General features: G+C 44.6%; 1 protein-coding gene across 1 annotated transcript; it reads right to left on the bottom strand.

Annotated features, from left to right (window-relative positions):
- Window positions 1-14,839: 14,839 nt before the first annotated feature.
- Nedd9 (neural precursor cell expressed, developmentally down-regulated 9) lies at window positions 14,840-64,644 on the bottom strand. The gene is made up of 7 exons (XM_059262299.1): window positions 64,521-64,644; window positions 44,143-44,586; window positions 23,633-23,734; window positions 23,087-23,188; window positions 20,735-21,976; window positions 19,345-19,434; window positions 14,840-17,172 (listed from the first exon to the last, which is right to left on the bottom strand). The coding sequence occupies exons 1-7, from the start codon at window positions 64,530-64,532 to the stop codon at window positions 16,663-16,665; spliced, it is 2,502 nt and encodes an 833-aa protein (XP_059118282.1). The 5' UTR covers window positions 64,533-64,644; the 3' UTR covers window positions 14,840-16,662.
- Between the last annotated feature and the right edge of the window lie 7,445 nt (window positions 64,645-72,089).

Raw genomic sequence — 72,089 nt, 5'->3', positions numbered from 1 at the left:
ACAGGAGTGTCATGTACGGATCTAGATGAACTGACCTCCCACCCCAAAGCTTTCTCGACTCATTTTACTCCTCTACTGCATCCGTACCACAACCTGGGCTGCCCATCCTCAAATGCTTCCTATAAAATGCTCTAGCCGTCAGCCATTTCCTCCACGGTCTCATACGCTTGCTGTAGAAAGTTGTGGGAACTTGTGCCAAAGCCTGGACCTTTTCTGGTTAGCACTGTAAGGGCTCAGTGCACTTGGTCTTGAGAGGTTTGATTGACAAGCGGTCACACCCTCCCTCAACCTTCAGCCAAGGAGTCTCCTGCAGTGGCAGAGGCTTCCCCATGCCACAACATTTGCTTAGATCTTAGACACAGTCAGAGCATCTTGGGGCTTGGATGTTTGCAGGCTCTGGTGACTCAAGCTTGCATTTGTGAAATTATAAAGTGGCCAAGGCATGCCCTGAAAGAAAAAAAGGAGTGGAACCCACCCTTGTGGCCATCTTTGAGGGCAAAATGTATTTAAAAATGTCTGTGGTCAGACTGAGGAAAGGGCAGTACCTCCCTGAAGGCTGACAGATGGTACCCAGGAGGGACGTCTGGCTAGTTTTACACTACGGTCTGGAGGAAGCTACAGGGAAAGATTGAGGAGGTGTGTAAAAATGACAAGATGTACTATTTCAGGGGATTGTACCTCATGGAAGAGTGCTTGAGCAGCATGCACGAGGTCATAGGTTCAATCCCAGCTATCAGCCAAAGTGTGCGGTAGGGGAAGAAAGAGAGAGAGTGTGAGCTCGTTTACCCAGTAGTGCCCTTGCGTTGGGTAGATAGTGAAGAGAATTGACGATGATCTGCAAACCCAGCCCAGCCTAGGACTGAACATTCTGACTCTGTATAGGGAGAAGCCAAATCCGTGTGCATAACCACATGTGACCCAAGGGAAGCATCTGAAAAGAAGAGACGAAGAATAATTCAGGTTGAAATAAAGAGAAAAGTTAGAACTGAGATGTGTGAGCTGTGCCGTATAGTCACTGCACTGAGCATCCAGTTTGCCTTTGACCTAGATAGTAAATTTTAAAAAATGGAAAACATGATCAGTTAGCCACAAAAATCTAATTTCCATAAGAAAAATTTACTAAAAACAACAAACAAACCAGAAAAAGCTTATCAGTTTCTTAAGAGAATCAAAACATATTCCCTGGTACTTAAATATGAATACATATCCTTTTATTTGCTCATGGCTGATAAACCTGTTCCTCAAGTTGACCTCTGGTCAGTTTTCTTTCTAACCATTTTACCTGTTTATACCACGGTTCAAAGTCTGTAATGGTGTGACACATGGGGGTCCTGAGATCAAGATGGGTAACACTGGCCATGTTGAGATGGTGCTGGAGTGATCAGACTCACAGAGAAACAAGGATACTAAATCCAAAGCCAAGTTCTGTCTGCTTATGCTCTCTTTGCAAAGCAACACATAGCATCGGTCACAGCTGTGAGCTGTGGACACACGGAACGAAGATTCTAGTTACCCAGTACAGGAAAGGCACTCTGCTGTGAGCTGTCAACCAGAAAACCCTCTGCAGACTCATCTTTGGGAAGCTCTGTAGCAGCATGGGTGCTGTTTGGAAGGCTGTGGAACCTGGGTGGGGCCTGGCCGGCAGAGTGAGCCTTTGATGTTGTCCCTTGGTTCTATTCTGCTTCATCCACCTCCTGGTCTTGTGCCGTGGACTTCTCCATGCCTTCCTCCCCACGACGGACTGCAACCCTCTGAAAGCATGGTCTTCAACAACGCGCTCTTCCCTTAAGTTGCTCCTGTCAGGTATTCCTCACAGCGACGCAAAAATAACTAACACATGATGGAAATATGCTTCCACGGAGGGAAATGATACAGCAATAGCTGATGGGCATCCTGCCCTTTGAAGGGATTTTTGTTTCTATTTATTATATTTAAGGATCTTCTTCCGAGCACTTATACCAGGTGACTCACACAACCACCTGTAATTCTGATTCCAGGGGATCAGACTCCCTATTCTGGCCACTGTGAGACAGATATATACACAAAAATAAAACAAAAATAAATATATTTAAAGATTCTCCAAAGTCCCATTTGCATTAAAAAGTCTCTCCCATCATTTATTTGATTGGTCGGTCAACAGACATGGAATGAGCTCCTTGTTGGAAGCGCATCAGAAGGCCGAGATGAATTCATGGTCCAAGATGTTTATGCCAGAAAATAATAGTGTCTTATGTGTTCGAGGAGCATTTTAAATTACCCTAAAACCTTGTTTTCACAGCATTGAGCGAAGCCTTCATTAACATCCCTATTTCACAGATTGGTTGGTGGAAGAATTAGTTATAACGCACCACACCTCAGCATGTCTGCATTCCTACTGGACCACAAGGGGGCACTGTGAACAGCATCCCTGAGCGGGCACCCAGAGAACATGGCTTCTTCAGATGAGCAAAATGCACCCAAAAGCTCCTTACTGAAGTGAAGGGGTTCTCATTCTCTGCACCTGGAGGATGATAACGAACTCTTGGGAGCCCCTTCCCAACAGGGACCGCCATCTGAGATGGGCCGACTCCCCACGTTTCCCTTGGTCGCAAGCTGCAGAGTGCACGCTAATTTGTTTCCAACATGTTTTTCTCCACACAGGTCCCTACAAGTCCTGCACTGGGTGTTCCTCACAGATCTTTTGTTCCTTTGCTTGTTGATTTCCTTTTGCAAACAGGACCATCACTGTTTTAAACCCAAACTCTCTTTTGTTCAATCTTAGGCCCCTGCCTGTGTGGACTGGGTGTCTACATAGGTGGAAGTCGTTGCTTGAGGGTAAGGCTATCTTTGGGTTGTTCACTTATGTTTTTATACTCTCCTGAAAACTCTCTCACACCAGTCCTTTGCTTTGACACTTCAACCTTGTGCGAGACTCTGAACTAAGTTCCATCTCTGTCCAATTCTAACATGTTCAGTTGGCAACCATTGTTCCCAGAAGTTTTGACCTCCTGCATAGGAACTGAAGTCCCAAAGAGCTCAGATGTTCTCAGACACCTCCTTCAGGCTGCCGGATCCTAAAGAAATCTCATAAACAACCTTTGGAGGGATGACTCCTGGGAGGTGGGGCATGCCTGGTGTCTGCCCGTACCCTGGCTGCCAGGCAGGCGAGGGAAAATTAAGGGCATGTTTTCATTTACATCATTCTTTGCTGACTCTCGTCTCCCTGGAAAACTGTCTGTGAGAAGACAGTGTAAGATACTCTTTCTGTTAACTCAGTTTTTCTTAATTATAGTACTTGGGAGAGAGTTAGATCATGTTGTGAGGCTCTGAAGTAATTTTTTTTTTCTATCCGCAAGGCTGCAAAGGAATTTCTTACAGACACAGGTAATAGTAAATTCTATTTGCCGAATTTTCAGTTGACCCCTTTATCCCCTGTGTTCTTGTCTCTATTTGTTAAATTCTTTCAAGTTTGTGATTTATATATTTTCTAAAAACCAACCTTCCTTCCTTTCTACCTTCCTTCCTTTGTCCATTCCTTCCCTCCTTCTCTTCTTCCTCTTCTTCTTTCCTTTTCCTTTTTGAAGTACAGCCTTTTGTGTATCCCAGGAGAGTATCCTTGAACTCATGATGCCCCCGCTTCAGCTCCTTGAGAACTGGGATGATAGGACTATATTTCCAGACCCAGCTGCAGCTTGGCGGTTCTTTCTTAGAGCGCCCCTTTCCTGTGCCTGGCCTCCTGCTCAGTGCTAGGCAGGGAGAATGTATCAGTAGGGACTGCACCAGAGAACGGACATGCAGAGAGTTTTGGTGTACCCCAAAGGGACACTAGCCCGCTCAAGCATGTGGCTCTGGCAGGCCTTGCCCTTCTCCCCCATCCCTCTGCCTTGCTAAAAACGTTTATTCCTAAAGCTAGCCACCAAGTCTAGTCCCTTATTTGGCCACTTCTTCCTCCTGAGGCTGACTACCAAAGTCCAGCAACCAGAAGCCCGCTTTGGCTCACCTATTTAACATGCCCAATTAAACACCTCATCCTAACACAGGGTTTCCTCCGTTATCTTTTTAAACCTCCATTTGCCTATGTGCCGTGACTGTCTCCTCTCTATCTAGAGGCAGTCCTTCCCAGTCCCCTATCTCCTGTACCACCACATCTTAGCTAGCTCATTAGTGCAGGCATGGGCGAGCCAGCCCTGAAGTCGTAAACATGGGGGAGCCGTCCCCATTTCTCACCTGGTGTCCAACTCTATAACTGCGCAGGCTCAGACCCGGGGTTATGACTTGGCCCGCCCCAACATCCACCCCATCTAGGATCTGCTGGAGCAAGTGAAGGAAGCTGACCTGAAGACCAGAAGCTGCAGGATCTCCACAACACAGGGCAACAACAGGATACCCAGGAAGAGTCCTAGTGAGGACCCAGCATTGATATTGTAGTGGAAACCAGAGGCTTCGAACCAGACCAATGACTCTTGGCAATGAACACTTGCAAGTAAAGATGAATGGACAAAGGGGTTTACGCATGACTCACTGGGTCGCACTGCAGCTTCGGTAACGAGATTTTTAATTTTTTCCCTTTTTAATTTTTTTCCTTTTTTCTCTTAAATTTTGTTTTATTGGGGGGAGTGCAGGGGCAGAGAGCCCATGTGAAGGAACCTGGAAATGAATGGGATCAAGATACATGATGTAAAAGACATAGAATAAAAACAAAACAACAAAAAACCCTATTCTCCCCCTCCCCCCGAAAAATCTCAAAACCAAAAACAAAACTATACCTGCAAGGTCGTTTGCTGCTGTTTTCTGCCTGAGTCAGGAAGCAGCCACTTTAACTTTTCTTCCCCTTGTAATAAAGGATCTCTCTGTGAAAACAGGTGTTTGGGTGTGTTTTGTGCCTAATCTGGGGTCTGTGGGGGAGCCCTCACTATGGGGGAGTCTCCTTCACACCCTGTCTCTTCAATTGGTCAGTATCTACACAGACATACATAACAATACCCTTCCTTATCTCCATCTTGAACCCACATGTATCAGCTCTCCTGTGGGTTTCCTCTCCCACATCCCCAGAGCCTGTCCCTTTCCATCTATTTCTACCTTTTTAATTTGGCCCCCCAGATACCTTAACTGCTTCAGGTAGAACCCACTAAATGGCCTCCTGACTGGTTTCTTAAGCTCTACCAGGCCCCTGCTGATCATTCTCCAGAATGCTCCACAACAGAAGCCTGGCCAGAAGCCTGGCCTCATCCCGCTCCTATTAAAAACTTTTCAGTTGCTCTGGGATTAAATCTCAAATCCTTTCAGTAGTTTCTCAAGTCTGATAGGTTGTTGCATGACTTTTCCTGAGGAGACGGAACAAACTCTATTCACCACCAACAGCGACACGGACAGATCAAAGAAACAATCCCTCCTAAGTCTAGCGTGAGTTTATCTGGGTCATGAGCAGGACCATGGGTGAGGAACGACTTTCAGGAGCATTCCAAATTCAGCTTCATCACTAACAAGTTCACCCTGCACAGGTGCCAGCTCATCAAAGCCGCATCCCTCCAGTTCTCTGTACGGCTTGCACACAGTTCCACTGAACAGTCTCCTGTCCCCCAGAGACTGTGTACAGCCTATGGAATCTTCGTGTTGGACCTCAGGAGTCATGCAACTCTCTTGTGAGTTTCACGAGCCTCACTTCTCCCCTCTGAGAGGGAATGTTTCAGTCTGCAGGAAATAGCTACACAACACTCCACCCCCTTCTCCAGCATTCCCCACCCCATCCTGCTTCTGTGACGTTTCCTGAACCTTGGTCATACAGATGTCTACCATTTCTTCCACACACATCTGATTGTTGGGCTATATGTTTAACCACATTTGCCAGTTCTGAATCTCTTCAATAGCCATGTCCCACCGAGAAAAGAAATTTCCTCTCTGTGAGCTAGGTTGAGAGCAGCAGTAATATTTGGGTATAAACACAAATGTTTAGAAGGGAATGTAACAGGCAGAGTATACCATTTAACAAAATAATAGCAGTAGCCTCACCTCTGGAGCCTATGACCTTCCCACCACAGACTGACCCCCTCCCCCAGCATATAGTACTAAACACGCATTTCCTTTGGAGGCAGCTTAAATCCAATTGGAGAGTGGTTGGTTGCACTTGTAACACTTAAACTACTGTTTTATCAATGGGTTTGTCTTACTTTGCTTGATATACTTAGCATACAGGATCCATAGATGAGCAGAACTCAGTGACAATTGTCCTGTAGACTGTTTAATACCTTCCAGCACTACAAAAGCTGCTAGAAAAGGAAGAAGCTCCCAGCTCAGCCACAGCTTAACTTCCTAATGTCCTAAAATCCAAGTGTGTTGTCTTCAAAATTAGGGTCTCATTGTTGGGTCCTGGCATATGAACAGTAGCAGTCTTTGTAGTTTGTGAAGCCTTGGGATGCCTTCCTGGCCAATAGCTCATTGAAGGGTAGCATACCCCCGGCACTGGGATTTTCATTCAGCAACCTTTTGTGAGTGCCCCCCTTCCACCCATTTGGAATGCTTTCTGCATTTAAACACTTTCATTGTTGTTTTTACTGCTTGTTATAGATGTTTCCAAAACTTCATGACTCACAAGGATTAACATAATGAAATTTCTTTACAAAGAAAGGGCCAGAGCTTTGTAGACCCACTGCCATTGCTTCCAAACAAGTGCCAATTGGTCTTAGGAATCATCAGCTAAGGGGATATTTAAAAAAAGAAGTTAGCACACTCTAATACAGCATGAAACAATCCCATCACTCATGCTGATTGTTCTATCCAAAGAATAATTGTAGAAGTAACCAACCATCTTATTAAATAAGAAACACAGAACCAATGCAAAGAAGAAAGCCAAGAGATCAGAGCTAAGAGCCTTACCAGCCTGCTGCAGATAGCCTCTTCAGCCAGGAGACCTCTCCGAAAAAGAGAACTACTTCCTGTGTGTTTGTCTTTATATAGTCTTTCTTTTCTGCCTTCTCATTGGTTGTAAACCCAAACACATGACCGCCTCATCACTGCCTGTCTGTAGAGACTTCCAGGTCTTCTGTGGTTGGTATTGAGATTAAAGGTGTGTGTCTCCAATGCTGGCTGTATCCTTGAACACACAAAGATCTACCTAGCTCTGCCTACCAAGTGCTGGGATTAAAGGCGTGCACCACCACCGCCCAGCTTTTGCTATGGCTCTACTAGCTCTGACCCCAGGGCAACTTTGTTTATTAACATACAATTAAAATCACATTTCAGTACAAATAAAATACCACCATAAATAAAATGTTGGGAACAAAGCCTACCCCATCTATCTTTCCATAATTCACAGGTATTCTCCAAGAACCATGAGGTCTCTTCATTGTGGCTTACTGTCCTGGGCATACCATGTATCTTCCCACTCTCAGTGAGCTTTAAGGTGGCAGCTTGGATCACTCGGTAATACCTGTCCTTTCTCTGTTGCAGTGGGTCTTCTAGTTCCTGACAGTCATAGGTTCCTCAGACAGCACTTACCAAGGGTCCTTCATGACTCCATTAGAGACTGGCTCCAGGGTCCTCAGTCTTCGCCTCAAGAATAGATGCATAGTTATATCATCAAGTATCTCCATTTCCACCACATTCAAAGTCATCCCATTTGCTCCAACATTCACAGCCTTTAATTTTTTTGTTAAAAGTCTTTCCCAGTCTGAGCATTTCAGAGGCAGAGCATTTCTTCATTACCATTGTGTCTCATGTTGGGCCGTTATTCTGTTCCCCTCTCTACATGATGAATCACAGGTTTCCTCTGAATATTAAAGTTCTCACCCAAGGGATATCTCCCATGACTTCTACCTTGCTGCCTCTCTTCTCACTGTCTGATTCTTCCCATGGGTTTCAAATGTTTGGATTTCCTGGAAAGGCTCTGCATTGATCTGATTTGTGCTTTCTTTCTTACTTCCTGTTGACTGTAAGAAATGGAAAGCTAAAGCTAACATCTCCATCTTACCCTCCCCTTTTTCCACCTTTCCTGCTGGATGAGAGATTAAGGCAGAAGGTGGCATCATGGCTATTTTTCCATTGTGATGATTCTTCCCCAACACAGATAAGTTCTTTCTGAATAGACAGCACAGCCTACCTTGCATGTCTTACTGTAGAGGTCAGACAGTCACCATCATAGCCTGTGTATGATTGAATTCCATATGTACTCTAAAGGACTGAAGCATACTCGCTTGTCCATTAGTTCTTTTGTGGACATCCTTGTACTTGCACGGCAGGCTATTCCATATCACACACCAAGTAAGATGGCCACTTTGGGAGTCTGCCCAGAGACACTGCGTCCTCAGTTGGCACAACATTATTGCATGTCTTATTACCCACAGCAGGGGGCCTCACAACTGCCACTTCAACAGGAAGAGACACCATCCCATACCATGTGAAGAAAGGTCATCATATTGGGATTGCCCCTGTGGATGCACCATCCTCAGATGTGTCAGCATCAATTGCATGGCCTGTTGCCCATAGCAACAGAGGTCATGCAGGTACTCCTGCCAGATTCATCTTTGGTTTTGTTGGTCTCTCTTTGGGCATCAGTTGTGTTGCCTGAGTTTTTCTAGGGATATGTGAACAGATATCTAATTGCCCCAGAAAGGGCAGCAACAACAGACCAAAGGATTACTTCTACCCAAGTCTAGACTGGTGAATGTATGAATTTATTGGGAATCACTTATGAAGCATGGCTGAGGGGGTACTTAGAATAGCATGGGGGACTCAGGAAGATGGATCATCAACCCCACCCCAGTAGGGTGATGATGTGGGAAAGCTGTGTCCCTGGAGCTCTCTGAATAGCTTGCAGGGAGCTCTACCAAAGAATCTCTTCCAGAAGTTGTATACTGCCTTTATATCCTCTGAAGTCAGGGCCCTTCTGGATCTGTAAGGTTTGTTTTGTGAGCTTCAACATGACCCTCCAGAGGAAATAGACAGGCAGCACATATCATGGCACCTGACACATCTCCCTCCTGTCATTCATCGTGTCCCTTCCTTCCCTGTAGAGCTCCTGGTATGCTGGCCACTTCCAGGTTCTGGAACCTGGGATCCTAGCATCCTCGGGATCTTTTGTACCTGTAGGGTACAATCCCCAGATGCTTATTACTAAACAAAAAAGGGGGCAATGTAGGGAAAAGGGGCTAGCTAAACAAACCCAGGCTGTATTTCTTTCCCTGGTTCTGGGCCCCAGGGCCAGGGCTTTACTGTCCTGCACTGTGATTGGTTGGTTTCACAAGTCAATTGGCCAGGGGCAGAGATGGCTCTGATTTTCACCAAACTGTGTTTCTTTCACTGGCCTTGTCTGAGCCATCTTTCCCTAGTTCTGGGTTCCAGGGTCAGGATGGGTTTCTTTAGCCAGCCCCTTTTCCCTACATTACCCATTCCCTGCTTTCTTGCAGCATCCTTTTCTCTTTTGGCCTAAGTAAAATGTTCACTCATCAGGCCTTAGATTGAATATTATTTCATGAAGGAAGCCATATATGCCCCACCCCCCAGCCACTAGGTTAGGTTGGTCTTGTATCTCCTTGGACATTGCCATACATCCTTACTGCATAGCATGTCATAGAGTTTCAAGTCTCTCTCTCTCTCTCTCTCTCTCTCTCTCTCTCTCTCTCTCTCTCTCTCTCACACACACACACACACACACACACACACACAGGGGAGGGAGGGAAGAGAGTTTTAAAGCCACCTCCTTTTTGTCAGATGATAGGTTCCATAAAAGCAAAGGTTGTGTTGTACCCTCAGTGCCTGGCACCAGTCTATATTCAATGAATATTTACAGAACAAATGAATGATTTGTTCATTCATTATATTAATATTAAGCAAGCCTGGAGGGAAGACTAATGAAGTTTGTCCAAAAGATGAGCAGGTGTGTAAATCTTATTCTGTCTTTACTGCCCTGTGTTTTCGGCATCAGAAGTTAAGGTGAGTGACAGTGTAAGGCAATAGTCAAGTGGTCCAGACAGGCTGGTCTGCAGAATTCATGGGAGGATATGCTATTGTAGGGAATGAAGGGGAAGTGAGCCTTGAAGTGTACATTCCAGACTTTTTAGTGCTTAACTGTAGAAAACTGGCACACGAGCAACAGCACGTGTATGAAGGGAGCATGTCTACAGCCACTCTGTATTCCCAGGAAAGCCGGGAAGCTTCATTCATTCTTACAGTAATGTGTTATGCAGGCTCTGAGGAGGTTCTTCAGATTCAGTGTGGAGAACAGTGGGCTTACTTCACTGAAGAGCAATTGAGCAATCGTGCAGCCCACCCCATCTCCTTTACTTCAGATCTCCCAGGAAGCTTCAGGTCATGGCTTACAGGCAACTGTCATTTCTTCTTAATTTTTTTTGCTTGTTTTTGAGATTATAATTTAATTAAAATATTTCTCCATTCCCTTTCCTTCCTCCAACTTCTCCCATACACACCCTCTCACTCTTCTTCAAATTTATGACCTCTTTTGTCATTAATTGTTATTGCATGGTTTGGGTTAGCATTTTTGTTCAGGTTGATCCACTAACACTGTTATATACATAATTAATTCATTGCTTTTTGTTTCTGAATTGTACTTCACTACAGCTTGTTTGCCCAGTCACCTGGTAAAGATATCTGGGTGGTTTATACTTCAATATGATTATGAATGAAAAAGAAGTTAATTAAAACTTTTCACATTTACTCTGTGTGTGTGTGTGTGTGTGTTTATGTACACACATTCACACATGCTAAACAGCTTATGGAAGTTGGTTCTTTCGTTTCACCGTGTGGGACCCAGGATCAAACTCAGGTTGTCAGGTTCAGCAATAATCTTTCTTACCTGCTGAACTATCTCACTGGCCCAAAAGCAACTGCTTTAAAATCTTTTATAATTAAAAAATTAAAAGGGCTGGAGAGATGACTCAGCAGTTAAGAGCACTGGCTGCTCTTCCAGAGGATCTGGATTTAATTCCCGGAAATCCCATGGAGGCTTCCAACCATCTGTAACTCCAATTACAGGAAATCTGATGTCCTCTCCTGGCCTCCTTGGACAATAGGCAACAACAGGTACACATACATGCATTCAGGCAAAACACCCCTACACATAGCATTAAAAAAATAACAAAATAATTAGATGTATGTTTGATTTTTTTTAGTTGAGTAATTATTTATAATTGGGATGTCTAGGTTACATGTCAAATGTTGTCTGTAGTGGTTATGTCATTTTATATTCCCTCTGTCGGTATGCTGGAGTTCAGAGATTACCAGTTATTACTGCTTTTGTTTATTTGTTCTATTTATTGCTGAGAGAGAAATACCCACATCCCTACCTCCCATTGCGGAGTTTCCTTTTCTCCCATTTAGTTCTGCTAGTTTTTGCTTCATGTGTTATGGGGCTTCATGATTGGGTACATGCCTATTTAGGAATGCTTTGCTTCTTGTACATTGATTCTTGCATCATGACACGCCCTCCTTGCTTGTGCTGATCTACAATGTTCTAATATGATTGCTCCAGCATTTCTCAACTAGAGCTAGAATGTGCATTGCATCTTTCTTCCCATTCCTTTGCTCTTGTCTGTCCATTTTCACTTAAATGGGTTGTCTTTTTATAAAGCCTTGCTTCTAAAAATCTAGTCTAAGACTCTCTCATTCTTAATGGGAGTATCTGGATTACTTACTTAAAAAGAGGTTGTTATTGAAGGCTGAACACAGTAGTGTGTTGTTTGATGAGTCTGAATGCACATATGTGAAATCATCCATAACATCTAGAAAATGAACATTTTCCATAATTTGCATTTCCCTGGGCTCCTTTGAAATTAATGCCTCTTATCCCTTCTCTCCCCAAGTGGTTACTGATACTCTGTCATTATACATCAGTTTGTATTGTTTTCAAGTCCGACTGTGTAGCCAGGTTGGCCTCAAACTTCTGCATCCTGTGTGCACCTTCTTTGTGTTGGTATTACAGGCATACAGTACAACATTGCCTGGTGTTTATAGTTCTAAAGTCTTATTTAAGCGAGACCATAGCATTTACTATGGGGTTTTGGGTATTTTTTCATTATAGTGATTTTGAAATTTGTTCATGTTATGTTTTTGTTTTTACTTTTTTTTCATGTGTAGGGATTTGCCTTAGGTAGGATTTTTATTGCTGTGATGAAACACAATGACCAAAACCAACTTGGTGAGAAAAGAGCTTATTGTAGCCCATCATGAAGGGAAGTCAGGGTAGGAATCCAAGGCAGGAACCTGGAGGCAGGAACTAAAGCAGAAGCCATGGAGGAGTACTGCTTACTGACTTGCTCCTCATGGCTTGCTCAGCCTACTTTCTTATAGACTCCAGAACCACCTGCCCAGGGGTGGCACCACCTACAATGGTCTAAGCCATCCTACATCAGTCACTAAGTAAGAAAATGCCCTATAGACTTGCCTGCAGTCAATCTTATGGAGGTATTTTCTCGATTGTGATTTTTCTCTACTCCAATAACTCTAGCTTGGGTCATGTTTGGAAAACGCAGTGAAGACAGTACTATGTGGGTAGGTAGGAACAGCTCAGTGCCTTCACCAGGACGAATCTTCAGGTTGTTGCTAGCCTTTGTTGTTACATACAGAAATGCAACACATTACTACCTAAGTCTTTGTATGTTTGCATTTCATGTCTCTTGGGTAAATACTTAGGAGAGGAATTACTAGATCATCCAGCAGGCAAAGCTGTGTTTTTGATTGCCAGTCTGTTTTCCAATGCATTTGTGCCATTTCTCATCCTCACCAGTGGTTATGAGAGTGACTTCTCTTCCTTTCCTTATCAATATTTGCAATTGTTTTTCTTTTCAACCAGTGCATTTGGTGTGGTTTTTATTTCATTGATTTATTACCCATTCATGTATCTTCTTTGGTGAAGTTTCTGCTTGGAATTTTTGCCTCACTAAAACGATTGGTCCTCTCACCCCATGCCAACTCCTGGCTGATGTTTGGGGCACAAGCACATCGGCTGCAATGAGGCTAGAATTTTGTTTGCTTTTTAAAACTTCACTTACTATCCTTGTGGGTATGTATGTGTGAGGGTGTATGTGTGAGTGTGAGTGAGTGTAGATTAATGTGTAGAGGTCAGGGGACAGCTTTCAGGAGTGAGTTCTTTCCTTTTACTGTGGATTCTGGGTATCAAATTCAGATCAGCAGGCTTTTGTGGCAAGCACTTTTACCTACTGAGCCATGTTGCTGGCCCCAGCCAACCAACCAACCAACTAACCAACCAACCAACCAAACAACCTTTCTTTGAAGTAGAATGTCTTTTATTTATTATTTGACAACCTTATACATGGAAACAATGTATTTTGATCATATCCCCCAACTCCCCTGTCCCAGGTATCCTTAACATGTCTCACTGCCCACTTCATACTCTCTTCTGTTTTGTTTGTTTGTTTGTTTTTAACCCACCAGGTCCAATTCCTGCTGCCTGTTGTGATTTCAACTGAGCTTGTTGGCTTGGTCTTGTGTAGATCACTGTAGCTGCAGTGAGCTCTTGAGAGCAATGGCTACATCATGTCCAGAATTAATTTTGACTTTTTAATAGTCTCTTTAGAAGCGTAAACATTAAATAAAGATGTGCTTACTTTTATTTTATGTGTTAGGTATTTTTCCTGCATATGTATCTGTGCACCATGACAATCCACAGTACACATGGAGGCCAAAAGTGGGTGTTGGATCCTTTAGAACTGGAGTTACCGGCAGTTGTGAGCAGCCAAGTGGATGCTGGGAACCAAACCTGGGTTCTCTGGAAAATCAGTTAGTACTCTTAACTGCTGAGCCACTGCTCCGGCCTCAAAAGTAAATATTTTTTTTAAGTTTGAACATGTGCAATTATATTTATGAGTTTTTTCTATTTATGAAATGGTTATCTGCTTAAGATTATAAAAGATTTTCTCCTATATTTTCCCTAGAAGTCTAAGAGTTTTATATTTAGGTCTCTGTTCCATGCAAGCTAATTTTTGTGCAGAGTACAAGGTTAATATTTTTCTCCATAGAGAGAGTTGGTTGATTTAGCACTATTTTCTTCCCAAAGGCATTCCATCTCCCCCACTGGAATATCTTATTTTTGTCAAAAATCATTTAGTGCGTTTATGTAGAGACAAAAAGATACAGGTGTTATGGTTGGACTTTGAAATTTCACCCCCAGGTGCGCTGGTTTAAACACTGGCTCCTCAGCTGTCAGCACTATTTTGTGGGTTGTGGACACCTTGAGACACAGAGCCTAGAGTGGATGTGGGCCGCAGTGGTACTAAACTAGCCCCACCTGCAGCTTGGGTGAGCCCTCTTTTTGTCTCTTGCTCCGACTGGATGTGAGTAAGCCATGCTGTACGATTCCACTGCCAGGAACCAAGCCACCATCCAGATCTTCCAGGATGGACAGACTGACTTCACCCTCTAAATGGTGAATCAAAAGAAACCTCTCCTCATGGTTTCTCTAAGATATTTTGTGGCAATCACATGAGAAGTCAATAATACCCAGGTGTACTCAAATACTTTCTAGGTCTCAGTGGTTAGGAATTCATGCGGTTAGGATCTCTATTTTTCTTCTAATACAATTTGTTTTGAATCCTTTCTTTGTGCCTATTCCAGAATGAATAAATCACTACCCACTGTTTCTAAAACTACTTAAGTGGTCCTTCCCACAGCGTGGAAACAGAAACCACCCTTCCCTCATTAAATGTACGGGGGCTGTAGTCAGATGTGGTGGTTCACACCTTTAACCCCAGCACTCTAGAGGCAGAGACAGGCAGATCTCTGTGACTTCAAAGCCAGTAGACCAGTTTGACGTTCTATACTCAAAGAGACCAGATGAGTCAATATTTAATTCTTACAATAAAGACAACATGTGGAAAAGAAATCCAGTGACTATGAAGAGAATGACCTAAAAATTTAATAGCTTGTGTATATACAAGATGACAAGAGGCAATACAAATTGGGTAGTTTGGCTTTGACAATGTGGAATGTCATCACAAGGCAGCCCTCTCCCATCAGATGCACATCGTATGGTAAGAACTACAAGCATCCCCTTCCTGACTTCATCCAGTGGTACTGATGCTCCACGACCCGCTTCCTCCACACACACAGTGAATTGTGGTCCAGCAGCTAAGCTGTTCATCCTCTGGCAGCGCAGAACTTTGAGAATTGCAGTTCTGCTTTGTTTTAAAAAGCACCATCTCTTTGATAACTTTCATTGATTTAAAACACACACACACACACACACACACACACACACACACACTGAGATCACACGTTCTTCCCAAGTCCCTCCTTCCATTTATAATTTGGTTGTTTAAAACAAATAACATTAATTCAGTCAAGACATATTAAACAAACAAAAACATATCTCCAAATAGGCTGGAATGAAATAATTTCCATGGACAGAGACTACAAGAATCATACTTCTTGACTTGGTCATAAAGAAACAGGGGAATAGTTCGTCTGCCCTCAGTGACTCTGGTGGCTGGTGCCTGTGCTGTATCCACACAGCCCCTGTGAAGAGACAGCCTGCAGGATCGACGCTGTGACTAGCTGTCACATGGTCATGTGACTGATCCACAAGGTCCATGGTCACAGGTGGATGGGAAGAGCAGATCTCTGCAGCTGCTTTGAGTGTTGGGTCTGCATGTGCAAGCTTTTAGAAGGGTGTAGGTACACCAAGCCACGAGAGCAGGAAAGGGCCTGGTGGCTCCCCAGTTCAGTGACTAAGGAGCCGGCCATGTTCCTCCGGACAATGAGGGTAGAAAATCCTCGGAGAGACTTCTAGTTAATGACTAGCAGTTGGAAACATCCCTTCTTTTTGTCGACAATCACAGTCTGATGTATCTTCATGAATTCCTACTGCAATTTTTTTTTTTAATTCAGCTCTAAATGCACCCTTTAGAAAACCTAGTGGCTTGATCACTCACAAATGAAGCCCCGTGGAAACAAGTCTTCTCTCCTTGTTGTAGCTTCCTTTCTGAGTTGAAGAGCACAATGCTGGCTGTAGACACAGTCTCTTAGTACAGCACACGTGCCTTGCCTCTCTCTAGCACTGGAAACAATGGGCCCTGGGTAACTTAGGATAACATATACTTTTGGAAACTCTCTCTCTCTCCTCCCCTGCCCTGGCCTTTTCAGCCAGATTGGGGTCTTTTACTACTGGGTTAAAGACAGTCAAGTTTGAAAAATGTTTCGGATAACAGTAAGCCATACCATGACTTGTTACGTGGGCGGTGAACACTTGGCAAATATCCCACAAGTTCCAGATTTGGGTGTGCTGGATTCAGATCACTACTGGTACATGCGAAGTAATATGAAACCAACTGGCATAATTTTCTACAAAACCCAAACAATGCAGCATTAGGATATGCTTACTAAGGTGCTTCTTAATTCATGTTTTTAATGGAATGTATCAGACACACATCTACAAACAAATATGGATACATAGGCATAGACCAACATGGACACGTTTCTGTACAGCTTATGTTTTAGAGACTTATATGTATATATAAGAACCACACAGGGGGAAAAAAAAAGATTTCCCACTTCATCTCCCTGAATTGATGAAAATCAACTAGCTCACACAAAACGTTAAAATATTTCATTTTCATATAAAACATCTACAAAAATAGATAACATTTACAAAAACCAGATCATATTTCCAGTTTTCCTTAGTAATCATTCCCTCAGTCCTTCCACCTCCTTTTTTCCTCAGAAGGTGGCCATCTCCAGCAAAGAACGCTTGAACAGCTGAGCGTTTCTGGACAGGTCTGTCACCTGATGCACCATCTCCTGCAGGGCGGTAGTGCTGGGGTAGTGGAGGGCGGCCATCTTCGTAGCCATCACTATCGTCTTGAGCTGTTCACAGAGCTGGTTGCTGGAGTTCCTGACTTTGTTCCGAATGTCCTGGGCAGCCACCTGCCTTGTCAGAGTGTCTCCGATGAAGACCAGTTTGTGTGCACTGAGAATGACGAACTTACTGTGGGCCACGAAGATCCGCGGGGGCTGGGCTGAGCTGACGCAGCTGAAGAGGGCATCGATGGCATTGAGAAGCGATATAAAATGGGTCTCGCACTGATCGTAGTAGAAACAAAGTAACTGCCTGTCCTGAGCACCCACACTGCTGTTTGTGGTTGGGAGGGCCTGGGAGGGCTTCCACTTGGAGATGTCATTCTCCACGGGCTTGGTGATTTCTTGTTCCAACAGCTGGAACTGACTCAGCTGGAAGGAAGATGAGAGGTTTCGTTAAGGGCAAGACACGCAGTGCAAAGAGAAGGAAATGTGGGGGTGGAGTCGAGAGATACCAGCTTCATCCTTATTAGATGCCAGGTACTTAGGAGCTCTGAGACAATGGCCAGGCCTTCCTTCCTAAACTGTACAACACAGACCCCGGGAAGAGGATCCCTAAGGGACCCTCCAGTTCTGACCTGTGATGACACCATTTGTCTCTTCTGTATTCTGTCTGGCAGGCAATGTTGGGTTTGAACCCCAGCCTCACCTTCTATGCCATTGTGGGGGTTCCATGAATTACTATTAGTCACAAAGTGCTTGAAATAGTGTTTGGTGAATTGCAGGCTTTGTGTAATTGTTTATTAAGTGTTGAGAGACAGTAAGGGAAAACCAGATGCAAGGACCTTTCTGTCAAATACATCACCAATAGTTTGCTATTTCCTAAGGAAGGCCCTGCCTTTCTCTTCAAGATGGAAAATTCATGAAGATTCTCTATTTCTTCTGTCCTCTCTGTCAAGATGTACATATCATGATACTTTACTATAGGAATGTATTACAAGTGCACACCTTCTTAGGGAAAAGGACACAGGGAAATCTGAGCATTAACTGTTTATTGTAATTTATAGCATATGTGTGTAGGTCAGAGGACAATTCACGGCAGGCGGTTCTGAGGATCAAACTCAGGTCATCAGGCTTGACAGGAAGTCGCTAACACCGAGCCATCTCGACGGCTAGGGTATCAGTTTTTCTGATGCTCTCCTTTGCATCCCTAACTGGACTGTGATTTCAAATGAAATGATAATTTCTTGCTATTTTACTAAGAATCCCGAGTTCAGGATTCAGTTAATCTCTCACCCTGATTCAGAGCTGAGTCAGGACAGGGACACCTCCATCCTGTTTCCCCGAAGTGTGTACTCAGTTTTATATTGCACAGAATCTACTTGCTTCTTAGGGATGACTTTAGTGTGTCCTAGTCCCCACAAACTGCTGTCTTACTGGGCCAGCTGCCAATGTAAGCACAGTAGACAGAGGGTGATGTTCCAACATTATTTGAAAATAATGAATTTGATTCCAAATCATGTGTTCGTAGAGGGCAGTACTTTCCCATTTGATAGAGAAGGAACTGAATTTTTGGCCCATTACATGATGCTCGAGTTGACACACCTGTTGGCTAGGAAGCAAGGGTCCCCTAAAGACACCTTGTCACTTCATGTTGTGATGTGCTATTTCATTTCATCTTAAAGAGTGTGGGAAATCTTCAGTCCACGTCTCTGTTTTCCTGTCCTTGACTTGGCAATGTCTATCCTTACCTGCTGTACTCATTAAACCTTTGAGTGAATGTGCCCTGCTCCACCCTTAGTAAATGGACTTGAACATGTCTCACAAACATTGGATCCTTCCCTTTGACCCTTAGACTGGGCCATGCAAAAGATGAGGGATGGGGTTGAGGAGAGAGTTAGAATCAAACTCTCTTAGGAATTTGATAACCACAGAAGGGTGTTGACCATTAGCTGAGGAATCCCAAGTGAAATGCCATCTACAGAGAAAGCTTTGGAGCTGGGCATAATGGCACATGCCTGCAATCCCCACACTCAAGAGGTTGAGTAAGGAGAACATCAAGTTTGAGGCCAGCCTGGGCTACATAGTGAGACTCTATCTCAAAACATAACATAACAAACCAAAGCCCCGTAGAAAGGGCTTGAGCATCCATTTGTGAGTTTGGTAACTAGATATAACTAGAGACAATGTTAGAGAGTACAGGAGAATGAAGCCGATCGTGGAAGAGAACCAAGAGAAAAACAAAGAGGAAAGACAGCCCTTGTTCCTGTCAGTCTTGGCTGCACCTTCATTCGGAATCCCCTTCCTGTGCCCCCAATAGAAAACCAATTAGCTTGGGCCACCCTGACTTGTGTCTTGAGACCAAAGGCTTTAACCCAAATAATCCTAACACGTTATATATTAACAGGCATAGCCTGAACAAACCCTGTCGTTTGGATGCAATCCAGGTATCCTCAGCTGCAGTCACAGACCACAAATCTTCACTTTGTTCTTATGTCCTATTATATGCCTGGACTTCTTCATGCCAGCGTGCTGGCGGGACCCCAGCCTTTTGAAGTTGCCCATTCCCTGCTAAGTGGAGCCCGGTGTTTTGTTTGAACTTACCTGATGATGCTCTAGCTGGGTCTTGCTCTGCTTGATGATGTTCTCTTTTTCCAAGAGCTCCTTCTGCTGCCTTTCAAACTCCTCCTTGCCCTGTTGTTTCCAACACAAAGACCGCATTACCTCACCACTCTGAGTCACTTGTGTGACCAGCTTCATTGACAAACGCACTCAGACTGTCATTGTCCCCTGGCCACGTCCTTCATGTCCAGCTAGTCATTGTACACCCCTGACAGGGACTTCCAGAGTTGCTGTGGAGACAGGCTTGAGAAATAAAGCCCGTTTCCGAGTGGGCTGCCGTGGTTGCTGCTCGTTCTAGCTGGAGAACTTCCCATAATCCTCTTTACACTCTTAAGAAGCACTACTTTTTCATGGTTCTTTTTTAATGGGTTATATGTGAACCCATGCACTTTCAAACCAAGGTAAAAATGGGTGCAGATTTCACTTCCAATTTCTTTGAATCTCCTCTACCTGTACTTGGTATTCTCCAGTGTACACCATCAGAAGCCCGGTGAGATGAATGTTAAATTCTGTCATCTAGCCTAGGCCATTCCTCAGCATGAGATGAGGCTCACTTGACCGTTTCTACTCTCTTACACCTCTGGCCTTTCAGTATTGAACAGGGTTCAGCACAATTCATGGCTCTCCATCAAATGGAAAAGAATTGCAAAATAAGACATTAAGCTAAGTAGTAAGTACTAGATTATGGTAGAATGAATTCTTCAAAGTCGACGGGGAAGTTTTCAGGATCCCAGGTCAATTGGGAACTAGCACCATTTACAATTCTAGGAAGTAGTTTGCAGAGCTTAACGTATGCAGGCCAAGCTGTTGGCCAATTGGCAAATGATCACAGGTCCTCTAAATCTGATGGGGCTATGTGTCTTTGCAAGCAGTGAAACACACACACACACACACACACACACACACACACACACACACACACACACAGTGTAGGCCTCAAGAGTTCCTTAGAAACTCTCTATGTACAGATATTTTCAATAGTTTTTTTTCTTAACAGTGATATATTTTAAAACTTATTTCTATTACAATGGGCTGTTCTATGGAACTATGCCATAAAACACAAGTAGAGGAAGAATTGATACCATGACTAGTGAACCCACTCTTCCCCATTGACGAGTCTCCTCCAGCTTGCCTGAGGTGTATCAGTGAGATTTAATACAACCCTTTGAGTTAGTGCCTTCTCAAAATAAAACGAAGGCCCAGGGAGGTTAAATGAAATGGCTGTACAATTTCTGTACAACCTCACCCTTAATTTTCACAGCACTTGGATTAGGACTCAGCATGTTCTGTCCGTTGGCTATCCAGCCTATGGACATCAGTTCTGGGCTCCCTGAATATGAGTGTGGGCAGTTTATAGGTCTGGTTTCCTTACCTGTAGGTGGACATAATCATAGTCATCCATCCAACTCCTTTCAGAGCCATCACTGCTACTACAGTCTGGTGGCTGGTCCTTGCCTAGAGTGGGAGGCAACGGCTTATTGTGGACCTGGGCCTTGTAGTCACCAGGGCGCAATGGCTGTATCTGGGCCCCCGTATGTGTGTACTCGCTAGAGTTCATGATGCTGTCGGGCCCGTTCTTCAGGTGGGAACCGCCAGGACCTGCTCTAAAGAGGGTCTCTGCATAGGTGCTGATGGTGGTGGTCAGTTGCTTGGCATCATCTGGCACTGTCTTGGCTACCATCACAAACCGGTCCAGATCATCACATTTATTTTGGGGCTTCTTGATAGCTAGGACATTCAGGGACCAGTTGCATTCATTCAAATCGTGGCTGGTTTGACTTAGAATCTGGTGGGAATCCTCTACTCTCTGAAGTTCCCGCTTCATTTTGTTGTGGAGGACCAGTTCTGGGAGGCAGGAGGCATTGGCTAAAGCTCCCTTGGCAAAATGGAGGTATTCTCGTAAAAACAGCTCCACCTTGTCCACGGCGGCGCGGATCTCATTGATGTGTCTTTCCATGTATCCATAACACCTCCAGTCTGTGGTGACGAGCGACATGAGGGTGCAGACACCCATCTCCAGGGTCTGCTGGAGCCGATAGAGCTTCTCAATGGCCGTGTCTGGGTCCAGTAGGAGCCTTTTGTCCTGGGGTGGGGAGGCCGACAATGAGGACTCCTTTGAGGAGGTGGAAGATGTGGACATGTTACTCCTGGTGCTGCCAGTGCTGGAGAAAGACAGTCGGTTGATCCCGTCCACCACATCCCGAGAGCCTTTGGCATCTGCTGGGTTGTGCAGAGGGACATCGTAAACACCGTCTCTTTCCTCCAGATTTGCTTTTTCACTGGTTTCTGCTGGTGCCTCCAGAAACTGAACTCCTCGGGGGACATCATATGCATCACTCTGGATGCCCCCGGACTGTCCCAGCTGAGAGGGGGGATGGTGCAGAGAAAGGCTCTGGTGTCTTCGTGCTGTTGGCTCTGCAGCTCCTGGGGCATCACAGGTGAATTTGATATGAAGGTCCTTCCCCGCTGCCTTGGTGCTGGTTGGAGGGATGTCATAAACCCCCTCAGGTCTAGTGTCAGGCCTTCCATCTTGTTTCATTGGAGACGGGAAGTCATATTCCTTTTCCCTAAGCCCTGCTTCATCCCGACAAGCTGATGGTGGAATGGAATAGACCTAAAAAGTAAGTAAAAAGCCAATTTATCTATCCAGTTGGATTGTGGACGGAGGCAGAAGATGAAGAGTCCGTGAAGGTGTGGTCCAGAGTTCACAGACCCATTTGCGAGATCTTCTTCCTCCCTCCTCCCACCATTTACTGATTTCAGATGTTTCCCAGGGTGCAGCACAATCCTTAGAGGATGTGCGCCCCCCTCCTTACACACGAGCATCCACTACCATTCTCAGTGCTGCCTGGCTCGGCTGTAGACCCCTCACAGCTAAGCTGCTCACCACCGGGTTGTAGTCTCATGTTTCCAACCCTTTACTGACTGACTATCCTACCCAGGTTGACCCATGCTGAGAGACAGAGGACATGGTACACTGGACTGAGGGATCCGAGTTCTCTTCTTGGTCAATAGACCATTTGTGAAGCTACCTGGGTCTCCGTAGTCTTCAGAGGCACAGCTCCCTATCTGTTCAGCAAAGCCAATTGTGTTCAAAGTGTGAATACTCTCGGAGATCAACAGAAAACCAAATGGGCTACCTCTGATGAACAAACTGAGGAAGCGGTAGACCAGTGGTTTTCAACCTGTGGGTTGTGACCCCTTGGTGGGGTCAAACAACCCTTTCATGGGGGTCACATATTAGATACCCTGCATATCAGATATTTATGTTATGATTCATAACAGTAGCAAAATTGCAGTGATGAAGTAGCAATGGAAACAGTTTTATAGTTGGAGGTCACCACAACATGAGGAACTGTGTTAAAGGGTCACAGCATTAGGCAGTTGAGAATCACTGCTGTAGACCCTTCTAGAAATATGAGATGTATTAGATATTGAAAACCGAACTTGCCATCTTCCCTTCCAAATGACTCTTATCACTGCTGTCTCTATATCTTAGGGGACCCCCTACATGTGTAATTATAATTATAAATTTGTAATTAATTGCTGACTTCTCTCCTTTACTTCCTTCCCTCTTTCTTTTCTCTCTCCCCTTCCCTCATGAAGATGGTTTTTCCCTTTTGGAGAATGCCATTGTTTTATCCCAACAAGTTGACACACATCACCCCCGCCCCATCCACACAAAGATACTCATCCACACCCAGGGCTTTACCAGCTCACTTACCCCTTGAGTAGGGGGAATGTCATACACCCCTTGGGGTTTTATCTCCCCCACTGGAACTGAAAACACGGGGCCTTTCACTGATGAAGGAGGGATGTCATATACCTGAAGAGAAACACTTGAGTTACCCAGGATGGAGATGCCATCTGTTACTTCTCTTGCTACTGTTTCCTTATGGATTTAACAACATCCCACGCCATCGGAGCTTTATGGAAGTTTCCTTTATAAATTTTGCATTCTTTGATTTCAATTGAATATGAAAATGATCTCACGTGACCTATCTGTTCTATAATTTAGATCATTTAAATTGCACATTTCCAGAAATAAAATGACAAACTGATAAAGCACCAAGATATTTCTCAGATGATAGACTAGACTTTCTGATAAGGCAAACTCAGAAACAGTTTAAATCACACTGGCTGAGTCCCTGGACAGGCAGCTCAGAGCTCCATTTGATGAGGTTGTCACTGGAGACTCTTTGCTCCTATGTGGTCCTGAAGACATGCTACCCCCAAAGCCAGTACCCCTGGTGCTGTTCCCATTGCCTACCCCTTGAGTAGTGTGGGAAGGAGGGACATCGTAGACATCCTTTTGGTATCTGGATGGGTACTCGTACACATAGCCATGGCCTGTCCTCACGGGGGTGATCACCTGTGGGTGAAAATACACAGAGATGTCAAATGACAGTCCCGAGTCCTCAGCATACCTCTTAGCCTGTCACCAGGCACACATCCCTACTCAATCCCCCATAGCAGGGAAAGAAAGGAGAGAGAAGGCAGGAAGGATGAAATGAAAGGAAGAAAAGAGGGACAGAGAGAGAGAGAGAGAGAGAGAGAGAGAGAGAGAGAGAGAGAGAGAGAGAGAGGACACGTGAAGACACGAGGTAAATTATGTAGGAAGTGTCTGAAATACCATTATTTCCTTTCCTAAGCATTTTCCAAAAATCCTATAGAAGTTCATCAATAGTCTCAATTCCCTACATTCAAGGAGATAGGAAAATGTCTTATATCATATAAATTATAAAAGTCAGGCTGAAGAAAGGGCTCAACAGTTCAGGACACTTGTTGCTCTCACAGAGGCCCTGGGATTGGTTTCCAGCACCCACCATGGCCGCTCACCGCCATCCATATCTCCAGTCCCAGGGCACCGATGCCCCCTTCTGGCCTCCAACAGCACCAGGAATATGTGTGGTACATACATATATACCTACATGCAGGCAAAACATTCATACACATACATAAAAATCAATAAGTCCCAGTAAAATAAAATAATGAAAGTCTTAGCTGATCCTTTCGGCGTGGCCAAAGCACAAGACTACAGTTTTTAAAAGGCTCCAAAGCTTTTGTCAAGTACATAATACAAGTAGTTTGGCCACTTAAAATTCCTCTCATACCTTCCCCAGTATGCCTCTTCATCTGACATTATTGCTGTGATTATAACTGAAATTCCATGGGTCACCCTAGTCCTTGCATGGAGCCCCTGCAGAACAGCCCTGTTCTTAAGACTGCCTGGGAGCATTCACCCTAATTTATGAAACAAGGGAAACACAGTTCCCTCAGTGTCTATGAGAGACTGGGTCCGAGATCCTTGGATGCTCGAGTCCATGGGGTGTGGTGTTTTGCATGTAACCTCCATATATCATCTGGCACACTTAAAAGCCTCTCCAAATTACTTTATGGTCTACAGTGCTTTACAAATACGAAGTCAATAGATGGTATACGGTATTGTTTAGGGAACAATAAGTCTACACACGTTCACTGCAGATACAGTTATTTTCTAAGTAGTTTTGACTTGCAGCTGTGTGTGTGTGTGTGTGTGTGTGTGTGTGAATGCACTCTCTGTTTTGTGCATATGTGGAGAGCAGTGGTTGACCAACTTTATGTATCTTTCTCTATTTCTCTCCACTTTGTTTGTTTGCTTGTTTGTTTATTTATTTAGAGACCCCCATCTCTTCATTGACCAGGAGCTCACCACTTGGTTAGACTGGCTGGCTTGTGAAGCCCTGAGATTTGCCTTTCCCAGTGCCCACACCATCACTGGGGTTATAGGCACATGCCACCACACCTGGCTTTTCCACGTGTGTCGGGGATCTGAACTCAGGTCCCCCACATTTGTCCAGCAAGCACTTTACCCGCTGTGGGCTCCTGCGTGCTGCTGTGTGCTGCCATTGGTCATTCTAAGCAGGCTAGAAACACTGTTTCAACTTAATTGATTTAATCTTCTCAGGGTTTGCAAATTGCCACAGTCTATTTTGCATAGACTACCAAACCATTAACAGTGTCCATGTCAAAAACTGTCCCCGCCCCCATGTCTTTGAGAAGTGACACTGAAACTTAGGAAGATCTGTCTGTTCCCAGGAAGCCCTCATCCTTCACTCTTTAACATGAAAACTCTGGCGTCAGGCTGCCTACAAAACTATGTGAAAAATGTTCCACGTCCATCTTAAGCTGAAGTGAGTGGAACACAGCCAAGTGTGCCAGTGTCTGGACCCCAGGGGCTCCAAAACCTCCCTGTTCAATTTTGTTTAAAATGCCTGATGCTTACAAGCTGATTATTTCTTGCACTGAAGGTAAAAGAGATTAGTATGCAGCAAACATTTCCATCCAGTCTCTCCATTGTCTTGGCTTTAGAAAAGGAACACGGCACTTTAAGTTTGTTGGCATGGAGTGACGGAACCATTTTATGAAGCAGCCATTGTATTGTGCACAGCAAATATTCCTTCCTAAAGCGGGGGCTGTTTGCTGAAGTCTTTTAATGCCCTTGTATGGTTTTTTTTTTTCACTTACCATTGTGCAAGAGAGATATGAAGATCTTGTAAACGTTCTGTTTATAGCTCTCTATTTAGCTTTATAATAGAACCTGCTCACAACCCAGCTTTTGGTGAGTGTGGAAACTTCAAGAGTGCATTCCGTGTCAAGCTGCCAACTTAGGGATGCTGGTGAACTAATGCCAATTAAGTTGAAGTCCTGCATCCCTTTTCATCTCATATTTTGAAAACAGGGGGATAGGGAGGTAGAGGGGGCAGTGCTGGTGTCTGAGTGTGGTTTTGGGGAAAGCAGGTAGGGGATGACCCTTAGAAAGGGCTAGGGACCAAGCCATCCCCTGCCTTTGTGGCCTTTCCCTGGCAGGGCACACTCAGGCTTCTTGGTATTTACCATTCCACTTCCTGACAAATGTCACAGAACCCCAACTTGCTCTCTCTTTCTCATTTAGAGGATGCCTGTGGTCATCTGGTGTTTAAAACTTTGCATTCCAAACTAGTCATTTTTCCTTGTTTATGCAGTTAAAGAAACAGATGGTGAAAACCACGGGAGGAAAAAGCCAATAAAATACAGCCTTCCCCATCCCAGCATTCCCGATGGTACACTCTAACTCACATGGGTCTGCCGATGACATTGAAGCAGGACCAAAGCTTTGCTTCTGGTGGGATGTGTCCAGAGCAGTTAGTGATCCACGTGGTGATTTAGGAAAGACTGCTGAGGCTTTCCTCAGTGCTAACTGTCTCCACCCTTCCTAGGACCCTTTCCATGCCAATGGGGTGTTCCTTCCTCAGGGGGAAGCGCTTGGCCAGCCTGACCTTCGGGTTCTTTCTTCCTGCTTGACAGGAGCACACAAAAAAGCACTCTACATTAGCTCCTCATTCAGCCTCCTAGGACTTGCAGCCTAAGAGGCACACCAGGAGCTGCCTAAGACCATGAGTTTGGAAGAATTCTCCCGGGCATTAATGAAATCACTACATAAGGGCATTTTCAAATTAATTTCTTAATGAAATCAAGTCAGGTTTTTTCATTTCCCTGTTCTCTCTGCGTGTTTTTCTTTTGTGCATTCCTTTTATTCTACGTATTTATTTATAGTTACAAAGGCTTAGCCCTAAGAATTACCAAGCTGACCTCTTAATTCATTACTGCTTCCCAGGGAGCGAAGCTGTGAGGTGGGCTGCGGCCCCGAAGGTCCAGAGCTACAACAGCTGCTTCCTTGATTGTGATTACCCTGCAGAGGATCTGCGCAGTCACATGTGGATCCGTCTCTGTCCTGATGAGGGATCCTGTTCCTGTCAACTAACCAGAAAGCCCCAAGAAGAGCTAGGAAGCAGGGGACAGACTGCAATCATTTGGCTTTTTTCTTCCTTTCCTTTAAATTTTTTAAAATCAATTCTCATTAGTTGTTTGTGTGTGTGTGTGTATGTGTGTGTGTGTGAGCACACTTGTGAGTGTGTAGATGTGTGTGTGGTGTGTGTGCACACTTGTGAGTGTGTGGATATGTGTGTACACTTATGAGTGTGTGGATGTGTGTGTACATGTGTGAATATGTAGGTGTGAATGTGCATACTTGTGAGTGTGTTGTGTGTGTGTGTGTGTGGTATGTGTGTGTGCATACTTGTGAGTGTGTGGATGTGTGTGGGGGCCAAAAGCTGATGTCAGGTGACTCCTCAACCTCTTTCAACTTCATTTTTAAAGAAGATTAGAGAATAGATGGCCATGTCTGATTAGATGGCAAGATACTACTATTGCTGTGTGTGATGCAATAGTTACACACCTGTAACTCTAGTACTCAAGAAGCTGAGGCAGGAGGATTGTGAGTTTGAAGGCAACCTAGGGCATATAGCAAGACTCTCTCAAAAACAAAAACAAACAAACACACATGCACAAAAAAAGGAACATCCCCAAATAAAACCTTTTTTTCCCCTCTTGAGTATGCCTCAGTTGTGTGTAAGAGGCTTGAAGACTTAGGTTAAACTCTTAGCTATGAAGGCTGTGAAGCTGTTAAATAATGCTTCACATTAAAATTCTCTATCAAAAAAGGATTTAAAAATATTTAGTATTTTTTATGTATGCATACCATGGGCATTCGGTACCCTCAGAGGCCAGAAGAGGGTGTCAGATCCCCAGGATTGGCGTGGTGGACAGTGGTGAGCCAGCATGTACATGCCGAGAACTGAACCTGGTTCCTCTGCAAGAGCAGCAGTGATCTTAACTCATGATCATCCTTCCAGCCCTCATCTTATTCTTTGAGGTAGGGTCTCTCACTGAACCTGATGTTCATCCCTGTTTCCATCTTCCCAGTGCTGGGATTACAGACACGCACACTCACGTTTGGCTTACCTGGGTGCCAGGGCCCCCAGTTCGAGTCCCCATGCTTGCATGGCAGGCACTTTACCGACTCAGCCATCTCAGTAGTTATTCATTGCATGTATTAAAGGGGTGCCGTGTGGTAGTCTCACACACACACGTGGTATGCACTGACTGAAAGCATTTACAAGCGAAGCGTCTGTCAAATCAATCTCTAGGGCTGGGCCCTGACAGGTAGAGTGAAAAGACCAAAAGACCTAGGGTATGCTCGCCCTCTAATTAATGTGTTTACGTAAGTACAAGGAGACAACCTCAGCGGTTCTGCCTTGCACTCCAGTGGTGTTTGATTTCCCCCACGTTGAGCCTTAGATCCTGACTTTTGAAGATGTTCCTGACACAGCCTGTCGTTTGTAGGTGCAGATTCTGAAGCCACAGATTCAATCAAACTGGGGCGGGGGCATGCATGGGAACAATTCGCACCTGCACTGAGCATACGCCGTCTTCCACTTCTGTGACATTCTTTCCTAAATAATACAGTCTAACGAGTACGTGCACAGCATTTAATTGCATGGGTTTTGTCAGTTACCTAGAGATGATTCAACGCCTGTGTGCGGATGTGTGTAGGTTAGACAAGCATTATGCCATTTTCAGTGAGGATCTGAAAGGGTCTTTGGAGGTTCTGGAATGAATTCATGAAGATGACAGACGAGTCTTTCTACTTTCATGATTCATACTTTGGAGAGCCATGCACACTGGAGTTAAAAGAAAGGTCCTTTTGGATAGCAGAGGGCTAGAGTCTGTGGATTAGAGGAGAGATCTTGGGGCTCTTTGTTGATGTTTTCACATTCAGTTCGCCTGGGCTTGTACCATAGCAGAGCAGGGATCCTGCATCCAGACGCTTGAAGGCCTGGCAAATAGGTGCAGAGGAGAAACAGGCAGGCAGGCTTCTGTGCCTGGGAGTCAGTGCACATCCTATTGAAAGGTAGACAGCCATGCCTGGGCTGTGCTGTCAGATCTTGCATGCATTTGGAAGCCAGAAGTATAAATCTGGTTTTCAAAATTGGTTCAAAATTTTAAAGCAGTGTGTTGGCTGAATAAACCACATCTCTGGTCCCTAGGCTGCCTGGCTTTCTTTCACCTATATGTTTTTTCTCTATTCTTTCCCCTTCCTCCTTTGGGACCTTGAAAACCCCTAGGTCTGACCAATACCTTTTCTATCAAGACTGCAAGTCTCTAGTTTCCTTAAATGCCCTGAACACCCACACATCTGCACCTGCTTTGTCTATGTGACTCTTTTTCCTTCCTTATCTTCAGAGTTCATTGTTTTCAGAGCCAAGCAGAATGCCTCTCTCCCAGAAAGCTTTCCCTAGACAGTCAAATTACCTCTGTCCTTGTAACACTCCAAGTACTTTCTCCACACTTCTGATGATGCGTGTGACTTATGGTTTGACTCTCTCGGTGACCTCATGGCTTTTCTTAGTATGTTGGAGCTATTTCTTATCCATTTCTATATAAGCAGCAGGGCTTACCCCTGTATCTTGGATACAACATATTTTAAGAAAGATGGTGCTAGAAGGATGATAAACTATGTCTGCTTACATAGAATCAGCTGATTTTCCGGGGCAGCCAGCTCTGGAGTGAGTGGCACCCCCAGGCTCACAGGCAGGATTCCTATCAGTCATGGTGAGCAAGTGAGAGAGCCAAGAAAAGGGGAACATTCAGTGTGGATGGGTGTGTGTGTGTGTGTGTGTGTGTGTGTGTATGTGTGTGTGTGTGTGTGTGTGTGTGTGTGTGCAACCACTAACGAATGTGTCAGCAGCTGTGCTGGGAGAAAGAAGACATCATACTCCGCTATCTCCTTTGGCCCCAGAAAGGAAACATAATTTACAGGAATAAGCATTGTGCTTCAGTTCCCAGGGCATGTGACACTCCTCCTGTCCTAAGAACTGTGTGCCCAAAGGTTGAAAAGCTCAATGACTCTGCAGAGGGAAACGGTGGGTGGCATAAGATGGGGGTGGGTAGAGCTGGACCTATCTGTGGTTCTACCACTCAAAAGTCATGAGCACATGAACAAGGCTGCAGCCAGGCTGTATGCTGTCATGTGTGGGACGTAAAAAAGCATGAGTTTACATTTATCTGTGCCTATGAGGCTGGCAGATGAAAACAAAATCTGCTCTGGAGGTAGACAGCATGTCATAGACCCCAAATTATTTTTATAAAAATGATCTAAATGACAGTGTCAAAGACACCCAGAGAACCCCAGTACCACAGGAGGGGAGCCGGTTCTTGCTCACTGGTAGAGATGTGGTGCATATTTAGTACAAAGATTGCAAGGCTGTTTGCCTTCAAAGTGTTTCATGATGAAACATGAAGATAAAACAAAAATCACTAACTTCTATGTTTACATTAGATGAAAAGAAAGTCAACTTTACACATGTGTAAAGTGTTGAAAGTCAGGCCCAAGAGGCACTGGGAACTTCAAAGCCACCAATGAGAGGGGACTTTGTTTCTTAGCAGCAGATCTACTCAGGTTCTTATTTTATCAGTGTTGCCAATATCATGACTATCATCAACATAGGTCAAGGTACTCCAATGGAAAGCCCTGGGGCAAAGGGTGCTTTCATGGGTTTTAGAAATGAAGGCCTTTTCTGAAGAGAAGGGTGATGAGGTCCTATGCTCAGGACATGTGACTAAAATTCTCATCAGTGGGAGACCACAAGCTAATGCTTGTCAAGAGTATCTCGCCAAGAAGTAGGGCATGGAGCCTGCTCTCTGCGATGTGGATAAGCAGAGCTTTGCCCTAGAGATAACTCCCCACATGATATCACTGTGGCCAAGGCCTTAGCAAGTCTGCTTGGGCTGTATCTTCCCTTGGGCATCTGCGGCACCTCCCTAATGCAGAGCTGGGGTTAGGACAACTTCAATCTCTCAGCTGCCTGCTGCTAGCTCACTGGAGCATGAGGAGAAGCAGGAAGGAAGCAGCCATATGCCATTCATGAAGGCAAGCTCTCCTTATCCCCACCAAACCCTCATGTTCTCCTGCGTCTCCACTCTTCCTTCAATGCAACATCTCACCCCTTACCTATTTCTCATGCTACCAGCAGCCACCAGGAACAAAACAGTGGAAGCTGATACGTTGATCATGCAGAAGCTGAGAGTAGAGTGAATAGAATGGTAGTTAAATAAAGACTGGGAAGTGGGTGAGGGTAGGGGCGTGCAGAGCATGGTGGACGTACAGAGGCATCCCGTTGGACAGGAGAAAAAAAAGTTCTAAAGTTCTGTATCACAGAAATGTAACTGTAATTGACAAGCATTAATTGTGTATTTTAAAATAGCTAGTAGAGAGGATTTTCAATGTCTCCAACATCAGAAAATGATAAATGTTAGAGCTGATAAACAATGCAACCCACCTTAACTAATTAAGTACTGAAATATCCTATAAATATGTACAGTCACTATGTGCTATTTAAAAATTATACACACACATATGTAAAACTATCTGAGTAAGAAAGAATGAAGTAGAGGAGAGGAGAGACATGGAGATGGGCTGGGAAGAGCATAGGAAACTTCAAAAGTGTCACTTATATTCTAGTTGTTACTATTCATAATTCTACTCTACCATTTATATATTTACCACTCTACCTACTGACCTTTGTATATAACATAACTAGGGGTGGGATGTAGCTCAGTAGCAGTGCTTGTCTATCGTGTACAAGGGCCCTGTGTCCTGTGGGGATGTAGCTCAGTGGCGGGTGCTAGTCTAGAATGTACAAGGGCCGCTAGGGGTGGGATGTAGCTCGGAGGTGGGTGTGTGTCTGGCGTGTAGAAGAGCCTTGAGTCCTATTCTTAGCACTGTCAAAAATATCTTTATAAAATCACACAATATAATTTTAAGAAAAATTCAAACAATAAGAAAGAATTCCACCTGGAAGCATTTTCTTTTAAGAGTATCCCGGTGTATAGGAAATCACAATAGTTACAACTTGTAACATCTGATTTTGCAGCTAATTTTGTATCCCGTCATTTTTTGCAAACCAGCTTTAGAAATGGCACACTCTGTGTAATCCTTTGCCCTGCTACTAAGATATGGGCAGGTGAGATGGTTCAGTAAGTAAAGGGGCTTGCTGCTAAACCTGACAACCTGAGTTCAATCCCTGGGACTCAAATGCTAGAAGGAGAGAACCAACTCCTGGAAGTTGTACTCTGATGTCCACATATATACTACAAGTGCACACGTGTACATGCTCACACACACACACACACACACACTCCACATGCATGTGTACACACACTACATACACGTGTACGCACACACATACATGCGCACACACACACACACACACACACACACACACACACACATATTCGATATTGCCTAAACGACTGACCAGGATGGAGCAGAGCAGGAAGGTGAATAACCAGGCTCTGGCGTTCTGCCCTAAGGCCTTCACCGGAACCAGGCAACTGAGGAAATTTGCCACTCAGGAAGCACAGCGGGTGCTGATGAGGCTAGAGCATACACACCCCTGCAACGACAGACCCACATACAACCTGGCCACCAACAATCCCTGAGATGCTCTAGTGAACAAGTGTGTCACATGACTAGCATCCGTTGCTTTGTCTTGGCAAGAGAGGGAACTATAATTACGCTGCTCTCTGCCTCCCCACCCCCCCCTTGATTTATTTATACTACCTCTCTTTGGGTTTCATGCATTAACAAGACTATGTTAATTTCTAAAACTGCTTATTAGATAGGAACTATTTCACTCAAACGAAATAAAAAAAGCAGTAACAGAGACACCACAGCCTTGATTAGGTTTTATAATAACCCTGTGTCTTAAATGAGCAATTTACCCTCTTCCTTTTTCAAGGAAACCCTAGGAAAAGAAATGTCACCCCCACCATTGCCTGCCCACTAGGACTGGGGCTCAGTTTTCAGCAGCCGAGAGCTACAGTGGGCCTGCCTGTTTGAAGTCCAAGATTACGTCTTACACTTCTATGAGGAGAGGAAAAGCCACACATGGTCCACCCTGGATTTATTAATTCTCTGTAAATTCTCTCTGCCCAGCTTGGGTGCAGCAATGAGTTCATTTGTTTACTTGCATAGCAACAACACAATGAAAACTCAGTCCGACCTTAAAAACATGCCCTCCCGAGCCACATGCAGGCTTAGCCCACCCTACAGCTCGCTTCTCTTGCTTTCTTGGAGACCTTTTCTCTCTCTGTTTTGGGGATGCGACTTACTTTCCTTTAAGGACATTTGAGATTTGACTTTATGCTGGAACTAAACTCCTGGCAAGCCATCTCAATCACAGCCAGCCTCTCTCTCCACTTGAGTGAAAGGCGAAGGGAAGGCTCAGAAGTGGAGCAGTGCTCTTGGGTCACCGGCATTTGACAGAGCTTTGTGTGGCAAAGCACTTGATGGAACAGAGCCTGATTGTTAAAGCCATAGCATGTCTCCCCCGCTGCTGTCAGGAAGCTCTTTGTATACAGTGAGCACTAAAGCAATATTTAGTTATGGACTGACCAAGTACCCAAGAGCAGCGAGAAGCCCTGAACATCAAACCATGGTGGGAAATGACGTCTGGGTTCCTCAAGTGACCAAGGTCTTATATGGGACAAAGCTGAATACAGTCTGCCACAATTAGGTATTGAAAGCCAATTTTTATATCCTTTTCAATTGACTGAAATTCTTTTGCGTGAAATCATAAAGGAATAGGCATTTGGGCTCTTTTTATATCTGAATAAATTCAACAGAACCATATGCATTACATCTAGATTTAGATGCTCTAGACTGCCTTGTTGGACCATGGGCAGGAGGTGATGGAGAAGTTTGGAACCCAAATGCCTGTGGGTATTGTTTCTCTTGAGCAGGAGACCTCCCGTGGCTTAGCGGGATGAAAGATGTGATGGCTGGTGGGACAAGTAGCACATATGGCAGAATTTGGTGCTAGTTCTGAAGATGGCTGCCATGCTGAGAGGCACCAGGTCTATTTCTTTGCCTAGACCCTGAGGCTTATTTTGGGAAAGATGGTAGGAAATAGCAAGTACGAGGAGGAAGCACTTCCCTGCCTTATAATAAAGCACGGAGGGCAGTTCTCCAAGTGACGAACGTCCTGGACGTTTCCTTGTATGTAAGACCTGTGTCTGGTAGAAGCTGATTTTCACTGGTGAGGACAGCACAGCTCTTGTACCCCTGAGTCTCCACCTGCCCTTAGCAACTTCTAGAAGTTCATCTAATGTGCTCAGAGGCTGTGGATGGGAAGGTGGGATGGGCCCTAAAGAAGGGGAGGAACAAACTGTCAGTGTTTACAGGTCAAGTTGATTTTTTAAAAATGATTTTTGAGGACAGGTCATTTAATAAAATCTTTCAAGTGATTCTGGGGAAAAATCCAATAAGGATATCTAGATCAGAAAATTTTGTCAAAGACCACTATGTCAGTGGCCATTTCACAATCAAGGGAATTAGAGTTCAGGAGGTCACTCAGCTAGGGAAGCAAGGAGTAAGTGGGAACTTCATTGGTGCCTACAATCCTTTTCTCAGTGTCCTATCGCCTCTATTAGTGACACACAGCACACAGTTTCTAGAAACATAGAAGGAAATGCTCTCAAAGAAAGTGGCTTCCATATTCAAGAGACACAACTTGAAAATTAGGTATCTTATGCTTTGGGGGTTCCCCTTCTACAGCTAACCCAGTCTGGGAGACAGCTGCATTTGATTACATGACCTTATCCATTTGGAGCAATGCTGTCATTTGAGAAGATGTCCACATGGCCATATTCTCAGTGGTACTGCAGATCTGGCATCTCCCAGCTGGGTGCTTTGGACATACAGCTGAGTGGCTGGGACATCTGCGGTTCTCCTCTCTGGGCTCTTTGGCTACCATGTGGATGTGCGGGGCAAGCCTTCTGCAGCAACATTAATTCTTATTGACTAACACAATGTCTCAGCACCCAGGGTTCTGCTGAGCTGGAATTGCTAATGAAGTAAGTGCACCCTCTTGTTTTAGGCCTGGCAATACCACCTATTCACCTGGATGTAGAAACCATTAATATTGGAGTCAGCTAGACATGAGCTCAAATCAGGACTGCCTCTTGGAAAAGGCAGTGAGTTAACTCCAGCAGACTGACTTCTCAGACCTCAGCCTTCTCTCTGTTGAGGGGAAGGAAAGCTGTAGTAAGCATGTCATAAGCCGCCAGGAGGATTAGATGATACAGAAGATAAAATGCCCTCAAAATGGAGCAGAGGTTCGGAGATAACTAAGGTCATTTCTATACTTCAGATTCGAAGCCACAATGCAGAATAAGATGGAGAAACTTAACAGCACCATGTTTCAGACCCTGATGTTCCCTGAGGTTCTTTTGGAGAGTGGACCCCTTAGGTCTCTCCAGAAATTAACAGACTGCTGAGGAAGTCACTGCCCTATGCGTGAACCACCTGTACCTCATTCAGGTGGGCAAAGCTCTAATATTAGCCATGCGCAAACTGCAATCGGTTAGCTGCATATATCCCAGGACAGCTATGAGTGTCGCCCAAGACATTTGTAGATGGCACTGACATTTTGCAGTGTCAAAAAGTTGGGCAATTCTGCGGGCTGTTACCCTGACACAATGGTTCAGGTATGACTACTTAGAACAGAGTGCTTTGACCTCTGACATTTTCTAGCCTGGCATTTTGTGCAATGAACTCCGATGAGTCATTTTTTTCTTTTCTTTTGTTTCTTAAAGATGTATTCAAATAAGGTCATCCAGGTTTTATCATTCAATAATAAAAGAAGCAGTTTTCCTGCCCACCCTCCCTCCCTCAGAGAGCATTATCCACTCAGTGAGGCCTCCTGTGGCAGGCAACATCTTAGTCACTCAGATAAGCAGTCGCTTAGCATGCGATCTGTGGAAAGGGAGGGTTAGCCTCTGTTGTCTTGGTGCGGGTGTGTAAGAAGTTACGAATACACCCTCAGAAATACATATTATCTACGAGCTTTAGGACAGAGTGTTGATGCTGAATCTGAAGACTTTGGCACTGAGCAAACAAAAAGGACCTTTGTTCAGTGAAGGAGGTGTCAGGGTTTGCTCATTCCCTTGGCGTGGGTGACCGTCTGGGAACACAGCCTTTCAGTTCAGGGTGAGCTCAACAAATCCCACCCTTCCCTGCTTGCTGACCTTCAAGGCTGGGTGTGAAATGCACCTTGAGTTTTCAGGGGAGAAACATTTCAGTTCTCTGGACAGTTTCACAAACTAAATAAACACTTAGGAATATTTATTAGATTTGTCTTTATATAGACATGTACACTTCTGGAACAAAATTGTACTTTACTGACTTTATATGAGAAACTCTTGGGGGTATCCTCTGCCCTGGAATGAACTTTTTAGCTGTGTGTGAGAGTTTAGAAAGAGAGAGAAGGGAGGGAGCAGAGAAGCAGAGACAGACAGACAGACAGACAGAACAACAGGGAACAAAGGAAAGGAAGGTGAAAAGTCAGGGTTTGTCAACACCGGAAACTTTAATTTCCTCTAAATCTATTTTTCACTTGTTAGTAGACAGATACTATTGCTTAATATATATAGCATTTAGTTGGCTGGTATCTGAGGTTGCTATGGCAACTCATTTCAAAATGCCTAAATGACAACAAGGGAAGTCTTTGGTTCCTAAGCCAATAGTCATGAGTGTCTCTCTCTCTCTCTGTGTGTGTGTGTGTGTGTGTGTGTGTGTGTGTGTGTGTGTGTGTGTGTGTTGTGATGATTCAGTGTCTAAGAAGGCATAGACTCCATAGCTAATGCGTTTCAGGATCTTATATTACTTTTCAGGAACCAGTCTAGAAGACCTGCCTAAAGCCTTTGAGTCATTTCCTGGCAGCATTTGTCTGTACCCTAGTTTGGGATTGCCCATCTTAGAGATGATGCCATGGGACATGGTTAATCTCCACAATACTTGAGTTTTTTAAGTGGTCACCACAAAATAGTGCTTGCCCCAGCCTAGACTGTGAGGGCAGCTCATCCCATTTCCAATGGGCCCATGAGCTCCACGGTATCAGTGAGGTGTGCACGCCTTATGGGAAGAGAATGCTGGGTTTCCAAGAGAAAGCTTTAACCTGGAGATGAGCTTTAAGGTGTGAGCAGTTTGAAAACACAGTACAGGAGGGAAGCTATCCTAGACATCATGGCACCCACAGAGGCTGCTCTGAGAGACTACAAAGTCTATGTCTTCCCTCCAGGAGACTATGAAAGAGTTTATTAGTCTGTTGTTGGGTTTTTTTGGGGGGTTGTTGGCTCTTTTTGGGGGGGCACCACCCAGCTCCCAAATAAATCACACATGGAGGTTTATTCTTAATTATGACTGCCCAGCCTTAGCTTGGCTTAGTTTCTTGCCAGCTTTCCTTAACTTAACTTATTTCATCTACCTTTTGCCTCTGGGCTTTTCCTGTTCTCTTGCTTCTGTAAATCTTACTCTTACTCCATGGCTTGATGTGTAGCTGGGCTGGCCCCTGGAGTCCTCCTCCTTCTCTGACTCCTCAATCTTCTCTTCCCAGATTTCTCCTCCTATATATTCTCTCTGCTGCCAGCTCTGCCTATCCTTTCTCCTGCCTTGCTATTGGCCAGTTCTTTATTAGACCATCAGGTGTTTTAGACAGGCACAGTAACACAGCTTCACAGAGTTAAATAAATACAACATAAACAAAAGTAACACACCTTAAAATAATATTCTACAACACTAGTCTTGCTGTCTATAGTAGGCAAAAAAGTTAGGCCTCAGATAAGAAGCCCAATGTAATGTTTTTCTATTTTATTTTATTTTTTGAGACAGGGTCTCATGGAGTTCAGACTGATTTTAACTCAAAATGTGGCCAAGGACAGCCTTGAACTCCTGACATGATTGCCTCTGCCTCCTGAGAACTGAGATTATAAGCATGTACCACCACACCTGGCTTAAATGAAATCTAGGGCTTCATGCATGCTAGACAATTGCTCTTTTACAGAGCTGTATCCCCATCTCTAAAGCTCAAATTTCTGTCAATCATTATTTGCTTTCGTATCACATTTATTATTTAAGGACAGTTACAATTATGGAAAATGAGTGGTGTACCCTCTAAGGGTCTTCTGATGGAAAACTGCGCTTTCTGCCACACCACGTGGTCATGAGCTGTTGGGGGAAGGTGTGAACAGTAGGAGACTGAGTGAGTAAGAAGCTCGGAATCACCTTTTGGTGGTTAGTTTTGTGGTTAACTGAACTTTCAGAGTTTGTTCTTTGCTCCCACTTTGCTCAGTCATTTGTCATGCTGGTCTGGGTGCTGAGACTTAGTTGCATATCTTGGCTTCCTAGAGTTAGAAGGTAGCTCCAAGCTAGTCTTCAGAAGGAGGCAGAACATATATAATCCTGCTGGTTACAGTTAAAGCAGTGAGTGGAAAGAGCAGTCATCGAGGGCTGGTGGGAGGGCTCTGTGGTAAAGGCACTTGCAGTTAAAGCCCCGTGACCTGAATTCAATCCCAGGGACCCACGTGGTGGAAGGAGAGAACCGACTCCCGTGAGCTGTTCACTGACTTCCACATGTGCACTGCACCCACACACACACGGAAAATAAATACAAAAATGTTTACGAAAGCCTTAGCTAAGTAAATAGTTGTTTTAAGAAAAGAATAACTGCTGGTGGTGGCGCACGCCTTTAATCCCAGCACTCGGGAGGCAGAGGCAGGTGGATCTCTGTGAGTTTGAGGCTAGCCTGGGCTAGAGAGTGAGTTCCAGGAAAGGCGCAAAGCTAAACAGAGAAACCCTGTCTCCAAAACAAAACAAAACAAAACAAAACAAAAACAAAATAAAAAAAAGATAAAGAAAAGAATAACCAGAATTGTTCCCCATGGAGCTTGAGTGTGAAATGGGTGTGGCCCGTGGCAGTTTGATGAGCACTGAAGTGAAAGGTGAGATTCTTTTCAGACCTTTGAAGACCTTTGACTTCAGGACATTTGAGCTTTCCAACCCGAATCCAACTCTCATATTTTAAGTAGAATTTACCCTTTTTAAAGACTGAAAATTTTTCTTCCTAAATTCAGCTTTTCAAATTATTTGACTATGAGTAACTCATTTAATTTAGAACTGTCTGTGAGTTCTTGGCAATCTCAACACATAGTTAGAAGTCTTTGCAGAGTGAGAAAGCGCTAGCTTACCAATTGTTTTCCAAATGTAATGGAATTGTCGCGAGTCCCGCATATAATTAATGAGGCTTGTGTGATGAGCTCTCCTAAGCGTCTGTCTATGTGTTGATTAATTTCTGTTTTGCACTTATAAAGCTTCATATTCTACAGCCCAAAGTTTTCTCTTTTTAATTCAGCTTTCAAACTTTTGCACGGACCCCAGGCACTCTGCCCATAACTCCTGATGAATAAAGCAGTCCTGCACACAAAACCCAGAGTGAAGACCAATGAAACCAACCAAGTGTCCCAGCGTGAGGCTTCCAGATGACTTTGATTCTTCACCACCCTTTTCAGAATTCTTACAGAGCCAGGGAAAGACCCGCATGCTCAAAGCGCTCAGCATATTTGCTGGGAATAGAGTACATACAGACTCGGCACATACTAAGAAACACACAAGGTCCGTACATTCAACATGATCATTGAAAATTGGGTGTGGGCTCAGACACCTGTTATCCCAGCATCAGGGAGGATCAGAAGTTCAAAGTTATTCTCAGCTACTTAGCGAGTTTGAAGCCAGCCTGGGGTCACTTGAGACTGTCTAAAACAAACAAAAACCAAACCCAAACAAAACTCTTGAGAAAGGAGAAAGGAAGGCAAGAGACAGAACTCATCTTGAAGCTCCCACAATGGCAAGCATCACGCAGCTTTCCACCTACTGTTGCAGTTAATTTTCCCAGCAGCCTTTGTGGTGAACAGACTTGTTCCCACTTCACAAATGAAGGAGCAGTGTCTGAGAGAACACCTGTAATTTGCTGAGCACACAAAGCTACAGAGCCGTGATGGGAGCCAGACTAAGGTCCACAGAGCTCCTGGTCTCCCTGGTTCATGGGGGTGGGGGTGGAGGGTGGGGGTTGGTGGGGGGGGGGGTAATTTGATTCTCATCCGCACTCCCTAGGTAGCAATTCTGGCTGTCAGTTAACATGGATGGGGTGCAGGAGGGCAGGTGGAGGCTGGAGTTTCCAGGGGAGCAGAAAGGCAAGGCAGAAGGCAGAATTCAGGGTGTCCTTTTTTGGAGTGATCATTAGGGCACAGTGGCGGATGAACCTTCTGAAGCCCACACTGTAACGACTCAGGAGGGTTCTGAACTGTGGAAATCCCCACCATAGTCAGACTGGAACACATCCAAGCCCGCCATTGTCTCTCCTTAGTGTTTCTCTGAGTGCAGTCCTGGGCCAACTCCCGCTGGAGTTGCAAAGAGTTTGAGAAAATGTAGGTTTCTGGGCCTCCCCTCCTAGATTCCCTGAAGGAGGGGCTGTGAGGTGGGCCTAGAAACCTGCAACTGACTCGACGTCCCTCTCTCTGTGGGTGTCAGTCTTGCTCACTAAAGCCTAAAACCTCAGAACAAGTTCCCACTGCTTCCTCATTTTCCTTGAACAGCTTTTAAATACCACAACCAGAACTCCTGGGAACACCTAGGCCTTGGTTTGTCACCATTTACAGACAGAAAACTAGAAGAGAAAATGAGTGAGTTATTTAGCCAGCCAGTCAAATTTCTAAAATGAGAAATAATAATTAACAACCAAGCCCACCTCTGCTCTCCTGTGCACTGAGATCAGGGTCTAACTTACGTCACTAAGATTCCCATCCACTGGGAGTTACCACAGCCAGGGAGATGGAGCCCCAATTCTTAACGCAGTTACTATTGCCTGGAAGGTCGCAATGACCTCTTAACAGCTAAGCCATCTCCATTAGGAAAGAAAATTTAAGACTCAAGAAAGGAGGGATAAGGAAGGTAGGAAGTGGTTAAGAAAAGGAGGGAGAGAAGGAAGGAGGGAAATCAGGAAGGAAAGTGGGGAAGGAAGGGAGGAAGGAGTGTGGACTAGAGGGAGAAGGGAGTGTGGGAAAGGGAGAAAGGAGGGGAGACTGGGAGAGGGAACAAGAGGACGGGAGGGAAGGAGAGGACAAAGGAGAAGGAAGAGACCAGCGAATGAGGCATGGAAAGAAAAGGAAGAGTCAAAATGATTCCCTGTGGGTGTGAGCCAGCAATTCAGGGAGCAGGGAACCTGCAGTCTCAAAGGTACAAACACACTCACACAGGGTAGTTACGGAGGACCCTGGTGCACGGCAGGGAAGGGCTAGCCTCGCCTCTCCTGTCCTTCCCATCCTAGTCCACTGAGATCCCCACTGTGGAAGCTCCCACTTCAGGTGCCCGGAGCACCTGGCTTGGTCTGCACTGCATAAGGGCTTGTGGGCTTCTTAGAAACTGGTTCACTGCTGCAGGGTTTGCCGGCCCATTGCTGAACACTGAAGGCTCTGGGGTGTGGAAGTCACAAAACAAAACAACATGTGGAGTGACCCAGAGCCACCTGAGGGCCTCAGCCCCTGACATCAGTGGAGACCAGGAGACGAGCCAAGGAGAAGGCTACCGTCATCCACAGCACAGGCAATCGGGAGCAGTCTGGAGCTTCAGCCTTCCCAGACATGGGACTGAAAAGGTTGAGACTGAAAAGGAAAACATGTCACCTTCCTGCCAAAATAAACTGTGATGAAAGTTTGGTCCCTCTGCCTTTCAGCCAAGCATTTCCTGTTCTGGCCTCCTCTGTCTGCCTCGAACCAGCTCAGATGAGGGGGAGCTATTTTTAAGGTGCAAGCACCCGAGACTAAGAATGAGAGAGTTACTTATTTATAGTTACACCTTTCAACTATTCTTTCCCCCTCTGGGGACAGAGGCCAGGCTTAGTGTTCCCTTTGGAGCTGAAATCGCTGGAGTGAGAAGGGCTTTGGAAGGTCACATGGCTCTGTCTATGGCCCCTAGCCAGGATCTCTGTCCTGGGGACTCTAAGTAGGAAAGAATTCCTCCTATTAGGCAGAACTCAAATCATGTGCCCTTGAGATGTGCTTTGTTAGAACAGACATTTTGTATAGTAGGTGATTGGGAAATGCATTCATTGTTAAGGAATCCAAAAGTAAGTCTTTCTTCCCCTGGCTCCTTTAAAAAAATAGGAGTTCCAGGGGCTAGAGAGATGGTTCATTGGTTAAGAGCATTCATTCTTGCAGAAGATTGGAGGTTTGGTTCTAAGTACCTACGTGGCGGCTTACAACTGTTGCTAACTCCGGTTCCAGGGGATCCAACTCCCTCTTCTGGTTTCGCTGGGTACCAGGCATGCATGTGGTGCAGAAATATGCTATCAAACCACTTATATACATAAAATAAAAATACTCAATCCTTAAAAAACAGATGTACTTGGAGAAAAGATGCTAGTATCATGTAAGCAAGTATTACCTTGCTTACATAGATTGGTACATTCACTACACTTTGTGTTTGTAGAGTTACAAGCTCTTTCTGGTATCTAAGTTCACCCTTCTTCTTGTAATCTGGAGATACTTTCTTATTGTATGAAATCAGTCTATTCTTAATAGCAAACCTTGAAGGAACCACTAGAACTTTCTGACAAATGAAAGAGGAAATCCCTCCCTTTTAATGGGCACAAAAACATCATTGTGGGTTTGGCTGTTGGCCTGTTAAGTCCAGTGTCATTATTTTCTTCCCAGCACACACCCATCTGACATTGTATTTTATTGTTTCCCTCATTGTAAGCATTGTGAAGGCTCTGTTTAGTCTTTAATTCACCACTTTATCACAAGTATCAAAAACACAAAACATGTTCAATATTCATTATTTAATGAATGCATTTCTATTCACCTTACTGGTTCTGGGTTGAGACTCTAACAGGTGGCGTTCCCTAGCCATGTGACTTGGGTGTGGTCTGAGTATCCCATCCCCCCAGGAATCTATTGCTATTAGAGCCTTGGTTTCCAGGGTGGGAGACAGTTGAACCTCTGAGAGATGGGTGCTGATGGGAGGTCTGAGGTTACTGGGGGAGCGGCCCCCAGAAGAGATGGGATGACAGATGGAAGGGTCTTTGCCACAACAGAGCTAATGTCAAAGGCAGGCTCTAGAACTACCAAAACTCTGAGATTAATACATAAATGTTCTCTCTTTACGAAGTTAGCTGTCTCAAGTATTTAGTTATAGTGATGAAAATCTGAGGAATACATCACATTTTTCTTTTTTTTTTAAATGACATTTTCCTAAATATCCAAGCACTCACCTTCTACCTTGGACATTATTACAAGAACTAATTCAAGGAAACAAGGATGGATTCATTCTAAGTCCACTAATATCTATGTTTTTTGAATAAATCAATCTTTAAACCCAAAACTCTAAAGAATGTGTTGGTAGACAGGATGTACTTTCAGTCTTTTTACTTCCTCTACTTTTGATTAATTTATTTATTTTTTGTCCAGCCAGACTAATTCATGATTTAGCTCTTGCCCCAGGAAAAGGGATCCACACTGCATCGGTATGCTTAAGTAACAACTGGGGCCACATTACTCAGGGAAGAGGTAGAGAAGACTGCAAACCATTTCCACACAGAATCCCAGTCTAGCAGACCCATCACACAACTGAAGAGATACAGTTGTATACTTAAGTCTGATCCAGAATGAAATACCATTTACACTGGCTGCCTGTCAATAGTACTTGGCACATGGTAGTTCAAGAAAGTTTTTTTGCTGGATGTGTTATCACGTGCTTGTAATCCCAGCACTCAGGCGTCCAAGGCAAGAGGATCTCAAGTTCAAGGACAGCCTGGGATGAACATAGTAAGAATCTGTCTTGGAAAAAAATTTTTTTTTGGTCATTGACTCATTAATGGAAATTTGATGCAATAATGATATCTGGGGTAAATCATTTAGTATGTTTGCTTTTGGGCAATTTCTAAGTATTATTTGGGGATTGTCTCTATTATTCTAAATACAATGAATGGCATAAAAGAAGGAACAAAATTCTAGTTAATCACTTACCTTTTTGTTTAGATGGGGCCCATTAGTGCCCCCAATGTTTCTCTGAACTGATGGTGGCACTTGATATACGTCTTGTTCTGGGGTACCATGGCCAGTAGGTACTTGGTAAATTCCCTGATTCTGGTAGGAGGGAGGTACTTGGTAGACGGTATCACGAGATGCTGCCTGTGAATTTGGCACTTGATAGAGTTTCTGTTGGCCAAAGGTCTGATGAATAGGTCCGGGAGTAGGCTGCTCATGACTGGAGGTCTCTTGAACTGGACCAATCAGAAGTTTCACCCGGTTGCCTGGGACGATGCCTTGGCGACCATGTAGGGAACACAGCCACCATCCCTCTAGTCCTCCTGTGTTCTGCTCTATGACAGTTAAGATGTCTCCCTTTCGGAAGGCCAGCTCCTCAGCACACTCGGGGACATTGTCATATAAGGCTCTTGCCATAAGATTCTAGGAAGAGAAAACGAGAGAAGTGTGTTAGAATGTTCGGTCCATCTCTTTAGCAGTTATACAGCCCACATGTTTAGGAACAGGCACAGTTCCTGGAAAAAGAGAAGAAATATGAACAATAGCCTGTGAGAAGGAAAGCAGATGCTTCAGACAAAAGACAGACACAGCTACTCTGTGTCTGCCACCAGTGACATCAGACGGACTCCTCAGCTCAAGACCCCAGAAGAGATCTTCCCTCCAATGGCGGGTGCTTTGCCAAGGAGTTGGGCTAGCACTGCCAAAGAGTTATGAAGGGGTCACCAGGCAAAGCATTTTTCTAACTTTCTAAAAGTGAGCTGAAGGGGAATAATGTTCCAAGCTGTTCATGCACCACAGTGGACTGTTCTCAATGTTTTCATATATTCCAGGCAAAAAAATAAGTCAAAGAAAATCCTAAATGACACATACTACAAACAGAAATTTTATTCGGCATTGAAATGTAAATAGAAGTACACATAATTGTACCTTGGCAGGGCTTCCCATATCTTTTATGATTAAGGAGGCCCTTGGATGCAAGAGAACCCACAAGCAAAAGCATAGAGATGCGCTATGGTAATCAAGCAGGGACACAGTGTGAGAGTAGTCTGTCTTTCCAGATCTGACAGTGGAGAGGGACCAGGAATGCATCCAGACATTGGTCTGATCTATCTTATACCTCTTTGAGGGTTCTTCCTTACTCTGAGACATAGCCACCTCCTTCTTAAATCTTGCCATTCCCATCTGAAAGGCTGTGCCTTCCTTTCATGGGCCCAGAACACTCTCTGTCTTTGTATGAAGGCCTGTCTGGCACATCCAGTCCTCCGCAGACAGCTCAAGGAGGCATTGAGCAGAGAGTGGGCAGGCAGTCTGTGCTGACATTCCTGGAAGGCTTTCAAAGGCTCCGAAGATTCCCAGCACACTGGCAGCCAGTCCCACACGCCTGCCCCTTCCCAGAGTGCTGAGAAGTAGGGGAAGATAGGGAACCCATTGCAGGCACTGGAAAAGGTAAATGTGACCCCTGTCATATGTCAGTTAAGCATTTGGATGCACTTAATGTCACTGTGGTGGGGAGTCATTTATGGAGCAAAGACTGCTGCTTGGCTGGGGCCTGCTTATGACTTTATTTCACACCATAACATATTTGTGGACTTTGGGGCTGCTTTTCTTTGGACTCTTGCCCCCGTGTTCCTCTCCAGAAATGTGGACTTGATCTCTCAGCCCCATGCTTTTCATTTCTTTAAAACGGACATGCATTAATCATCTTCTCCTGGACTCTGCCTGAAACCACAGGACTCAGATTGTATGTAGTTCTCTTCTGTAGAGTGGCTGTGTATGGGAGGGGTCTGCCTCTGCTCAGGAGCGTGGAAGAGGCCCAGTTCTACTGCTTTCCATTTTTCAAGTGATATAAAGTTTGTTTTATTTTCATTACATATTTAATTATTTTTATTTTTTTTTATACAAGATATTTTGGTCATGATTTTGCCTTCCCTCAAGGCCCCCCAGATCCTTCCCATCTCCCTACCTAATTAACTTCATATTCTTTCTCTCTTCCTCCTCCCAAAAACAAACTAAACAAAAACAAAAGGACAAAACCCACAAACCATACCACCAAACAAAAAGCACAGACCAAAAAAAAAAAAAAAAAAAACAACTGGACTATGTTTTCATTTTGTGTTGGTCATATCTACTTTTGAATCTTCTTTTTCTTTAAACCTGGCACCTGGCTATACTACTCAGGCAGGCTGGACTTAAGAAATCCTCCTGCCTCAGGCTCCTAAGTGCTGGGATTACAGGTACATATCAGTGCGGATGGCTAACCAAGCTTCTTTTAGTGTGGATGGAGATGGAACCGCACACATCATCACTGGGAGAGAGGAGTTCTCTGAGCTCCACAGGAAGCAGTGCGGACAGCTAGAGGGAAACTCAAAGCTTCTGTTTCAGATGAGGGTCTTCCTTATGAGCAGCTGTATTCCAGGAAGCACTGGGTTCCTCCTGACAATGAAATCTCATATAGAAGATGATAAAATCTGGCCACATCCTTGCCTTGTTTTTAGAGCCATTAAAGAATGTGCCAGGATGCTAAGATCTCTGTTTCTCTTTTCCCATATTTTGGGTGTTCTGTCACCATAAAGAAGAGTCAGAGGTTTACAGAGGACAAGATTCTAATTCTTTGTTGCAGATCTCAGGGAAAGGATTACACCAGGATTATGATTTTAGAGCTTGGAGGGAGCTGGTGGCTCTGATCTGTCCTGTTCTCCTGGGCCCATTCAATAACTGGGAATCGTTAGCCCCTGGATGAAATCAGAAGTCATAGATTTGGGGCGGCCCCGTGGGAGCCGAAGATTGATAGCTGTGCAGTCATATTGGCTTCAAAGAAAGGAAAGAAGAGAAAGAGAAAACAGTAGACAGGCTAAGGGCTGCAGCTCGGTCAGCCGCAATCAGCTGGAGGTATTCACAGCTGGGCCTCTTCCAAGTCCTGGAACACCACGAGGTGCTGAGTGGCGCGCCGGGCGACACTTGATTAGAGGCAGATAGAAATCCCGAGTGAGTCTGCTCCATATGCTTTGTATTCTGCCTGCCCCCCTCCACCCGTGACCTTCCCACTACCTGGCAGGCAGCATGCTCATGCCTGCACATGAGCCTAAGGGATGTTCCGAGGATAACCCCAGAGCCTCCTCAGCCATGCAAAAGTGGGCACTATTGGTGGATTCTCCTGCCCCATTGTCCACAACATCTCTCCAGTGTTCTCACTGAATAATGGGATTCAGAAAGAACTTGACCCAGTTGTTGGTGGGCAAGGACCTCCCTGCCCTGTGTCAGGCCGATACCCATTTATATACCCTGGTAGATATCAGCTTCGCCTAAATAAGACTGAGCTCTTTAATCTCTATGCAATCTAGAGATAGTTGATATATATAGCTAGTCACTCTCCTAAATAGCTCTCCTAAATAACTCTTTATCATTACATTTATAGTTACATACCCCTGTAGAGAGCTTGTGAGCCTGTAGCTCTGTTTTGAAGATGAGGACACAAATTTGGTGTTTCCTCAAGACTCACACTTGGGTGTCAGAACTGGACAGAGAACTGGGGTGGCTCACACTCGGTGTCAGAGCTGGACAGAGAACTGGGGTGGCTCACACTTGGGTGTCAGAGCTGGACAGAGAACTGGGGTGGCTCACACTTGGGTGTCAGAGCTGGACAGAGAACTGGGGTCTTCTAGGTTGAGCCTCTTCTCTGGGAAGCTACTTTAACTTTCCTATCAGTGCCCTGGCTGAGCTCCGTTCAATTATACAAGAAAGTTCTGAAGGTAGCCCTCTTTCCCCCCCCATTTTTATGGAATAAACCAATTCTTTGGGGTTTGCAGTCGCAAATGTGTTCCTCGGGCTTTCTCCTTGCCTGCCATATTGTCCTCCTAGAACAAGGTGGAGGTTGGGTGCGCTTGTGAGTTTGCCATGAGAATGAAGTAAGTGAATTCAAGTAAAGGTTGCGGCGCTGCTGGAGACGCAGCAAGCCATCGTGGAATTTTACATCATTTGCGGGTAGCACTTGACTTCAGGCTTCCTAGTCACTTCCCTCTTCTCAGTTTTCAATCAAGAAACAATCCTACGGTTAGAGGAATGCCTCAGTGGTTAAGAGCACTGGCTGCTCTCCCAGCAGACCTGGGTTCGAGTCCCAGCTCCCACATGACAGCTCACAACCCTCTGTAACTCCAGCTCCAGAGCATCCACTGCCCTCTTTTGCTTTCCGGAGGCACCAAATATATTCCAGAAAATAAAAGTAATTTCGAAAGTGTGGGGTAAGAGGCGTGACGTCTGTGTGTTTACTTGGTGAGAGGGTAACAGTCCAGAAAAAAAAGATAAAAGCCAGAACATAGGGTCCTCACTCCAAAGGATACTAACTCATGAGAAGGCCAATAAAGAGTTAATTCCTACTTTAGAAGTGGGGGGTGCTCTCCTTTATAGGAAAGGTGTGATTCCCTGAGGCCCCAAAGTCTGAAGCTCTTATCTGAACATCTTAAGAACACGCCAGGGAGGGCAGAAGTTCTCTAGTCAAGATCTACTCTTTCTCAACCCCCAGCCCCTTGGATGTTTAACCCTGGGGGTGGGGAGAAGGTCAACACAGAAACAAATCAAGGAGAGATAAGAGTGCTGGGTAACTCTACACCCCGCTGGATGCCCAGTTTCCAGAGATTGGCAGTTACAAAGGCAGAGAGTGCTGTTGGGGTGGGGTGCAGAACTTGGAAGCCAGAGGGTTCTTCAAGGAGTTAAGAGTTCAGCTTTTCCACTTGACAACTAAGAAAAAAAGGAGGTCCAGGAAATTAATGATTTGCGAAGCCACCTGGCTGGAAGACCTTAGGACTTGGGTATGAAGCCAGGCCTCCCATTTCCAGGCTTCGGGAAGGAGGGGAGATATTCTAAGGTGACACTTGTGCTGCTCCTTTTGGCTAGCAGACTTTTGAGATAGTGGACCCTAACTAAGCAATTGGAATTTCCCCAGGAATCTCCTGCTGGGGCAAAGGAAAGGCTGAAGCCTGGTGCCAGTCAAGAGGAACTTGACTCTCAGGTAGAGATTTCACACAGTTCCACCAAGCTGCCAGACCATCTTTCAGAAGAGACTGTAGGCAGACAGTGATGGAGCTGTGACGGACAGGACCACACTTGGACCAAGACTGTTTAGTTATGTATACCTCTTGCCCTCTGTTCAAATTTAAATCCCATACCAGTGTCTTAGAAGATGGGCTGGGGGCTCACTGGAGCCTTTTACTTGTTCTTTTCTCCAGTGTGGTCATGTTGAATAAATCTCCTCTCTCCACTTCTCACTATTCTGCCTGACTCCTTTTCCATTTCTAGAATGTGAGCCCAGTGTCTGAAATAAAGTCCACACCCATTCTCCATTAAATTGAAGTGGGTTCTGGCCTCTGCATTCCTGGTTCTCTGCAGTGAGAGTGGAATTGGTTTTCTTGAGACTTTAGCAATTACTTAGCTCTTTAATTGATGGAGGGAATACAGGTGGCCAAGCCTGGCTTGTCAAGGCTGCCAGGGCTCAGGCTTATACCCTATACTCCAGTAATAGTGACTCCAATGGAGGTTGAATACCAATGTTTATAAATCCCAACTGAAGAGACCTCGTTTGTCAATCCCACCTCATGCTCACTAGAAATCCACTTAATTTGGCTTCTATTCTTCCAAGACCTTGCTTTCTGGTTCTTCTCTTCTCTGGACCACATACTGTCTTTCTCCATCAATAGACCATTTCCCTTCATCTCTTAAGTGGTCATGCTCCCAGAGGACCTCTCTTCTGCACTTGTCCTCTCTTCTATCTCATTGCTAAGTGAAATGTCGCCCCGGTGATGACAGGAATCAGGTACTACCCAGATCGACAGTACAGAATAGATGCTTTGGCACTCTAGTCCATACCCACTTCTCTGACTGATGGGCCATCTTGATCTCCAGCCTGACAAATGAGAACACCCTTTCCTGTTGTTTTCGCTCTCTTGATCAACACAGTACGGAGTGACTTGCCCAAGTTGGGAGCCTGAAGTTGGCACATTCTTCGCTACCTGGCCCCAGTTGCCAGACTCCATATCCTGCCTCACTGCCCCACCCCCCCAGGTGTGGATGTTAGCAATAACCATTTTTGTTGTTGTTGTTGTTGTTGTTTTTGTTTTGAGCTGTTTATTTCATTCTCCTGAAGTGGCGTTTCCCAACTGGTTCTACTTCATCAAACCTCTTCCCAGCTTAGCACCCATCTTCCATATAACTGTCGTTCCATAATCCATCTGACCACTTCCCATCTGGTTTTCTATCACCGTTTCTTTGTGACTGTGGTGTGCAGGACATGTGTACACATGGGTGTGGAAGCCAGAGGATAGTTTTCTTTCCCTTCCCTGTGGGTCTGGGGGAGCAAACAAAGGTCACTAGGCTTGGGGACGAGCACCTTTACCTGCTGAGTCCTTTCTCCAGTTCACTGTTTCTTTATAGCAGGGTTTGCATCGCCCTACTCCAGGCTGTGAACTTAAGTTCAGAGACGCCGCCTGACTCCCTTTCCCTTTCCAGAATGTGAGCCCAGGGTGTGAAACAAAATGCACACCCGTTCCGGGTTCTGACCTCTGCATCCCTGGTTCTCTGCATGGAGAGTGGAATTGTTTTTCTTGAGAATTTAGCAAGATGCTTAGTTAGAAAAAAAATTCAGATGGAGGTAAAGAAGGAAGATCTAAGGAGAAGCATAAACACTGTGTCCAGGTCACTCGAGCCTAGAGCCTGAGAATAAGGGAGATAGCCAGCAGGAAAGTGCCAGCCCCTCCCTGTTTAAACAGGACAATGACGCAGATGGGGGAGCCTGCTCCCCCTTCCCAGGCTGGTGTGTTCGCAACTACTGAGCAAACAGGAAGGCCAAGAGGAACTGACCATCCCAGCAACATAGAATACAATGGTCCCTTTAGAGGGCCTCCCCTCCCTTCTGGTAGGTGACAGAGTGCCATTCACACACTTTACTAGCAAGTTTGCTTCTGCTGTTCTGGGTTCGCAAGTTACGGCTGAGGAGTGGGAAATTAAGAAAACAAAACAAACCTGGCCGTGTGGAGAGCCACAGTCACAGGACAACTCCTGCTCTCTTCCCTCCCTCGCCCTGTTCTCCCCACCGCTATCAAAATGTCAAGAAAGCTTATTACTTCTCCTGCCAGGGAAATTATTTGCTTCTCCCAATATAGAGAGGTGTGATGTGGAATTTCCATGACCATTCATGCCGTCCTTTGAAGAGAAATGAGACACAATGGCTGGTGTGTCACTCACTGTAACCGATAGCATCATCAATGGCTCGGCTTCCTTTTATTATTTTTACTCCATTCTATATTTATGCAGGAGAAGCTGCCAAAGACTCGGGTCTTTGATGACAAGACTTTCCTGTGCCCACCCCTCCCCCTAAACGTTAGCCCAGATCTCTAGTGGACTCCAGCACACACATGCACGCATGCACGCACAGGCACTCAGAGACCAGATCCTGAGAAACAGACCCCCTAGAGGAAATGGCCATCATCAGGGAAATAGTTTTTAAAGGAAGCTGCTGAGAGATGAACATGGCCAAGGTCAGCCTCGGGGCACGCTGGTGAAGGGAAAGGCTCTTGGGCTTTTGTTTCTGCTGACAAAAATCAGCTCTGGTCAGAGAATAGTCCTGCCATTTTGGTTACATTTCCCCTCCTGCCTCTCATCGGCACCTTTGATGTGGTGTATGTGTGTTGGGAGGGTACTCAGCCTTTCCCTAAAGAAAGTAGCCATGCTGCTTTCAAGTATCGAGAGTTTGATTCTTGGAAGCTTGGTTCACACTTCTGATCTTGTACGTGAAGATCTGGAATATTAATATTTTTTAAATTTGAATCCTCTAGCTGTTACTAAGTAGCAGACAGGATACCTTTGGGTACAGGAGCTAGAAGATACAGTATATTGTGATATAGATGTTTTCTGAGTAATCATTCATTGCATTCTGCTCAGCTCCACAGGTGTCTGGAAACAGTCCACAGAAAGGCAGTAGCAGGCTCCTACTAGGTCCTTGGAATGCTGGTCAAGTTTCTGACCACCAGGGAAGCCTGTTCGACATTCCCCACGGAAGACTACTCTTAGCCAGTGGACCACATTTCCACCAGTGATTTTTATTTTCCAGAAACTGCTTTTTATTAAACTCTAAAGCTTCTGCAAATAACTTAGACCCTCTGTGAATATTCATACCATTCACTTTGCCCCCAGCGTTGTGATCTAGAGTGATAATCAGATTCTGTTTTATGCATTTCTTACTGAAAGAAGCATTACTATAGATGATATTAAATACTAGGTTCCAACAGGTGTTCTTTGGCAAGGCAGGGACAACATTAATATCCCCGTGTGTAGCACTATTATGTGTGTGTCTGCCCACAAGGCTCCCAGGCATATGAATCTATACACTGGCCTGCTCCTATTTGATGAGTGGTCTGTAACCACTCATCATGTTCTTTTGATGATTTATAAGCCAAAGTGATGGTTCTCCTTGAAGGAGGTGAGGACATTTAACACTTCAAAGTTCAATAAATGGATCCCAGAAAGAAATTTCAGTCTCACCAGATTTGTGCTACATGGTCTGGACAGCACACTTCAGATATTGGAGTGTTTCTCATAATGCTGGCTCCACTTCTTCCCTGTATCTGAATGGCTATCATAAATTCTCTTATGATGTGAGATTGATGGAGGATGGCAAGATAGCTTAAGGGGGAAACACACTTGCCAAGCAAGACTGGCAACTTGAGTTCCATCCCTAGAAGCCATAGTGAAAGCAGGGCACCAGCTCCTACAAGTTGTCCTTTGACCTCCACATACATGCTCTACACACATACACACACTAAAGAAAGCTAGAATTTTAAAGAACTGAAAAAAAAGGAGGACATAGGCTGAGACCTGTTCCCATGAAAGCCTTGAGCAGAGCAGAAACCTTTGCTCTGTATAAGGAACATGGCAGATGGGCAGGTAGATAGATAAGCTAGTATGTGAGTGACTTCAGAATGTCTTAATTCATGATGGAAGATGAATTTGACTGCAAGAAGAAGGGATTAGTTTTTTTCATAAGGATGATAATTACCTCTGTGTCTGTCATATCATATCATAGCTATTTACCAATCAGTCATCCTTAAGAGTTCAATTTTCCACTTGTCCAGAGTCTATGAGCTATCTGAAGTGGTACCAAGGAGTTTAAAGAAGATGAGCACATGTAGGTTCCTCTACATTTTCAACCTGGTCATCCACAGCTTGACCAGAACTGACTACAGTGGGTGTCTTTGTTTTACAGCCCAGAAGGTCATAGATTAGATTAACGGCAGAGCCAGAGATCACAGCTGGTTATCTGCCTGTCTAAAGTTCTCCCCCCACCACCACCACCAGAATGTCCCTCCGGAGACTCTGCTCCACCTAGGAATTTGGTGATGTTGCTGTTAAGCCATGGGATTCTTAAGCATTTGTCCCAAGTTGCCTGGTTTTGATGGTTTTCAATATAGTGTATTGGCAAAGGATCAAAAACATGGGGCAAGCATGAACTCTTTTTAGGGTTCTGTCCCTAGATAAATCTTACAGGCGCCATATAATGATGAAGTCTTGACACCCACTCACCCAAAAGATAGGTTTTATTAACAATAAAACAACCCTTTGGATTCCAGCCAGCATTACAGTGTTGGCACTGGATCATATCTGACTGCCTGTCTAGACAAATCCCCTAACATTCAGGTTCTAGGAGAAGAGAAATAAGAATTACATTAAACAAGAGTAGGAACGTCCAATCCATTCGATTATAATGTATTTCCAAAAATGATATCATTTCTCAAAAACCAAAATGCACAGCTGTAACATCTATAAGGTGCTTGAAAGTATGAAAGGATCCTCTCATTTTTATATTCACATGCCTTTATCTTCCTATACCAAAGTCTGAGTGCAAGGTTATACTTAAATACATTAGTTCAAATATACTACCATCCTTGTCAGAACCCATTTGATGAAACTGGGATGTTGCCCTTTGCTGGGACTCTCTCTTGCAGAAGTTACTTGAAAGGGGGTAGGGAGATAACTCAGTTTGTATATCTCTTGCCTTGCAAGCATGGGGACCTGAAGTCAATCCCAAGAGCCCATGTGAAGAAACGCCAGACATGGTGGTACCTACTTGTAATCCTCGTACTGAAGAAGTGAAGACAGGTCTCTGGAGCTTTCTGGCCAGGCAGTCTAGCCTAACTGGTGAGCTCTAGGTGATGAGAGACCCTGACTCAAAAAAGCAAGGTTGTTGATACTTAAAGGAACTGGACACCTGATGCCATCCTCTAGCCTCCGCACGCATGCACATACCCACATGAATGTGAAACCCTTTCCCCAGAGTCACTTGATCTGGGTTTGCTGCTCTGCTATTATCTACTTATCCTGTAAGCTCTTCAAAGAGTTTTCAAGCTTGGGTCCACACCCTTGGCTAAGAGGTGTGTACACTCATACACTGTCAGCATTGTTGCTGGGCAGTGGTCACGAAGCTGTTTTGGAAGCTATGGCACCTTAGTTCGCTATGTTACTGAGAACAAACAGCTTCCTGTAATGCTGAAGTCTAGACGCATACTCCAAGATTCTCTGCATACTCAGGGAGGGATTCAGAAAGACTTGGGAGAAGTGGTTGTCTTAGAGATGGCTTGGGGGTTTCACAAATTGGCCTGAGGGAGATCTTATGCTTCTAAGTATTTTTTAATATTCCCATGAACAAATGGGGGCTAATCCTATAGGAGGAAGTTAGTTTAGAGTTAAGATCTGTTACAATAAGCTCAACCCTAGTCATCAGTAAATTGTGGCCAACACTTCCAGGAGTGGAATTCCGTGCTTCCATCTCATAAAACCAATGAGGCCATTATTTTTAAGCAGAAGGAAGTAGGAAAGATAGGATGGTAGGGTAGAAGAGGTCTTTTCTAGTGGACTTTCATAACTGAAGATTTTTTCGTTGTTACAGTGTGTGTATACATGTCTGGGTTACTGGAATCTAGTCCTGGGGTGCTGCTGGGTGCACAGACCAGCCCTCCACTGGCTAGAGAAATGGCTGCTAAACTTCATCAAGATAAAGTCTAGTCTCCATCCTCGTACTTAAAACAATGACAACTGCCTCCATTTCCCATCTGCAAAGTCGGGATAATAAATAAGTTCTTCATGGACGTATTATGAGAGCTCATGAAATTACATACACCAAGTGCTCTGATTCCTCCAGGAGGAAGAGGCTCTAGGAGGTGGGAGCAGTTACCGGTATACTGTGCTGAGCTCAGGGAATCGTGTCTTAACCATATTCGTCCTTGCCCCCAAAGAAAAACTCCTCCAGGAAAAGAACACAGACCAGAAATGATCTCATCATGATTATACCTGCCACACCAAAGGCAGGCACAGCTCAGAGAAGGAAATTCCTTCCCTTCAGCCATGAACTAAGTTGCATCTGTAATTAAGATCTTAATAAGGAGGGTGGGAGGATGGTTACGGATGCTGCAGGCTACGAGGCAAGGAGCTACCTGACCAGTTTTAAAGCAAGAACAATTGAAATACAATCCCCCACTCAGGTGTGCCAAACGAGCCCACATTTCAAAATGAGCTTGCTTTCATTTCCAAAGATGCCTATTCCTGCACGAAGATATAAAAGAGTACCTTATTATTTATGACTAAATGTTACTTATGACTCTCTATGAAGAACCCAGCCAAATCCCCTTAAAAATGTTCTTATATATGTTTCTGCAAAATGCTGCCATAAGGGGACTGGGATAGTGTCTTGGACAGTTGATTGATCTCTGGGGCCACTCATATTGACCATCTGTAGAGTGGCCATGTGTTCCTGAACTTTCCATAGCAGTCCTCAGTTTCAAATATCCTTCCCATTGTTAGACCATATGTCCCATTCTGTGGTTTGTGAAATGTGGATATATCCATGGAAATTACACAACACACACACACACACACACACACACACACACACACACACACACCAAGTATGTCATTAAAACAAAGGATAGCCTTGAAAATATATTTCTTGCTAAGGGATCTTTACCTTGGTTGAATTAAGAATTCAAGAAAAAAATGGGTATTGGTCAGAATCTGTGATCGAGAAAAATGAATATCCTCTGATAGACATGATGACCTTTAATAAAGAAATGGGACCTCCAGGATATTGTCTACGAAGCTACGTCACAGTGAAAGGGGCCAGGAAGAAAAGGCTCTTGGTCTTTCTGTGGTTCCTGTCCCCGGGTCCCATCTTCATATCACATGGAGCTTGGTGAGGAGTGGGACTGAGAATCATAGCCCAACACTGAAGTTCTAGCCCAGGAAGCTGGAGCCCCAGGATTCTGCTGTCTGTGTTAGTCACTGGGTCACTCTCCAGTCAAGCTTTAAGCTGTGTTTCAAATGACCAGGAACAGAAACAGAATCAGCAGATGACCAAAATTAAAGACAACGCTCTCCAAGAAGGCTGAGTGTGCACAAATCTGTGTGTCTGCCCTCTCCAGAGTGAAGGCTTTGCATATTACTGCTAAATCTAGGAGGTGGTGGTCCTTGGAGGGTAGAGAAGCCCAGATCCATCTTTATCAGTAAGGAGTAGATCCATGAGGGACAAAGAAGTCTGAATGAGTTTCAGCTGCATTGCCTATGGGACACTAAGTTCAATGAAGCACAATAAACCAACAACTACTACCAATGAGTTTACTGTTAAAATACCAGAGTCACCAAAGGACTTCTGCCTAGCAAAAAGCAAGGAGGACAAGTATGCAGGACATGTCACACTGTTGGAACTCACAGCACTTCAACAAAAGGGGAGGAGACATGCTTCCAAGCTGAGCATTCCATGTGTTTTGATTACTACAACTTTCCACTGAGCCTCACAGATGAACCTCGTCCCTCAATTGCGTCCCCATAAGAATAAATAAAGAATTAAAATTGATTTGATTTCAAAAGGAGCCAACAAGCATTTTTGTGGTTGGCAGGGCTTGTACTTTTACACATCCATTGGTTGTTCCATCCTTAATTCTGGTAAGCACAAACATCAGAATTTCACACAGGAACTTTGTGTGTGTGTGTATGTGTGTGTGTTTGTGTGTGTGTGTGTGTGTGTGTGTGTGTGTGTGTGTGTATGGAGTAACATCTTTTATCTTCACCAGGACATATTAGAAATATCAGAAGGAATTCAAATTTGAAACACCAAGATCTACCAAGAAACATGACACCTTCCAACTTACTGGCCCTAGACTTGGAACATTTATAGAATATAGAATTTAGCAGATACATAAAGCCCAGGCAAAAGAGGAAAGCATTCCAGTAGCAATTTGGTGTGTATGTGTGTAGTTGTTCATGTGTGTACGCACATGTGTGTGCCAGTGCATGTGTGCACAGAGGGCAACAGCAGACCTCTTCCTCAATCACTCCCCACACTGGTTTTTGAGACAGGGTCTCTCTCTGAACCCGGAGCTCACCTCTTCATCTAGCTTGCCTGGCCAACAAAGCTGCAGGGGTCCCCTTGTGTCTGCCTCTCCAACACAGGGGTCATAGGCTTTTCACACGGGAGCTAGGGATCAAACTCAGATCTTCATACATGCACAGGAAGCACACCGAGCCATCTCCCCAGCCCTTCCACTGACAATTTTAATATCTCCATAGTCAGCTGTCCCAGAACTCTACCTCAGTCACGACAAGCTGCTGTCACACACCATCAGTAACTGTACTCTCTGGAGTACTAATTCCATTGTCCCTAGATGATATGCTTCCCTCAAGTTACCCAGATCACATTATCTATTAAAAGCACCCTCTAAAAGATTCAGCCTTCCCAGTTAGGGGTGGAAAAGGTCTCTAACAAGACCACTTATCTTACAATGAAGAGCCTTCAGGAAGGGTCCTGGCAGCAGACAGCGGCTCCCCTGGCATGCAGAGTCCTCATTAGCCAGTAAGAACTACCGCAGGGAGATGACTGGAATGTTCAAAGTAAATAAGACGGAGGGGGTGCTGTTGACGAAGTCTAAACAGGGCTTTGGGGAGTTTTGTCTTCTTTCCATGCCCATGTTCTTTGCAATCAGTTATTGCCTAGGAAACCAGCAGCTCTGGCATTTTATGTTGGAAATATTGTATTTGTTCCCAAGGGCTCTCCTGCGTTTGTCTTGGCAGAGAAGCCTGGTAATTAAGTCTATACGTTTCTGAGGACAGTACCACAGCCTGGGGGCTAGCATTCCAAATCAATTTGTCCATTGCTTTCTAACCCTAAAATGATCTAAAAATAGATACCTCTTATTTTACATTGACGTCATTGGGTCTGCAGCAGGATAAGAAAGAGTTGATGATGAACTTCCCACATAACCCCCAACTCACTTTCCATGGATTGCATCTATTTAAATAAATGACTTTCTCTCTCCCTCACAGCCTTTTGTTAAGGGTAAATAGTCTCTTCTACCCCTGGTGTGGTATATATGTGGTAAATGTGTGTGCATGTATGGTGTAAATGCATGTACTGTGGCTGAAAGAAGACATTGGCTGTCCTGTTCTGTCATTCTCTGTCTCATTCCCCGAGAAAGGGTCTCTCATTGAACTTGGATCTCACCATTTTAAAAGCTAGGCTACTTGGCAGCAAGCTGAAGCAATCCTTCTGCAGCCATTACCCCCTTCCCCAGAGCACTGGGGTTATAGGTGTGAGCAGCAACGGAGCTTTTTACAGTGCTGGGGACTTGAACTCAGGTCCTCATGATGTACAGTGAGTGTTTTTATCTACTGAGCCATCTCCTGTCCCAAGAGGAAACAACCATAGAGAAGGTTTCTTCTTAAACATTTTACTATATAATGCTAATATCTCTATGTATCTGCATCTGTATAGGTATACATATCTCTCCATGGTCAGGGGGCTCTCTCTGATTGCACCTTAGGCATGACAAAGTCACTATCATCTTCCATCACTATTTATGGATTTGTGTGTCATCTATCTGTCTGTCTATCTATCTATCTATCTATCTATCTATCTATCTATCTATCTATCTCTTTATCTTTATAAGATCATATCTCAAAAGTGACATAAATACCTATTAATTATCAAATGCCTATGATGTTCTAAGAACCAATGACTTTTTTTTTTTTTTTTTTTTTTTTTTTTTTTTTTTTGGTTTTTCGAGACAGGGTTTCTCTGTGTAGCTTTGCGCCTTTCCTGGAACTCACTTGGTAGCCCAGGCTGGCCTCGAACTCACAGAGATCCGCCTGGCTCTGCCTCCCGAGTGCTGGGATTAAAGGCGTGCGCCACCACCGCCCGGCGGAACCAATGACTTTTATATACTATATTCTTGCAGCTATCTAATAAGACAAAGGTCTAAAGTAGTTGCTGAAAAACATACTGTGAGAAAGAAGCAAAAGTGGAATCTGAAACACATGTACTCTTTCTATGTCATAGGACATTGGAGCCCTTGGAAAGGCTGTTGGCATAGGTGTTTTCTGTAACTCGGCATTGAGCTCAGTATTTGCTGAGTACCCACTAGGAGGAATCCCAAGGTTCGTCAATAACGAAGAAACCAAGCCTAGGAGGCATTGGCATGTGGAGGCTGTGTGCTGTAGGCATGCTGCTGGGTCCCTGTACCTGGGATCTGCACTCAGACCATGCATACTCTTGCTGGGAAATAATCAGTAATACCCAACCATCTTAACTGAATAATTGGGATTTGGACATAATCTTGCCACAAAACCCACCCCAACCTTCTGCAAGGAGAGCTAGGGCTGGCTAGCATTCACTTACTTACTCTGTGCCAGGATCCAGGATAAGAACTTATACATTGGCTTAGATTTTAGAATAGTAGTGTAACGCAGTTAATACTGTCTCAAATCTACAGCTAAACCTGAGGCTCTGGGAGTTTAATATGCCCAAGATCATAGGGCCTTCAGTCACAAGAAATGGAAATGTCTTTCTCCACACGCCATCTTGTTCCTATTACAAGAGTATGTAAAGCCAAGTCCCTGCCTGTTCAAGACTGACAGAGCCTACGTTATACTTTCAACAAGGGTTTGTCTGTCAGTCTGCCCCTACATATCAGTACAGGATAGGCTTCTTGTATTCAATGTGGCTTCCTTAAAACTGGAGTCCACTGCATGTATCATTTAGATAGTGGTTTGATTGACAGGGGTTAATAAGTAAGGCAGTGCTAACAGCACAGGGCAGAGGTGAAAAGGTAAGGTCTGTTTCAGAGATTAGAGGAGACAAAGGTTTAGGCTTCGATTGCTTTATGGAGTGGATAGATGAGGAGACTTTGCTAGTGGGAAGTGACTGGCTGCTCAAGTCCCATAGGCTTGGTGTCACATGCCCACAGGGAGTTCAAGGGACAGTGAAGGTGAGGGGCAGAGAGTGTGCATTAGTGCGTCATATCCATGTGGGTGGCTGGGTGGGAGCGAGCCCCACAAGTGTCTGGTATTAGGGACACACAAGGAGTGCCCATTTGAAAAGGTAAGAGGTGATGCTGTCACAAAGGTACAAAGGGGAGACAGAATCTGCCAAGGCTTTGAAAGGTGTCAAGGCAGGATTTTTGTCTAGCTTTGTTTTATTTTGTCGGAGACTGGGGGCAGAGAACACGGAAAGGCACTTGTGAAGTTCTGAGCACAAGAATGACCTGTGGTCCAATAAAAAGAGGATGCTGGAGGGATTCAGAGTGTGTTGTACAATGTCCTAAATTTGCTATTATCAGGACACCTGCATTTTGACAAAGCCTCATCTCTGTGTAGGTAAGTCCTTTAGCTCTGAAATGGGTTTGCTAAATAAATATAAGATCATAAATAATGAAGCTATGTTTTTCCAAACACCCTCTGGTGCTTTTAAATCCACAGGCAACATACAGCATTTTAAAAGCAGGTGGGTATGGAAGGAGTCCTAAATTTGAACTGAATACAACAATTTATCAAGAAAGATTTTACAGCTGAAACATCAAAGCAAAGAGAGAATTGATATTTGTGTATGTTATAAATAGCCATATTAGCTAAATCAAAGGCCTGCTATAACATCTCTCTTAAAACAGCTTTGGAAAAAAAATATTTCCAAAGTTCCTCCCCAGATGCTTTTTGTTATATGTTTCTTTTTCTTGAACTACTTTGCCCCCATTCAACTGGACTACAACAATCCGAATTCCAGACTGTAGTTGTTGTTTTTTTTTTAACTGTATTGCCATACTTTACGTTTTTAAAGTGAAAACATTGAAGAGTGACTTTTTCTCTCTAATGACTAGAAAATAAATACGATTTTGACTACAGTAGACACGCACGAGTTCTGAAATTTGGCAAAGCCACAAAAGCTCCTCAGCCACAAGAACTCACTCACAGGCTGTACTTGCTGAATATCTGCCAGGCCTGGGCATCAAGCGGCCAGGGCCTCCTTCCCGGCCCATACTCCGTGGGCAGGGCCCTCAGGGCTTCTGTTCAAACAAGGAACTGGAACTAGTCCCTCAGCTTCAGGACAAAGGGCGACTCCTACAAGCCACCTTCAGACCCTCAATTGGACAAGCAAGCCAAGGCCACAGATGCATGAGGAGCATACCGCATACATTACAGGGATTCTATAGACAGCCTTCTGTTGTTGACAATGTCTCACTGTGTAGCCCTGGCTAGCCTGGAACTCATAGGGATCTACCTGCCTCTGCCTCCTGAAGTCCGGGGATTAAAGACGTGCTCCGCCATGCCTGGCTTCTTTATGTAGGAACTTAACAAAAAGCCCTCACAGTTACCTGTCACCCAGGCAGACTCTTCTAAGAGAAATGGAACATTAAACACCTAGGACAGGCTTCTCATGAACAAATAAAAATGTAAGTGAAATAAAAACATACTAGATGTGTACTAAGCAGAAAGAGTTCCCTAGAGCAATAGCTTGCATTCCGTAGCCCTCATAATTGTAAATAATTGCCAAGGCCTGGAGCTGTGTATTTTAAGGACAAAATGAGTGCAAGTTGATTGCTCCATGAACTCTGAAGTAGCTAAACAAGATCTTCCAGTTAACAATGGAGGAGGGGGGAGGAAGGAAAAAGAAACCTTTGGAAAGAAAAAAGAAACCTTTCGAACTTGACATAAATCTCACAATGATCCATTTTTAAGCCCATGCTAAATTTATAGTTTATGGCGCAACATAGTGTTTAAGAGATAATTCCAGACTCCTGGGTTTTACAATCTAATAATTATCTGGTTTTACTACTTAAGTAGCTCAAATTAAACAAATAAATGCCAACTTTGTATTTCACTTAGTAGAGTTACCATTGGAAAAAATGAAAAGAAGACTATCCCGAGGGAACACTTGGGATGAAATAGTTCTGAACTTTCTGGGACCAGAACATACTGGTCAGAGGGATGTTTTAGGGAGTTACAGATGATTTCTGTTTTAGTTTTTTTTTTTCCCTCTTGGTAGTGGTTGAATCATGCATATGAAATTGAGGTCCTTTCTAATCCCATGCTCATCAGCTGGTGGTACTGGAAAAGTCACTTAGCCTCTGTGGGGCACAATTACTACATCTGAAATCAGGTGTGCCTTAGAGCTATGGGGAGAGTTCAATATGACAGTCCTGTAACTCTCTACTCATCATGTTAGCATCTCCTACCTAAAATGACTAATTCTCTCCTGAAAGAAAGTTTTCTTTCCTTAACTGATGGACTTTATGACCGAAGGAAAGTGGCTCACTTCTGCTATGGTCAACATAGGGTGCCTGTGTGTCATTTGTTTACCTGGGGAGCTCAGCATTTTTGTTGGTGAAGTTTCTGATGATGATGATGATGATGATGATGATGACAGTAATCAGAAAACCAGCACCATGTATTTCTATTGCTTGGCAACGTGTTCAACTCTGGGTAGACCCCTCCAAGTGGAAGGCTTTCCCCAGCTGCAGCTTCTCACCTGCACTGTACATCACCAGTCCCCAGGATATTTCTTTCCATAAAGAGCAAAGCTAAACATGATGAGGTCACCGAATCAAAGTGACTTTAAACTTCATCACTTTCTAAACTGTGGCACTCAACGCTCATGTCAGCCACTTAATGTTCCAGTAATAGACAGAGAAAATCCTTTCCTTTTTCTCTACAATACAGTCTTGATTCAACCACAGGGAGAAAGGGAGAAAAAAACATTCCAGGATAAATACCACGTAGCCCCATCAGTTCTGTGAACAAGGAGACTTAGCAATAGGGAGAAACACTTCCAGAGAGATTCTGTTCCTGCCAGGTAGAAAGCTGCATCTCCCATGAATACCACAGCCACCCTTTCTCCTGCTCCTCCCCACTGATGCACAAAAATGGGAAGCTGATAGCAGGGTGATAATGGATACCTGGGTCTTCAGACTGCTGGAGCATTCCCAAGAGCTATCACCCATGCTTTACAATAAAGACTCAGCTTTTTAGTTCACAGCTTTTGAACAAGATTTACAGACACTGAACAAAAGATTGATGTTAGCCTGTGGTTGTTAGCTACAGCAAGTGTTTACAGCCTTCTATCCAAAAGGAAGGGTCAGAAGCTATGCACCTCAGAGGGAAGCAAAGCCCCTACTAAGTCGGTTAACAGGATCTGTTAAGCCACTTCACCAAAATGATTTTTTTTTGTAATAGCACTGTCCTTTGAAAATCGAGGACTCGTATCTATTCACCATAAAAAAAAATTAATAAGCATGGCTAAGTCATTGCGATCTGCCCCTGGGCCAAGTCCCTTGGAAACTGCCTCCTTCGACGGGATGTGCTGAGCAAGTCATAATCATTTTGCCAGGAGTAACCCCAGAAACCGTGGTGCAAAATGCAACGGAAAATAATACTGCCAAAATATGAGCACGACATTCTGTAGGCGTCAGGGAAAATAAGCCAGCTGGAGCCTTCATACTTTCAGACCCATTCAAACCCCAATAAAGTGTTACCTAGAAATGACTAATACCCATTTACTCATAAACCCAAACTATTTAAGGATGCGGGAATTCTCCATGTCGGCCCTATGACAGTATCTGGGTTCTTAATTTGTTTCTACCCAAAGTGCCCAGAGTAGACAGCTTCCCACATCAAGTCTTTAAGGCAAACTCTGAAGAAGTGCTTTTAGAGCCTGTTAGAGACTCAGTAGTTCTGATTCCTCTTATTAAGGTTCCCCATGCCGGCTCTGGACAGGCAGAGACCTGCGACTTGCCAGCTGTGATAGGAGTTAAACCCCTCTGATCTCCAGTGGCCGCCCCTAAGTTATCTTTTCTCCACTGCCTTCCGTCACTGCGGGGCAACTTTCAGAGCCACGTACTGTGAACCAGTAGATCTGAAAGCGCGAGCCTGCTTGTGGGTAAACCCCAGGGCACCCTGGAAACGAGACCAGACACACAAGGGATCCCTGCACAGTTGTCACGGAGGGAGACCCGCAGGCACAGCTTCTCGGGAGACTTGTGTAAAAGGCACTCTCTTACCTTATACTTCATCTCGGCGGTGGTCGGGTGAGCCCTGGTCCTATCCTAGTCACACAGTGCTGCACTGCCGTGTCCGCCCCTCCATTGAGCACAGGGCTGGATGGAAATGAGAACCTTCGCCTGCCTCCCGCGCACTGCGGAGTCTGAGCTCCCGCCGGAGACCGAGACCCGGAGACCGCGGCCCGCATTTGCATACTTCGCCGCCATTGGCTGGTGAGGGGGGAAGGTACGGCCTCCACTCCGCCCACTTCTAACTTCACAGACACTCACAAAGAGCGTGTAATACGATCATTTCTTTTCACATTATCAAAAGAAAGTGGGGAGGCGGCCCAAACCACCCCGCGAAAGAAATAAAAATTTAAAGAGGAAAGAAATAGGAACCAGACAAAGGAGATACATTCCTTTGGAGATCAACCTAAATTTTAAAGAATCTGAATTCACAAAGCAGTCTGACGATCTTGCTTCCTGTGACCTAGCAACTAGTTCATAAACCCATTTCATTTCAAAGCCATTCACCTCACAATCCCTACATGAAACGAGCTGGGGAAACAAAAGGTTTTCTGTCTCCAGCCCCCTCCCTATTTTTTTTTTTTTTTTTTACTAACCACCCCTGCTGATAACTCTCTCTGTGTCCCCATTCTCTTTCCCTTTTCTGTAGCTGTTTGCTTCCCTCCTCCTCCTCCTCCTCCTCCTCCTCCTCCTCCTCCTCCTCCTCCTCCTCCCCCTCCTCTCCTCTTCTTCTTCTCCTCTTCTTTTTCGTTTTTCTTTTCAGTGTTCAAAGTACTTTGCAAAGTCAGCCTGGTAGGAGCTGGAATCCGTTTCTCCCTTAGTGAAAAGGAACTCACAAGCACCAGGTTTTCCCGGACCATCTCACTAGGACCTCAGAGAGAGAGAGAGAAGTGTCAGACACATTAAGAGACCTTGGCAGTCTTTGATGAGGATAAAGGTTAGATGGGAACCCATGCAGGTCCTATAGAACACACCCTATACATCATCCCTGTCCGCCCAGCACTTTGCTCTTCTCTAGCATGGCCAGATCAGGCTTTGAACACTGAGGCTTTTTCCTTCTGACCTCTCTCCCCAAAATGACCCATTAACCCACTCACACTTATTACCCAGGAAGAAGAGTTCCCACAGTTTGATAACCCTGGTTAAAAAAAAGAACAGATTCTCTCTGGTAAAGTACAGAACATGATTTGCATAGCGGTTCCATTTTGAGATTTCTATAGAGAAAGAGAATCTCTCAGGAGAAGACAGAAGTTCCTTTTCCTTGGGCCTCAGGACTTGGAGCATTCAATGACTATCCCCTACTTGGGATGCATTCCAGCCAGACTGCTCGACTCGGGTGGAAAAACCAGCTCTTACTTTTTTTCCTGACTAAGCTGGACCAGACTCAGTTTTGCCTCCTGCCTCCCTCTCTAAATTCCCAATGGATTAAAACGTTTTGGGGGAAAAAAAACCCACATAAAAACCTTTGAAGCAAAAAGCACAGGAGAGCAGATGCCCCACAAAGGTGGTTTCTGGGTGTAGGGTTTACATTTACAGTTGAGTTGACAGTTGGCTGTGGTTCTGATTCCCCCATCACAATGCCCCAGCAGCCTTGGTGAAGTTGATACCCCTGTTCAGGCCTCTTCCAGGTCACGGCTTTTGCTCCTTGGCCTCAGAGCAGAATTGAACCTGTGTGATTTGCAAGGGCTTTTGGACACAGATTAGGCACGAAACACAGTGTGGTAGAAGGATCATCCTGGCAGCCCTGCAGACACAGCAGTGAGAAATGTTTGCAGGAAGCGTGTCGTTCAGCTACGTATTCATGGGAGGACAATGGGTCAAAGGTCTTTCTGTCTGGAAGATGTGCCCTGGGCCCCAGGAGATGGAGATGGCACTTCTTTGGCTTCTTCAGCAGCCAGGCTGAACTGTCTGTTAATGAATGTAAGCAAGGCTAAGCCACCCCATCAGAACATTGCAGAACAGTTTGCTGAAGCCTGGCCTAGGTGTCTGTGAAACTGCCTGCTCTTGCTAGAGGGCTTGATTCCTATCAGGTGACTCTCTTGTTTTGGAATCTCTACAAATTTCTTAACTTTGCAATTTTAGTCTCCTTAAGTGTAAAACAGAGAACATAATTAAACATACCTGCTGGGGTTACAGTGAGGATTAAGTGAAATAATGCCTATAGGAATTAATGATACTAAGTATGGTTGCTGGTTCCTAGTATTATTATTTTAATATCAATGTAAGTTTTAGTATATATTATTTTGCTCTTATTTATGTTATTATATATCATTACTGTTGTGAATTAAATATTTAGTTATATTAAAGACAGCTACCACTAATGTTAAGTGAGTGTTGTAGGCACTCACATACAGGTGGAGAAATCCCTCCACTTTGGTCTTATTTTTATATTTTATTTTATTTTGCCTGTATGTATGTCTGTACCATGGGCATGCCTGGTGCCCATGGGAGCCAGACCGGGCATTGGATCCCCTAGGGCTGGCATTAAAGATGTTTGTGAGCTGCCATGTAGTTGTAAGGAATTGAACCCAGGTCCTTTGGAGGAGTAGCCAGTGTTCTTAGCCACTGAGCCATCTCTCCAGCCTCCTATCCGTTTGTGTCTTGTCTTTTCATAGGCAGCAGTTTTCTATTTAACAAGTCTCACTTGAGTGTCCATCATGGGCCAAGTACCTTTCTAGGAGGAAGACGACAAAAGGAATGTAGACAAAGTTCCTGTCCCTCATGGAGGAAAATAGAGGGACTATATAATACGAATTGCAGCAGCAAGTGCTATGAAAAGAATATTAAAGAGTGGAAATTTCTAGAGTAAAACAGACCAGCATCTGTGTGGAGGGTGAGTGGGTGTCTTATGTTCAATAGAGCCATCAGGGAAGCTCCTGAAGGAGGTGATATTTAAACAAAATCTGAATAGCATGTGGGATGCAACCACTCCCAGAGCTGAGGAGAGAACATTCCAGACAGCAGTGGCACATGGACAGGACGGCAGGAGGCCTGAGCTCCATGTGTCAGGGACCGAAATCAGTGAGCTCCATGTGTCAGGGGCCGCAATCAGTGAGCTCCATGTGTCAGGGGCTGCAATCAGTGAGCTCCATGTGTCAGGGACCGCAATCAGTGAGCTTAAAGTGTCAGGGGCCGCAATCAGTGAGCTCCATGTGTCAGGGCCTGCCATCAGTGAGCTCCATGTGTCAGGGCCTGCCATCAGTGAGCTCCATGTGTCAGGGGCCGCAATCAGTGAGCTCAAAGTGTCAGGGGCCGCAATCAGTGAGCTCCATGTGTCAGGGGCTGCAATCAGTGAGCTCCATGTGTCAGGGGCCGCAATCAGTGAGCTCCATGTGTCAGGGGCTGCAATCAGTGGCTAGGGCAGAGTACACAGGACAGAGAGAAAACACAGGAGGAGAGTTGGGCAGAAAGGAGGTAGGATTTTTCCGAGTGTGACAAGAAGACACTGGAGTGTTCAGAGCAGAAACTATCCATTTCCCCGTTTTTGCCGTTAAAATATCAAGCTGTGATCTCAGTACAGCTGAAGTAATACAGGTCATTGGCTTTATTGGTTATGTTCCCTTTGAACCCTTTGGAGAAACACAAGTTCTCTCAGTGAATAAAGACACAGCCCTTTCTGAATCAATTGCCTGAGATACCGGATGTGGAAAAAAAATGTTGAGTCTGGACTTGAGAACTGAATTATGCAGGAAACCTGCAGGTTAGTACCTTTTCAGAATGGACCAGGACCCTGGGGCTCAGCACTCTCCAGCATTCTTTTCAGTAGCTGCCTCTTCAGCTAAAATGACGCCTCCTTAGACCCTGGTGCCTCCAGGAGTCAGGGAAATGGCACCCGATGCCATCTGAGAGATTTTATTAGTAGCCATTGGACACTGGCAGGGCCACAGATGGGACTCGCCATAGCTCAGGCAGGACCCTGTGGCTGTTCTGTAGGAGTGAAGGACGAGGTCTCAGAACTAGAGCCTGGGAACTCAGTCAGTCAAAGCCTCACAGAGAGAACAAAGTGGACACCCAAGGGGCTGGGTCCCCTGCAGTCATCCGTTCCTTCAGCCACTCTCCTGAGTCTCCACTCTACTGATTTCTTGTTAGTTTTCTTACTTGAAGTCTCTCTGCATCTCTCTCTTCAGCATACTACCTATTTAATTCCTAGGACAGAGCAGATGACATGAAGCTTGTGTTTGACAGTCTCTTAGTGATATGGTCAGGCCTTAGGAAACGGAATCGGGACACTTTGGTGTGGACTATAATGAGAACTTCATCCTTTCCCCTTTCGGTTTTCTCCTCCACAGGCCAGGCTTACATCTTCCTTGCTTTGTGGGCCGGTCCCTCTGCAGAGAATGCTCTAGCTGGTTGTCTGCTGTGAGGCCTGGCTCAGCACACTAATGCCTTTGTGTGCGCTTGTCCACAGCCCCCACCCTGCCCACCTCCCTCTTTCAGAACAAATCCCTCCTTCGCCTGACTGTGCCCCCATTGTACTTGGAACACAGATCTCTTAAAGTGCTTTTCCGTGTTTGCGTGGTGATGGTGTGTTGACGTCTGTTTCTCCAGCTTTGGGGGTGGGTTCTGGAAGAACAGGGTGATAGCTGGTTGATCTTTCTGTCTCTTTATACCTTGTAGGTGTTCAAGTCCTTGCCATATGAATAAGGAAGTAATTCAGAGAACACATGTTTACCTCCAAGTTCAGCACAGTGCCCGGGAAGGGAATAGGAAAAAACTTCTATCTTAGAATATCCTCCAATTTACACTTATCAGAATAGACACAGGATGTACCTTTTCAGAACTAACGCCAGGGTGCTGTCAGTTCTGGGTCAGCTAAGAATAGCATTTACAATTTCTAAGTGGCTTGGGAGGAGGCTAAAGAATAACATTTTGAGAGATGTGAAAATTACGTGTAATTCAAATTTCTGTGTCTATATGTAAAGTTTTATTGGCACACAGCCATCCCTGCTCATTTACATACTGTCTGCTGAGCTACAAAGGTAGGGCTCAGGGCTGCCCCTGAGTTGGTAAATACCGCTGAGCCAAAGAACATATTTATTGTAAAATAATAAAATAGTCAAGTAAAATAGCAATAAAATATTTTTATAAAATAATAAATAAAATGCTAGCATGTTTCTATAATCCCAGTACTGAGGAGCACTTGGTGACTTCAATCTGCATGGATGGGTGACATGAATCCCACCCCCCATCAAAACCCACAAAGATAAAATAGACAAATAAAATAGTACTATCTGACTCTCCACAGAAAATGTGCGACTTATGGTCTAAAATAGTACAAGATCTTTCTGGCTTTGAGTTCAGATCCTTCTACACAGGAAACAACAGAAGCTGAATGGGGCATAGGCCAGAGGAAGCAGGCTAAGCCCTAAACTAAGGCAAACTAGGACTCTGCCTGGTTACCGTTTATAGTTTGATATCAGGTGTTTTTTCTCCGTACATATTAAATCATCCCCCCAAATATTGCCCGTGCCACTTTCCCATTCTATGTCAAGTCTACAAAACCTGCCCAAGACATTGAGCGTTTTTTTTTCTTTCAGCCCAGTGACCTTTGACCTGAGATCCCTCAGGTGCTGGGCTCTGAGGTAGATGTTTACAGACATTATCTCACTTGTCTTGTGTACCAAATCTAGGAGGGGGATTGTTCTTAGTTCATACATTACAGCACGGAAACTTTGCAAAGTTTTACAGTTCACACAAAGTTACAGAGCAGATGAGTGACACACTTGAAGTAGAAACCCAGGCGCTCTCCTTCCTGAGTCAGTGTGGCCTCAACCGTAGGGCCCCACTGCCCACCATGCTTCCCCTCAGCACCATTATCTGAGCCCTGTTGACTCTTTCCTTAAGGTACATCTGCAGCTTAGTGGAGGCCTGGGCATGTCTGAGAAGCAGATGGTGGTACTCTTACACACACACACACACACACACACACACACACACACACCCGAGGTTCCTTTCATTATCCATTGTCCTTTTCATCCTCGGCTGACCTAAATCTCATCTTGTCCCAGCTTGCAGCCTATCTCTGTCAGGAAACCTTTCCTAGAAAACTCACTGTTGCCTACACTCTCCCATCCGTCACGGTGTCTCCCATCATCTAAGGCCAAGGTCATGACTTCCCAAATCCTACTTCCCTTAAGAAACAATCATAACTGTTTGGCCTTCTCTCTACATGTTGAATTCAACAGCCCCCTCTGGCCCCTGTCAACACCTTTAGTGTATTGCAGCCGTGGGCTGCTCAACCCCCTACACACACACACACACACACACACACACACACACACACACACACACACAAAACACACACTCTCCATTAGCAACAGTGAACTGGGTATGAATTACATTTCCTGAAGGAGTTGGTAAGGAGATGTTTCTTTAAATTCGTCTCTGAAGCTGAAGGTAGCATATACTAAAAAGGCTTGTTGGTTCATGATCCCTGGGTTACTTTAGACTTGGTTTCTCCTTCACTCAATGACAAGCCACCTGAGGCCAGGTGGGGTTCTGAAGTACATGAATTGGAAATGACCCCTCTTACTGCGTGGCATGGCAGGTCCCGCACTGGAATGACTTCATGCGGTCTTACATTCAGCCAACGTTTTACCACACGACACTGTACAGTCTTCTAAACAATCTACCACCTCTCCTGCTTCTGGCTTCAGTCTTGAGAATGCAGCGGTGGACTTGAGTCTTAGTCCCAGCCAATTGTCCATAAACCTGGGCACACCATCATAAGTGGAGGGGTCTTGGGCCGTACCTGGACTTACAATGAAAACCTGTGCAACTGTGAAGTTTTGCTGTTTAATGCGTTAACTCGGGAATACTTAATTACCACCCTTTCTCTTCCTAAAGAATGAAGGAAGGTTGACAGCTTAAATTACATACTAAGTGAATTCACTCAACTCTAGTGAAATATGACAAGCATTGTAGGGCTCTGCTCAGCACTTACTATTTCCTGTCTTTGAAACAGTGAGAGAATTAACTAAGGGATGAAGTTGTAAGAAAAATATAAAAGCATACAATAAAGATTTACATTTATTGGATTCTATAAATATGCAAAGATTCACATTTCTATAGTTTATATGAACCTAGTCGGACCAAGGCATAGTGTTCACCAGAACAGAAGGGGCTTAAAGGCAAAAACGTGCTGGCTGCCTGGCGAGGGTGCATGCCTGTTTTCTCTTGCTTCAAGGTGTTCTGTTCTTGCATGCTTTACTCTGTCCAGCTTGTGATATGAAACTTCCATGGGACCCCCTTCTGCTGGTAAGTAGAAACTTTAGATTGTAGATGTTTACAAAGGTCAAGGTGATCTGCCAATACCAAATAAACAGGAAGCCCATGACTGGATAGAGCACAGTTTCCTTTTACAGGCACTGCCCAGCATAACAGCAGTGCTACAGAACATCTTTTAAATGATAAAGACAAAGGCAATTGTTTCTGTCTCTTGCTAATCATCATACAGTGTCACTCTTGCAGAGTACTTACTTTAAACACTCTTACTATTTTTAATTGAATTTATTTATTCGTGCATGTGTGTGGGTATGTGTGCTTTGGTTGTGTATGTTC

This window comes from Peromyscus eremicus, chromosome 5 (genome assembly GCF_949786415.1).
Source record: "Peromyscus eremicus chromosome 5, PerEre_H2_v1, whole genome shotgun sequence".
NCBI classification, from domain to species: Eukaryota; Metazoa; Chordata; class Mammalia; order Rodentia; family Cricetidae; genus Peromyscus; species Peromyscus eremicus.
Note: the sequence above shows the minus strand (reverse complement) of the source record. Positions and strands in the feature narration are given on the sequence as shown.

Excerpts from the sequence above, each read along its gene's own strand:
- Nedd9 (XM_059262299.1), bottom strand. Across the intron at positions 21,977-23,086 it reads ACATTCCCCCTACTCAAGGG|GTCTATTCCATTCCACCATC; the intron begins GTAAGTGAGCTG and ends CTTACTTTTTAG. Across the intron at positions 19,435-20,734 it reads ATGATTATGTCCACCTACAG|GGCAAGGAGGAGTTTGAAAG; the intron begins GTAAGGAAACCA and ends TGGAAACAACAG.